Below are 72,089 nucleotides of genomic sequence, written 5' to 3' on the forward strand. Positions count from 1 at the left end.
CATTGTGAATAGTATTTGAAATTATTTAATCAAGGTTGACCTAACAGTCATAGTGACTTAACAATCTATGTAAATCCTTTAATAGGGTCACATTGTAATGGAATGTTTTAAATTCCTTTAACAAAGATACTCCTAACAAGATGATTAAATACTTTAACAAGTTCACATTTAACAGTGTGTATTGTAACCTTTAACAGGGTTGGCTCCTAATAGAGCTGACTTTAGAAGAGTGAAAATTGGTGACATGTTGTTAGTGTAGTTTTTTATTTTTCTTATTTTGTTAGGTTTTTCCTACACTTTTAATAATCTCACTTATGTTAATAAAGCATGTCTTATTAGGTGAATGGTTATGAGGTGTCACCTTCCTACATGTGAGCATCAATTAGCTATCTGGGGAAGATACTTTGCTATCTTTAGTCCGATAGATGGTTGCTCCTCATTGGTTGGTGTTGCCACCTCCTCCCTCTTCCTAGCCTATATAAGCATGCTACCTGGCTTGTATTTGGACCTCTTATTTTTGCATCCTCTTAATGCTATTTTTCTTCCAGCATTTGCATTACTCTCTTGGAGACTAACTCTATGATGCTATTTTGATTTTGTATCATTTGCATTCATAGTTTAGATATTTACTCTTTGCACTAGTTTTCTGGGTTATTAATCTTTTCAGATTCTAACATGGTATCAGAGCTTTTCTATGTGCAAGAGTAGATTTTAGTTTCCTTATTTGAGAGATTCGGGGAGGGCAAATAAACTTTATTGTAGTTTTTTGAAAAACGAAGTATGCTCTTCTCTTGCATCTTTGGATGATCCTGAGAATCAGAAAAGTTTTGACAAAAACGATTTTTCTCTGGGGTTTCAATCTCAAATCTGACAACCAACTTGCATATTTGGAGTTTTCAATCAGTTTTGCAGGTTTCAGCATGCCATTGATGGACTTAAGAAGCTGATCCAGCATTTGCATGTCATATTTTAGTTGCTGGGGTCGTTTTCTGATTTTTGGAGCCATTTTTTATTGTTAAAGGCATCTGATTTACACTACAGCAACATCTTATGTTCATCAGAAAGAAAAATGCTTTATGGGTTTTGTTCGCAGCCTCGAAAAACCATCTAGGTATCTTTTAGATTTTGCATGCAAGCTGTATATTTTTCAGAATCGAGCATGCAAAGCTACAGCCATACCCCTCTCCATTGGCGGTCGCAAATTTGAATGCAATTTTTCTTCAAATCAGGGGATCAGCAAATTTTCAGAGCACTTTCAGCCCAAATGGACATCACCATTGGATCCGGAAGGTCGTTTGCAGTCAGGATTCATATAAAACTTGTCATTTTTGGAGACAGAGCTCCACGAGGCAAATTTTTTTTACCCGCAGGCCCTTCCGTACGGTCGTATGGATGATCTCGACATTTTTTTTTAAAAAAAATATTTATTTTCGGCGCTCCGCCGAGCGGCCACCGGCACACCACCCAGCGGCCGTCGCCACGCAGCTCGCCGGCCGCTGTGGCTCGGCGCCGCTCGCGGGCCACTTCGGCACCACCTTTCCGCCCTCCTCCACCGGTTGCTCCTCCCAGTTCCGCCGCCTCCGCTCCAACAGTCTGCAGCGATCTGCCACGTCAGAGCCACTGCCAACGTGACATGTGGCAGGTGTACCACGTGGCCCCTGCCACGTCATCTGCCTACCACGTGGCACTGCCACGTGGCCTTTTTCGCTACGACAGCTGACGGGCCGTCAAATTTTTTCCCTGCAAATGCTGACGTCAGCGGTGTGTCATCATCCTTGCTTGCACTCTCCTTCTATTTGGTTTTGGACCTACTTGTGGTTTTTTGGCCATAACTTTTGCATACGGAGGTATTTTTCCAATCTGAAAGAAGCGTCGGAAAGCTGGTTCGAAGACGGAGAAGTTGGTATAGGTGTTTTTTATTTTTGATGCAGTTTGGTTGCCTATTATGGCAGTCCAAGCTAGATGTTATATTTTGCACTCCGGGAGGCGTATCTTGAGCTTCCGATCTTTGATTTTGGACTTCTTTATATCGTTGGAAAGCTCTTTCTGTGCTCTTTCCAATGATGCTAGTTGTTATTCCAGATTCTATTCCAAACACATCCTATTCAGTCTTTTGCATTTTAGCATTTTGGTGAATATTCTGTTTGTTTCAGGTCCGGAGATCAATTTTGTTGCTTCAGTTGCTTCGTTTTGGGCTTTACCTTATGTTGTTTCAACCTTATGTTTTTTTTGATCATTGTTGATATTCACTGTAAGCATCTTTATGCAACGCACTGAGATAAAGTGCCACTCTTGCGATTCAGGATCCTTTTCATCATTGTGATTCGTTGTACTTGCACTATTATATAAAGTGCCATGGGGGGCATAGTTGTTTTCCGCTTATAGGCCCTCTTTCTCTAATTCCTCATGCAGTGTCGATGACACATACCTTTATTTGTGTTTGTACCTCAGTCTCGATGTGTTTGGCTCCTGTGTTGTAGGAGATTTTTGGCCCATCTTTTCAGCTGCCTGTCACCTCACCTACCTTAAGGGGAGGATATATTGTTGTTCTATGCTTCTTTGGTTGATGGTTCGTGCCTTCTATTTCCATGGAGGTTCCTTTGGTTGATGGTTCGTGCCTTCTATTTCCATGGAGGTTCCTTTGGTTGATGGTTCGTGCCTTCTATTTCCATGGAGGTTCCTTTGGTTGATGGTTCGTGCCTTCTATTTCCATGGGGGTTCTACAGATCAGCATTTTGACAGAGTTTTGTAGTTCTTCATGCTTCAGTGATACTGCTTCTTCATGATCACTCCTTGTTCCTATTTTAGGGGACAATTTCCCTAGTGGGAGACTTCTTCAGTTCTTCACTAGGTTCTTACCTCTTTTTGGGGGAGGGTTTTTCCCTTGTGGTTTTCTCTCTTTTCCCACTTTCAGAGGTTGCATCTTCTTGCATTGTACTTGGGTACCTAATAGGCCTTGTTGCCGGGACCCATTTCTACATCCACCTAAGCTTCGCTTATGGGGGGGTGTTAGTGTAGTTTTTTATTTTTCTTATTTTGCTAGGTTTTTCCTACACTTTTAATAATCTCACTTAGGTTAATAAAGCATGTCTTATTAGGTGAATGGTTGTGAGGTGTCACCTTCCTACATGTGAGCATCAATTAGCTATCTGGGGAAGATACTTTGCTATCTTTAGTCCGATAGATGGTTGCTCCTCATTGGTTGGTGTTGCCACCTCCTCCCTCTTCCTAGCCTATATAAGCATGCTACCTGGCTTGTATTTGGACCTCTTATTTTTGCATCCTCTTAATGCTATTTTTCTTCCAGCATTTGCATTACTCTCTTGGAGACTAACTCTATGATGCTATTTTGATTTTGTATCATTTGCATTCATAGTTTAGATATTTACTCTTTGCACTAGTTTTCTGGGTTATTAATCTTTTCAGATTCTAACACATGTTGTTGGTGGCTTTTCCCAGATTGGGTTTGTTAGCATGAATTTTGATGATACTACTTTGGGGAAGTATCTTGAGCATTGGAGAACATTGAAATATTTCATTCATGACTATGTTTGTCATTAATGACAGCATAATACGATTTCTATAGAGACTGGAAGAATAACAGTTAGAGATCTTATGTTGTGTAGTAACTGAGAAAGGATTAAGTGATGCATAGTTAAGGACATGTTCCTGAGTGTGTCTTGATGACATGGTTAAGAGGATAAAGTCTAAGTCAAAGATGTAAAAATTTATGTTTGATTTACTGTGAGCAGCATAGAAATAAAGCATCTGTTTGGTAGTTTCTCATGAACTTGCATTATATCTTTTAGCCAAGATATAATGAGGTGATGCTCAATCAACTAGTAACAAAGGATAGTCATGTAATAATGTCAATGAGTGTGCAAGACCTAGAGTTACACACGTAAAGTGTTGTAATAGACTGTAAGCTAACATTGCTATTGTAATTATAATTAACTATATATATTATTTTAATTAATTGGGAAAGCCTCAAGACTGACTCAAGGAATTATTCTGAAGATACGGTATAAAGGAAAGATGTTTTCCTTGATTGTAAAAAAGGATAATGGGTATCACGTATCCATTGTGCATTGTATTTGCAAAGTGTGAAAAGGAGAAAAGTGTTGATTAAATGCATGTAAGGGATTATTGGATGCATAGTTTGTGATCTGGCTACAAGATTAGAAGGATCATAAGTCTTGTTGATAGGATAAAGACAGAGGAAGGAATTGCAATTCAATTTTATTATTCTACAAGGAATAACATAGAAATCATTTAGATAGTGGGTTCTTTGGTCTTAGCCTTGAATCTATTTGGGCATTGGGTCCCATTGTCTTCCACAACTCCTAACAAGGTTGGAATCTCATAATAGGGATTCAAAGTCTCTTAGCGGGGATTCATATGTACTAAATGTTGTAACAAACTCCTAATAATGTATATCCTCTAACAAGTAATATTTATATTAGTACATCATCTTGTGGGTACCATCCCCACCGAGGTTTTCCCTCTAATCAAGGGTTTCCCTAGTTAACATAACTAGTGTTATTATGTATGAGTATCTTGTTGTGATTTTTGTTTACATTAATCATATGGTTAAGATTGTTTAAATTTTTTAATTGTGATATTACTGGGATAATTGATTCACACACCCCCCAGTTATATCAGTGGACTATATATTCTAACAATTGGTATCATAGCACCAAGTCCTTGAAGGATAAGGTTAGCAGCTTTGGGAGATCAATGGCGAATCTTTTTACAAAGGATAGTCATAGATTTTATTGGGTTAACTATGAAAATTGGAAGGAGAAGATGAAGACTCATTTTTTGTGCATGGGTCCAAGATATTGGCTCTTGAAAAAAAGTTCAAAATCAATCTTGAAAGAAGAAAATCTTGAAGGTTGTAATGAAGAAGAGAGAGAGATCTATTCATGTGTAACATGAGAGCAAGAGAATCCCTACTAAAAACTCTTCTAGGGAATGAGTACAGGCAGGTAAAGTCATTGTCAACATCTCATAGAATTTGGAAAACAATAGAATCTACTTTTGAAGGTGATGATCATGCAAAAAGAATGAGATTACAGACTTGTATATGTGCATTTCAAGATGCTATAATGATGGAAGATGAATTTGTAAGAAGTTATATTGGTAGAATATCAAAAATGGTTGGAGGTATTTAGTCTCATGGTGGAACTAAGGAAGAGGATGAATTAATTTGGAAGATCTTGAAAAGTTTGACTCCACCTTTCAAGCCAATTCTGCAGATGATTTAGCTAGTGATGCCTTGCACTAAGGATTTCACCAAGGAAACATCACTTGGCAGATTATAATCAACAAAATTGTATTTGTAATAGTCTAGTGAACTTGCTAGAGTCAAAATAGCCTTTAGTTCCCTAAACATTTGACCTGATTTGACAAGGAGTGCAAGCACCTATGGAGATTTTGCTAGTAGCATCAAAGCTAATGAGGACATGAAGATTGATGAAGGAATAGCCCTTTTGGTGAGAAGAGAAAAAGATGGTAATAAAATCTTTAAATGTTGGACTTGTAATGAATTTGGTTATTATGCATCTAAATGTCCTAAAGAAGAAAAGAAGTATAAGGGAAGGTTTAACCTTAGAAGAGATAGAGATAGAAATTGTTTGTATGCAAATAAAGATGAAGAATCTGATGAGAAAGGTCAAAGTGAAAGTGATGATGAATTTGGATTTGTGGCCATAAGAGAAGATGATCTTGATAGAGAAATTAGAGAAGAAAGAGATCTAGTTACCCAAGTAGAAAATAAATCTAACTGGATAATTAACAGTGGTTTTTCACATCACATGATTGGTGATATGAATAAGTTTTCTAAGTTAAAGAATCATGATGGAGGAATTATTAGAGTCGGTAACAATGTAGCTTATCATATAATAGGAATTGGATCCATTACTCTTGATGTTAAAACTAGCAATAATGATGTCTATTTTGTTGATGGATTGAATCATAACTTGTTGAGTGTTGGACAGTTAATGGACAAAGGTTATCTGTTGCAGTTTACTGAGAAGACCTACACTATCAAAGACAAAGATGGTAGATGATTGGAATTGGCACTAGATCTAGAGGTAATGTATTTTAGTTGAATCCTACTAAGATGACATGTTTGGTAGAAAAAGTTGTTAACAATTGGTTGTAGCATAGAAGATTTTTTCATATAAACTTTGATAATATTGTGAAGATTAGTATTACATTTGTAGTGAGAGATCTTCCTAAGATTGTTAAGCCTACTAATGTTGTATGCAAGGAATGTATTTTGGCTAAGCAAGGGAAAGTGTCTTTTCCTAGCAAGAAGTTCTCTACTGTAGAGAAATTAGAGATTGTTCACACAAATCTGAGTGGTCCTACAAGAACCACAAGATTCTATGGTGAAAGGTATTTTATGATTTTTGTGGATGATTTCACTAGAATGATGTGAGTAGCATTTCTTAAAGAGAAATATGGAGCTGTTGAGAAGTTTAAGATATTTAAGAATAGAGTTGAGAATGAATCTGGTGCTAAGATTAAGTTTTTGAGATCTAATAGAGGAGGAGAATTCACCTCTAGAGAATTTAATGTATTCTATGAATAAAATGGAATTAAAACACAACTATTTGCACCTAGAACACCTGAGAAAAATGGGATTGTTGAGAGGAGAAATAAATCTATAGCAGAAGCAGCTAGAACAATGTTATTTGAGAATAATGTTTCTAAGACATTCTAGAGAGAAGCAATAAACACAATAGTATATACTCTGAACAAAGTATAGATCAGAAAGGGTATGGACAAGACACCTTCTAAGATATGGTTTGGACATTCACCATCAGTCAAATATTTCAAAATATTTTAGAGAAAATTTTATATTAAGAGAGATGATGAAATTCTTAAATTTAATCCAAGAAGCAATGAAGGTATGTTTCTTGGCCACTCTTCGAAAATTAAGGTTTATAGATGTTTCAACTATAGAACGAAGACAATAGTTGAATGCGCAAATGTTAGGATTGATGAGAAATATAAAATCAAAGAAAAGATGATAGATTATAATTCAGATGAAGAAGAGGATTACTCTAGAATTATTAGATAGATTGTTGAAGTTTTGTTTAAGACTAACAATGCCTTGTAGAATAATGTGCTAAATTTTGAGCATAGAGGAGAACAAATTTCTAAACCCAGAGAAGAGATAAGAGTTTAAATGTCAACTCCTAATCCTAACAAAAATTTGACAAGGAATCACCCACTTGAGAAGATAATTAGAAGTAAAGACAAAGGTGTTATGACAAGGAACAAAGTAAATGAGGAGATATGCTTGTTGAACCCAAGTGTACAGATGACGTAGTCAAAGATAATCATTGGATCCAAGAAATGAAGGAAGAATTGGATTAGATAATAAAGAATGATACATTGGAATTGGTTCCTAGACCAAAGACAAGAATGTGATAGGAATGAAATGGGTTTTTAGGAATAGCATGAACAAGCAAGGAGGAGTTGTGAGAAACAAGGCTAGACTTCTTTATAAATGTTATTGATAGTGATGCACCTGTAGCAAGGATGGAAGAAGTAAGGATACTCTTGGCATATGCAACAAATAAGAAGTTCAAGGTATATCAGATGGATGTTAAATTAGCATTTCTAAATGGAGAATTAGAAGGGGAGGTTTATATTGAGAAGCCTAAAGGATTTCCTTTGTCAAAAGATAAAGATGTGGTATGCATATTAAAGAAATCTCTTTATGGTCTAAAGCAAGCACCAAGAACCTAGTATGCAAGGTTGGACAGTTACTTGGAAAAGCTTGGATTTGTTAAAGGTTTAGCAAATAGTAAATTTATTGGCACACCTATGATAACTAGTCACAAGTTATCTAAGAAAGATGTGACACGTGTAGTAGAGAAAAAGAAGTATAGATCAATGATTGGAGGTTTGCAGTATCTGACTTGTTGGGACTCTAAATTAAAGCCTTGATTTTGAGTACCATTGAAAAATCAAGTCCTATAAATGCTTTTTGATGCATATGTACTAATTGGATATACTTGTGAGGTCTAAGAGGTGTCTAATGTTTCTAACACATTTGATTTAGTATATCCACTCATCCCATGAAGATAAATTGCCCTTCTGAGCCATTATGTGAAGTCCCATTTTGAGCAACGTTTAACTCTACATTGTTTCCCAAGTGTCAAACAGTGACATGAGGCCATGTTTGTAATTGAATATCTTGCACCCAGTAATGTTTCATGACTCATTGCTTTGGGAGTGTTTAGTGTCTAAACGAGAGAGACCATATTTCAGATTTGAGTCATTTTGGATCTGTTTGACTAGGTTTTGAATCCCTCAAAGTAGGTCATTTCTTGTTGTCATGCTGATGCAAATTGTTCAAAATTCTAGGAGGCCCTATTTGACTTGTTATAATTTTGACCCAGTTGACCAAAATGCTAAAATTCCTTTTGCATTGCATTTTAGAGGTTGGAGAATTTCTATGTTTTGAATTTGAGCTTATGACAAATCCATTTGATTAGTTTTCAAACGTGATTCCTAATGTAGTTTGTAAAGTTTTACTTGTGTCATAAAATGTAGATTGATCGATACCCATGTTCATGATGCCATATCTTTGAATCCATGATAGGTGAGATTGAATGGATTGTACCACTATGTTCTACACTGAAAATACTTCAAGTGTGCCAATTTTTGAGTCTTGAGAAATTAGTCTACACACTTTCCTAGGTCCATTCCATTTGAGAAAATTGCTTTTTTACCATTGTTTCTAGTCTGCAAAATCTAAGTAGCCCACTTTGACCATTTGCTAAATGTGTCCTGTTATTCATCATTAGCCCTAATTAAAGATTCATATTTTCCTCATGATAGTGAACTAACACCCCAATTTTTTTTTCCCCAAGTTTCAATTTTCCCAGTTTTTGAAGCCAAATCTCAACGCGATTTATTATTTTCTGACATGTTTTCTTGTAGGCAATTCTAAGAAAGAAACTTTAATGGTCAATATATTTTGACTAAGAATTCATCATGAGATGAGATTCGACAGGGCAAGAGTATGCAAAACAAAGAATCAGTGTGTCTATTTTCAGAGCCCAATCAGGTGTTTGGATTAGTTTTTTAAAGCTAGCCGACAGGCCCTGTTAGCAAAAAATCACAGCTTACACATAAGATGTGAAATGAGTTTTAATGATCAATTAGTATTTGAAATTAATCCCAAATAGTATCAGATGTTTAGTAGATCAATTTGGCATTTTAGTTGTTTGAAAACAAAACAAAAATTAGTCAGACCCACTTCGAGGCCAGACTAATCTCGTCAAACTAAAATGATGTTTGGAGATAAGGATACTTTGATATGAGGGCATTATTGCAAGAGAAATTAGTGAGTAGGGTCTATTTATGATAAATCATGAAGAGTTTAAATATGTCAAGGTATGACCAAACATATTAAAAAATCTACCCACTTAACTCAGAATGGCACTGACTTCTATAAGAAACATATGCCTCAAAATGGGCATAACTTAGGTGATAAGGATACAATTAGAAGTTCAAGCAATTTAGGGAATAACCAAAAGAGAGAGAGAATATTGGTTGAGGAACACCCATCAAAGAAGGTATTGACTTTAGCAGATGTTTTCCACATGGAGAGTTAGGATATATAAACTTCCCCACCTTTTTCAAACTTGGAAACAATGCATGGACGCATATCTCAAAAATTGGACAATGGCATTAGCATTTCACTACCAGAGAGGTCTACCACTAAAGTATCCAACAAGAGTGGAAATTGGTCCCATTGTATTGGAAGCTGCTGCAATCATGGTGGCTAATGTTCTCATAGGGCTAAGAGGGGTTCATCTTATTGTGAAAAACATTTACCAAGTTCATTGGGACTCCCCCATAGATATAATGAATCAATGTTGAATGATATATTCAAAAATACACTAAATGAAGAATCACAACATTTTAACTTCAAAAATATTTTGGATAATTATATGAAATCACAACTTAATGAAGGAGGTGATTGTAATATAAATTTAGAAGACAAGGGATTGGATAAGATTATTGTTGAAGCATCAAAAGATCCATAAATTTTGTATGCCCATGAAGAGGTGGCCACAGCAATGCAAAAGGACTCTCATGATATGAAGCTACTAACAAGTAGAAACAAGGTGGGAGACACCATCATGGAAGACCCACGACATGCAAGGAATCCATGTTTATAGAGCTTTCCAAAATATGAAAGGGAAGAGGAAGCCATAAAGATGTGAAAGGAGGTAGGATACCCATGCAAAGGCATTGTTCAAGTTTTTGAAGCTGACAAACAATAAATTAGTATTCAACATTCCAAAAAGAAAATGAAGAAGCCACTCCACATTGAAAATATTAGATGTAATAATTGTTGTTGCTCTTTTTATAATTTGTTGTCTAGTTTTGGGAGTTTTGTGGAGAAGGAAGTTGCAGAGTAGAGTAGGATTCAAACAAACAATTTGTGAACTATTCAAAAAGGTGGAGCACCGATGAATCTCACATGAAGAGCTTCCTGTAGCACCGAATAGTTTTCACAACTCCAATACCTGGGCTGCTATGAAGGTCCTCAATTTAATGCATGAGTAGTCAGAAAAGATTTTTTTTTTAGAGAAGAATGTGGGGCATCTCTGCAAGAGGAAAATGCAGAGTGTGCACGGCTTAGCGACCAGCCAAAGTTAAGACTAGGGGAGGTAGTCCACATGAAAGGAAGCCCATGTAAAAAGGGAAAGACCATTGGCTATAAGGGTAGAAGGAAGGAGTAACCCACTACAAAATAGAGGATTCATGTAGAGGTGGGTGCTGGCATTTGGTTGCTTGTGTAGGGCAGAGAAATAGATGGAGATGAAATGTTTTCCCTCTCCAACAAAAACATAAGTCATACCTCCATTACGTGAGCTACAAATATGTGCGTTTCAAACCAATTATTGTGAAGAGTAGTTTGAAGTGTATGGGAGCCGTTGCAATTTATAGGTTGACATTTGTGCTGCTATTAAACCATGTTTTGCATTATAAACTTGTATTTATATTTTCTCTCCCAAAGATCTCTTTTAAATTTTGGGGCCACGATTTATCTTCCATATGACTATATGCAATTTTATTGCAAGGTTTCATTTTGAAATGAGGCATGGCCTACTATTATAACTAAGTGTTTCTATCAATGTTGCCATTGCAACATTATGGTTGGCCTTTTTTGTGCTTAGTAGATTTTGAACAAACCCACTTTGAGGGATTTAGATTACAAATGTGAAGTGGTTTTCTTATCCTTCATCCAGCTCTACATCTTATTGTTTCAAATATTGGAGATATCCCACATTGGGAACATGGAATCTTTTCCAAATGTTTAAATATAAAAACACACAATAAGTTTTTTGTCTCAAAGACATCACCTTTTAGAAGGTAGTTGCTTGCATAGCATGGCCGGCCAGATGCTGTGGAAAATGAAATTTTGACCGACAAAGCAAAGTAGGTGCCAAAAAAGTTGAAGATTTCAGTGGTCCCCATGTTGCCATTAGAAAATGGGAAGTTTCATTGGCAAGCAACATGGCAACCTCCCAAAAAGTTGAGAAATTCGACGAGAGGTTGTGTGGCTAATCTAAATAGCTTGAGCAAATTAGAGTCTGACACGTGGCATTGTGCAGGTGACCAAGGGAGATATAAGGGAAAACTTTAAAATAATATCTTTTTCAGTTTGAACATTAAATTGAAAATTTGGAAAAAAATTAAATTAAAATGATTTTCTATAGTTTATACTATAGAAATATTTTCAATTTTATTCATTTTAAACCAACAAGCCATAGTCCTAGGCCAATTTTTCAAATGGCCACCAAAAGATCAATTTTGAACTAAAATATGGACTCCAATATACCATTGGAACATGGACGAGATGAATTTCCTAAATATGGGGTCAGAATTTGCACAAATGTTTAGTGGTTCAATCTATAAGCAGATTTGTGTTTTTTGGGGCATTCTCAGCAAAATGGGCAGAATTCATCATTGAGCATTAAAATTGGTTAGGGGGCAAATATAAAAGCTTTTTGAGACCTAAATGTAGAGATAAGAGATTCTAAAAAGTTATCTTTCCTCTAGAGGCCATTTAACTAATTTTTACCTTTGCCTTAATCTTAGATCTGGCATCAAAATTAGTTATTGTTCCATGAAATATCTAAGATATTTTATGCTTTTGGGTGGCAAAATGATTAACGATTTGATTCACCAGTTTTAGAGAGTGAGAGAGTAGAAAGATGTTTTGCATCTACAGATGGAGGTTTTCCAACTGGACACATGTCAGACATAGAATAGATCTAGGAATTCATCCTCTTCTATATCTTTCTTTCTCTCATTCATTATAGGGGTTCTAGTTTTGGAGAAGTTTCTCACTACTATGATACCAGGTTGGTAGTTCTCTCTATGATATCAGAAGGGTTCCAATTTTTATTGTGATACAAGGTTGTTGTTTGTTTTACTTCTTGTCTAATTGAGTAGAGCTCTAGATATGAAGGCCACACATCCACTCTTGTGCAGATTTTCTTTCATTTTATGTCTTGTTTCTCTAAGATAAATGAGAATTGATGATAGATCATGTGACATATCTTGAGTTTCATTTAGTATTACCAATTTAATGTATTTGGTCTTTCCAAGGATAAATACAAAAGGGAGTTTACAATGAATTATCTATGGTCTCTTATTTTGTCTCCTAATTCTTTATATGTTATTAATTTTTTGATTGAATGAATAAGATTCATTGAATCTAAGGTAGCTTGGATGAGTTGTGTATCATATATATTGTTGCTTTTAATTCAATGAGTTAAGTAAATGCTTTGATGTTTTTATAGGGTTTCTAGGTGTATGGAGGGGATGCTAGTAAGGGGAATTTGGGGATTTCAATTGACAAACTTAATTGTAAGGCAATCAAGTTAGGTCATCCTACTAGTAGTGACTCTATGTTGCAATGGATAAGACACTGATCACTAAATCAAATGCAAGCTGAGATGAAGGTCATTTTCACAAATCTCTTTAATGAAAATCAATTCAATTTTCCATGTTCTGTAGTGGGCTGAAAGGAATTAACCCTCACTTAGCTTATGGGTTCATAGGTTACACTAGTAAATTTAGGCCTAATTTACGATGCGAAAAGGTCTCAATTTTGACACAAGTTGGTCGCTAAAGCCACCAAAGTCGTTGTCAGACAAATTTGGTTAGTTTTCTGCCACATTCATTTTGCGTCAAAATTTTGACTACATAAACATCGATTTACTGACACAAATTTTGTCCATTTCTCTATCCAGCCTAAACTGTTATTTTCCCAATTTTGACGTAAACTTGGCCAATTTTGAGTTGGAATTCCGACGACAAACCCTTAGCTTTTGATGCCGGAGCCATACTCGCGACGTAAATGGTGCTAGTTTGGTGTCTCAATTGCGATGAAGATTGGTCACAATTGAGACCAACATATGTCACAATTGAGACACGCTGGCCCATTTTTTTAAAAAGTTTTGCTCTCATAGGAGCGTTCAAAACTGCACAAAACTTGATTATAAAGCGTAATTGCTTGATGCATGAGAGTTAAGGTATCATGCACATTTCTTCCTCCACACCATTGTTTCATTCGTCAAATGATTTATTTTATACAAAACAATGGGAAGGAGGAAGAAATGTGCACGATATCCTGTTTCCATTGAGCAATTATACCTTACAACTCAAATTTTGTGGAGTTTAGAAGGCTCCTATGAGAGCAAAGGCTTTGCAATAATTGGCACAACGCATCTAAATTTTGGTTCCTACAGGGAAGAATAAAATTAGGAAATAATTATTTATCAGGAATGAAAGCCAATAATTTCTTCTATTTTTCAAACAGATAAACGTGACAAAAAAACTTACAGTCCCAATCACATCATCATAAGAGCGCATATATAACTATAACTATAACTGTCTAAAACCAACATAATTTACAAATATCCACAATTCAAATATTATCCCTTGATGTTTTCTTTAATAATGCTCCAATGCCTTAGGGCATTTAGTTAGAAACTTCAAAATTAATGCTATCAAGTTAGATGTGATTTCATAGCCACCAAGGATAAGGTCCATAATAAGATTCAATATCTCTTCATCCATAATGTATATTAATGCTATCAAGTTAGTTGTTATATTAATAAGATTCAATATCTCTTCATCAATATACCTCTGGTTCTCGATGGAGACATGCTCCAATCAATAGGAAACGTCATCATGAAGCAGGAGGTGAGGTTAAAGGATTTTATTGAGGCATTCAGAAGTTAATTACAAAGGAAGAGATTTTAGCCTGGAAGAAGTTGTGGCCAAAAGAATCGCTAGAATGATTGATTGTTACATTAGAATTATCTTCATTTAACATTAAAGCTGCATGCATATTGGAATGGCTGACATCATCATTAAGTGCATTTGATGATAGCACATTTGTTTAGGATATACATAGAGAATTTCAAGAGTGTTGTTGACAACTTTTGTATTTCTTTTGGCTTTAATATTGATGACTGTGTTCCAACTATTTTGGGCTAATATTTGCTTCACAAATGGCCGATGTATATGAATCTTGTCCCAATAGAATGACTTTTATTGAAGTTAACCATAATGTATACATATATTTGTAATCATTATAGTCAGGATGACAACTGTTGCAGTTCACTTGCCCATTGAAGAGTTGATTTTTTTATGACGGCACAACAAAATGTTCTGAACCATAGATTGCTTATCCTAAAAATCTTTCATCATCCTCTGAAACTAATCAATAATAATGCAATATATTGCAGTATTACCTATTTAAATTATTCCTGCAAATGAGGAACTTAATATAATTTGATTGAGCAACCTTACATTTTGTACGTCGCCATTTTGTATCATACCTAAAACAAAAAAATGATGGTGCCATGTGATCAAGACAGCAAAAATCTCTATGGAATGTACAAACCTTAGCACTAGACTTCTTCTCCATCTACGAGGCATTCAATGCTGGAGACAGAACCTTGTATCTACTCCACAAATAATGTGCTTACTAAAGTTGTTGCGGCAAAAAGTTCTCATAGGTTAGTTCTAATCAGGTTTGGTGAATAATATGTGAAAACATCAATACAGCCAAGGCACTAATTTTGCCCCATTTTCCTCATGTATGAGAGCCTTGAAGAGAAGCTCGAGAAATTAGTCGTATGGATTAACTTAATAGTAGCAAAACTGAAGAGAAAAATTGTTGGCGGTGAACTACTTAAGCTACAAATACAAGAAAAAGATTGGTCGCAATGTATGGGCTATCCCAAGTGGCAAAAATGGTCATAGTACAGTGAAGTTCACAGTTTCAATTAATCTAATTTGTAATTCAAAAGAAATTTCACTGTATGGAAATATGAGGGCTTCTTTTACAAACTTTTTTTCATTTATAAGAATTTTAAGAAACTTTTTTTGTCAAATTTTAAACCAAAAGGATTGCATTGAGCTAATGTTTGAAACTCTACAAAGAGGAAATTGAACTAAGGCATCCAAATCTTAACACACTATATTATAACAATTTCATAGTTAAGAGTTGTGCTTGTAGACAACATCCAAATCTTATCTGGTGGGTGCCTCTCATATTAAATTTTAAAATTATTTTTTTCTAGTTCAACATGAAATGACCTTTCATGTTGGTTAGTCTGCTAACCCTAACTCATCTCATCTAGGTCATATCAGATCTTGATAAAGGCTAGTTTGCAACAATTTAACTTCTAATAGCTAGTTTGTAAAAGTAGTTAAAATAACTTGTTAGTAATACAATTATCTTCATCAAGAGGTCTAATTTGCATTCTCAGTACAACACTCGCCCAAATATTCTTTCAAAAGGTATTTAAACAACAATTAGATCTTGACAAAATTAGATATGAAAGTGGAAATGACAATCAGGTCATGTACCTCTTCTTCATCTCATTTGCGCTTGTTTTCCTTAACCTTTTCGTGAAGATTTCCAATGTACTTATCAAATATCTCCCGACAGAAGCTTTCATCACTAATTGCCCTGAATATTCATATCCAATATATTTATAGCTACTACTAGTGTAAGGTACATGATAACTACCTTTAATTACTCACAATAAGATTAATTCCTAATAGTGGCTCTTTTACCTGTATGCTTCCGCATCTTTGAGAAAAGGTATGCAATCCTCCCATTCTGAGGAAGCAACAATTTCCTAAAATGGAAAAACAATATATAACTAATTTATCGTTACATAGATAGAAATTTGTTTATGATAAGAATAGAAATTCATTCATATTCAGGATTTTTAATGTACAAAACTCTATGAAATTTTACTCCAGGTGTAAAAGTAGTAGAGGAAAAAGAGACTACATTAGAAGGATTTTTTCCAAAATGAATAATGTAAACCTTCAGAGAATAAAGCAAAGCCGTGAAATCATCTGCCAGCTTTTCCCTCCTTTTTTCTTCTTTCTCTTCCTTTTCCTTTACTTGTTCAATCACTTCTTCAAACACAAGTTGCAAGCAATACACAGGATGTCAATAAGACCTAACAAAATCATATATCCCAAAATAACTTGCATTACTTTCAAAATTTGCAATTGTTTCAGTTTAACCTAATAAAAATCCATTATCCACTAATGAGAACAGACTAATGCATTTGTGATAGCGATTCACTTCCAGCAACTACTTACCAGTGCAAATGAGTCAAAATATAATATAGCTGATGCAATGATCGAATTAGTTACAAACCAGAGTCATATGGAACATAAGGATAAGATCCTTGTTTGTATAAATAGTAGTTACTAGGAACATAACAATATGTGACAACATTGTTCAAAGGAAAATACCAAATACTTTTATTGTGAAGTCTTCTATAGCTGAGACAAAAAATCTAGAAATGTAACCAGAACAAACCTTAAGATTTGTTTCAGATGCAGCAGCCAAATCATATTGTTCCCCAATGGAGGCTTTGAACTTGTCAAGAGTCCATGCTAATGTTATTGCGAGTTGCAATCATTACATCAAAAAGATTACAATATATTTTACATCCAATGGAAAATCTTAAAGCACAAAAGGCACACCTTTCCTGACTCCATAGCATCTTTTATGTTTGATTTTTCCTCCTAGTACTGCCAAAGATACATATTCAAAAAATGGTTACATCAAAGGAATCAAACATACATTGCCTTGAGTAATAATGATTGCAAGCCTGATTGTGAAAGTGCAATTAAATCTTGCAATCAAATCATTAAAATATATGCAACTTTCTTACCTGCTTTTTCATCCCTTCTGCAACATCCTCAAACAAATCCTTGGGTGGTGAACTAGATGTATTTGAAGCAGGCTCTTTGCTTTATGATCCTCCATTTGTTTTCTTTATCAAAGAACTGGAGGATCATAAAGCAAAGAGCCTACTTCAAATGAAGTGTGTCTTTGTCGTAAGCAAGCCAGTTGCTTTATGATCCTCCAGCAATCTTCGAAATTCATCCTGATTTTTACGTTCTTTTTGGCACAGTTCTTCCTGGATTTAAAAATATTCAAGTCATTCCAATATACAAAAATAAGACAGATGAAAACTATGGAAGCACACTACTCTCTCATTCTAGACAACCTTTTGAATCGTTTATACTTCTTCCTCCTCCAAATCAGATATAACACATCAAAATGTTAGGATGTTCTCAGGTCATTAGGTATGATAGCTTTTGGAAAGATAAGATGCCCATAACCGAAGCCATTATCCACATAATGACAACAAACTATTCCTCAATCAAGATAAAAAGCAAACAGCTTTCCAAACACAGGCATTTCACAGCTATGCCATCTCCAGCGCGCCTTCCAAATTTGAGTACAACAATATGGGTTCTAAGATTACACCAAAATCAGGTCCAAAGAGAAAGTCAGATAAATTTGCAGGTTAACATGTGTATTCAACACAAGATCACAATTTCCTACAGGCAAGACTTTAAGATAGAAAAAAAAGAATGTGAATTTGAGATTTGTTGGGATACCTTGCAAAGTCATTACAATTTCAAAGATTCCTGACTTCAGAATTCATAAAAGAAATGGAATAATGTTTTAAGGAAGATCAATTGGGGTTATAAAACCCAAGCATGAAATTGAGGAATAGGACAAAGAATGAAATGTCATTAGTTTATCAATCTAATTTCATGTTCATGTTTTCTGCTCACCATAACCTTCCTACCCATCTCAAATATTATAATGTGAGAAAATGCCGAAAACTCACCTTGGTTGAGCGACTTTTCCACCCTTTTGATTCCCTCCACTATTGAAAGAACTAAAATATATCAACAAATTAAGTGTTATTGAAACTACTCGAACAAATGAAAGTGAAAAGTTAACAAATTTTGTACAATCTAAGGGATTTATTATGAATTAAGTAGACTTCGAGATCATTTGATTTCTAACATATGATAATAGATCACACTATTGAAACATTGATATAACAAGCATATAATATATTGAAAAATAACAACAAAAAGCATTACATATTGTAAAAAAAAAAAAATGTACCAGAGATACAAGGGGTGAGGATGCCATCTCCTATAACCATACAAGTCCCCACAAGGGCTAGTATTAACAAACATCTCTTGGAAAAGTTACTCTGTTCAATAGCTTCCTTTATCCTAATGGCTCTATTGGGTTGTCTACCTACAACTTCAAGTGTATATGAGGAGAGTTTCCTGTCTTCTTCCTGGTGATTGGGTATCATGCTGACATTTGCATGGCGGCAAATCAAAGAATAAAGAGAAAATGTTCCACCTGCAAAAGAAACCGTCCCTTTAAAGTTAGAACACATGTTTTCACATCCAAAAGATCAAACTTTGACCTAAAAACAAAGTGAAACTAGAGCTATTATAATCTTACCATCTCCATTATCATTGGCCTACAATATAATGAAGACATATTTGATGAGGGGAAAAAGAGTGAGAGAATATATGATCAAAGACAAAGCCCCAAGAACGTCATCAGGATGTTTGATGCCATCAAGAAAAGTACTTGCATACACATAAAGTGTTGATGTTCCTATGTCCCCATAAACCACACCAATACTCTGAAACGCCAATTGCACAACTGCAGCCATGCTCAACATCTGAGAAACAATATTTGTCATAAAGCGATGTTAGAATAGTTACTAAAATGGTCATAAATTATGTTGTTATAGTAAAAGAATACTTTAACTTAAGAGAAAAAAACTATACAATATTAAAACATGATATTGTGCTTTAAAAACTAAAAAGGTACCTGTAACGAAGAACTTCATTTCGACTTGCTAATTGGTTGTCACTATTAACTATAGGCTTATCTTTAAAGTTTGAGCTTCACTTGGTTTCAAGAATAGTTAAATATTCTCTACTTAACAGGGCCAACCACGTGAAGGTGGAAGCTCATTTGGCCCCTCCCCCCCCCCCCAACATCACTCTAAATTCCCCATTAACATTTAATAACATTCAATTCATCTATTTTTGAAATAGAACATTCAATCATTATAATCACATGATAACATTCATTAACACATAAAATTCATAAACACACAACATTCACGAATAATTCATTAACATGCAACATTCAAGAGTAAGTCATTCATGAATAATTCATTAACACAATATTCATTAACAATATTCAAGAGTAAGTCATTCATGAATAATCATCTCTTTTTTGTTTTCTTGCCATTTCTTTTTTTCATAAAATTTTTGAGGAATATCAATGTCCTCATTAGGATCCCCCTCCTCTACTGGTTCTAACACATGTCTCCTCCTCATTCATTCAAGAACACCATGAGGCTGCTGCACCAAAGGGGGTTCCATTGCAATAACAAGTACTTCATGAGGTTAAATTCCCACCATTTTATATTAGTGAATTACGAGTTTTTATTTAAGTAAAAGAACTATAAATCAAAAAATTAATTTAAAAGAACAAAACATAGATTTTCTTTACCTGAATGTGCCACATGATCTACCTGTTGATCAGTTTGAACATCCTCTAGCACTCGTTCAGCATGACATGATTCTATATCCTCAACACAAAAAGGTTACACCAAGTTCAATTAAAGATGTTAAATTGTATTAATAATTACATAATTAGTTTTAAATAACAAATGAGCACCTCCATCGATAGTACGATGCACATCAAGGGCTTCATGATGCTGCATATGATCTGTGTCAGGATTAACATGCTGCATTGCAATGTCATGCACATTATTATCAAATAAATTGTTGCTCAAGTATTCAATTTCTAATATATTTTTTGGCATATTTACCTATGCACATGATGCAGGAGACTGTTCGGTTGGGGCAATGGAAGCTTGCCGTAGGCATTCAACCACCGCTGCATAGCCTTGCTTGAAGGCAATTTTTTTGTGTTCTTCTGTGGCCTCTAGATTAAAATCAACGCCCTACATTTTTTTATTAATTAAAAAAATTATTTGCATTTTTTAAATAATTTTTCTTTGTAATTCATTTATTGCTACTTACAATGCGTGCTTTGATTTTCGAATATCCCCCAGAGCCAAGTTTGTGTTGCCCAACCTTTTCTAGCCTCGCCTTTGTTGCCTTTGATGTGTCTTGCAACCTATGAAAAGTTTGAAATATGTTAGATGATATAAAGAGAATACTAGAATCATTGTGGAAACATTTACTTCACTTGGGTTTGATGTCTTTGGAGGAAAAAATGCGCCATATGTATGGGTTCAATTTCCTGGTCAAAATTCATGGGATATTTTTACTAAGATCCTTGAGAAAGCACATATAGTTACAACTCCAAGAAGTGGGTTTGGACCCGTAGGTGAAGGTTTTATAAGGGTGAGTGCCTTTGGTCACAGAGAGAACATATTAGAAGCTTCATTTGTCAATATATCTTATGTAGGATTTATGCCCAGATTGAGATTGAGATTTATAAGCAATTGCGTCAGCATATGAATTACATACCTTTCATATTTACAATAACAAAATTTAAATACCAAAATTGAGGATTATGCATGGTAGTATGTTGGAGAAATAACTCCTATTTTAGGGATTTTGACAAAATAGCATAGCGAGAAATATTGAATTCAAAAGGATGAGAATGTGAAGGAACAAGAGGTGCAGGTGAAGGTTCAAATCACATGAAAAGTCATTTGTACACACTGTGAATTTTGTTGTACATTATGTTGTATTTTAAGAGTGCTCCCCCAAGGTAGATGTGTTAGGCTTGGTAGTTTGTCTCTTTACTTCACTGATATATGTGTTTGAATTAGTCTACACACAAATAATTAACATGTTACCAAAGCTGATATGCCTTTTGTGAGCTTGCAAAGAGCTAAGGAATGGAAGAGAAAGATTGGAAGTAGGGTGATATCATGAAAAATCTCTTAATGAGTTTCCATCTTTACAGTTTCCACAGGAGAAAAAGCAGGGATTCCCTAAAAAGGATAATGTATTGGTTGGGTATAGACACATAATCCATGTGATCAAAGCTTTAGCAGCAACGAAAAATACTAAAAAAGAAGAATGGATTTTAGATGTGGTTCGAAATGCTCAGCTTTAAATTCTTTAGGATTCTCAGAATACATTGTTATCTGAAGATAGAGATTAGATTTTGTGATGCTTCACACTTAAATCTGATGTATAGTGTATATGCACTTCTTTTTTGATATGCAACAAAGCAAAAAATGGAATTGATGACAGTATAAAATAACAATCACTAATGACAACATTATATATTGTTATCATAGTTAATAGAATACTACAGAATATGGGATTTGATATCTTCAATGATGGATTTCATCAGGATTTACATGTAGATTAAGTGCAAATTTGATGCATACATGACCCAAAAGAAAACAAGGGATAGGAAACTCAAGATAGTGAGCAATTATTGTAAATGAAAGGGAAAGTCAACAATTATAGTGGTCAAGGCGTTGTCTATTTTTATGACTCAAAATCTAACATGGTACATCATATCACAAGATTCGGTTGTCACAACTTTGAGTAGGAATTTCTTAGTTGAATTAGAGTTTGAGTTCAGCGAAGATAAAATTTGAGAAAAGAGCCCATAGGAGACATAGGCTCTAAAATTTGTCACTAAATATGAATAAAGGGCTTCATTTTGTCAATATATCTTATGTAGGATTTATGCCTAGATTGAGATTGAGATTGAGATTTATAAGCAATTGTGTCAGCATATGACTTACATACCTTTCATCAATAGATAGATTAAATTGGGTTAGTTGAAATTGTTGATACTGAAGTTGAACCCTAAATTTGCTCATTAATGTACTAGTAGTTAATACTATTGCATACCTTTTTGGATTTTCTGGTGCACTTTCTTTTGGCGGACGTTGCCCTTTCTCCTTTGCATCCAAAATAAACTCATTCTAGTCCCTCACTGAAACAAAGGGAGGATGCTTGTACTTCGGGTTGTGGATGAGGCTCTTTCTATATGTGTCCCTCACAACCTTGAGATGTCTGGCAGCTTTTTTTAACAATTTCTTATGATCAAAAATATTACTACCAAACTCATGCTCTATATCTTTGATGAGCTCGTCTTTTAATTTTTGAGATTGGTATTTCCACCTTTTAAGAAAAAACACAAAATTGTTAGATATAGCTAGTATAAGAAAAGACTCGAATGAAAGGAAAAATGTTGCACCAATTAATGATATGAAAAAAAATAGAGGGATAAAATTAGTTTAGTTATGATGTACAGCAACCTATTACATATGGTGGGCCCGAATCTTTGCAACATGAGGTCATAAAGCCTCCTATAAAATGTATCATTTCCTGCAAAAAATGTCATGGGATAATTAATAGTAAAAACCATTAAAATGAATCATATGAAAGAAGACTCCCACTTTTGGTTCTCTGTAGAAAACAGGGTCATAATCAACACAACATAAACATTGGTAACTATAAATAACATATGTTGTAATCATTAGAAATGAACACAATAAATATATAATCAAATTTCTTGCATATGTTAATAATTTATCTTAAGTTCGCTAAAAATTACATGATATGTGTATGCTACAAATAACTTAGAAGACAACATGAATAATATGCAACATCATAAACATGAACAAATTTACCTTATATATGGAATGCAAGATCGTCAACTGAAGGGGTGATGACATTTGTAGTCATTGATTATCTTCTTCTTCTTCTTCTTCTTCATCATCATCATCATCATCATCGCGATCATCACCATCATCATCGCCATCATCACCATCATCATCGCCATCATCACCATCGCCATCATCATCATCATCATCACCATCATCATCATCATCACCATCACCATCACCATCATCGTCATCACCATCATCTTGATCTTCATCATCTGCTTCTTCATCATCTTCAATATCTTCTTCTTCCATAACATTATACTTTATCGGCCTTCCTCTTAGATCATGTCTAACAAAAAATGACCAACCCTATTTATTTGGAACCTCTGAGTAAAACACTTGCTCACATTGGCTTGGAAGAACATAGGGCTCATCTCCAACTGGCTCAAACGACCTTGTATTGATCATTGTAAATCCATTATCATGTTGAATAACCGTTCTATCTGGATCATTTTGATTTAGTCGTAACCTATACCATTTGACAACAAATAGAACTACTTTGAAGGTGTTAAATTCATACTCAATTATATCATCCAAGATGCCATAGTATTGATTTTGAGATTTTTGAGGATGTATGTCGCTTCTAGATGATATATTGGTGACCTCGAAAACTGCAGTTATCCCAGAATCATAAGTTTTCTTTGTGTCATCCAACCTTTTTATGCAAAATTTGTGGCCATGATAGTACATAGCTTTGTGGTGCTTGACCTGCAATTTTTGAAGTTTGTGTAAATTATTTGCATCATGAGTTGATATGAAACATACGTCAAGTTATGATCATTAATAAATGTCTACGTACCTCTCCACCTCTTAAACCATTTAGTAGATCAACTACCATCAGCATAACATTGGAATCTCCATTACGATGAGCTTCTGTAACCAATGAAGCAACACCTTCTCATGTTAATGAGCAACCATTTTTTTGACATCGTTCAATCCATTCTATCATCCAATCAATATTGTTCACAATATACAAATGTATTGCATCCCACTCTCGACCACCTATTTCAAATAAATACACCAATTAAAAATAAATTATATTGAAGATTTATATGAATTAATTAACTATAATAAAATCTTAGATTTACCTCTCACTTTCCTTGATCTACCTTTGCCCATCAAGTACTCCCCTTCGAATTTGTCAATTGAGTTGGGATCCCAAATATGATCTACATGGATGTTTGGTGCAAACTTAGGAAGATATTCAGTAATGTACACCATGGTCTGGTATACCATATATCCCTCCACCATAGAACCCTCGGGATGTGCTCTTTGTCGAACCAAGCCTTTCAAAAATTTCAAGTGCCTCTCAACCATCCACATTGACCTAGTTGGTACAGGTCCACACAATTCAATTTCCTCAACTTGATGTATGAGGTAGTGTTCTTGTGCATTGAAAAAACTTGGAGGTAGACACTTTTGCATTTCACACATCAGAAGAGAAATTTTTCTCTTCCAATATTTTATATCTTCTTTATTGATTTCTTTAGATGACAACCACCTCATGTATTTTCCAAGATCATATATAACCTGTTTGACATTGTTGGCAAAGTGGTGTGGGAGAGATAGAGGTAGAATGTACTGCAATATTTGTAAAATGATCTTGTCAATATTTTATAAAAGAATGCAATTGAAACTACATGCAGTATATAAATATATAGAGAATACAAAATAACATGAATTACCTTAATAAATGTATGCTAATCATGTGTTTTCAACCCTAGCCTAAATTCACTTTTATTTGATATGACATTGTTTATGTTCACAGCAAATCCTGTGGGAAATCATTTTTTTTTATGACTTCTTTTATAGCATTGCTCTGCTGCTCTAACAATAACCAACTAAGGGCACTTGTATCAATCCCATCTCCATTTTTATTTGGTCGAATACCATTTTTCATTGCATGGTTGGATTCTTCAATGTCACTACAAGTTTTGACAATTTGATCTTTGTCATACCTTCCATCCAAGATTTTCCATAATGTCTCTGCTACATTCTTTCCAATATGCATAGGATCAAACAAATGCACAATTGGGAGTTGCTTGTAGTACGACAACCTAGTAAATTATGTAGGATAAATTTTTAGTCCTTTTGGAAGTTGGACATTGATGTCTTGACGACCTTCACAACCATCAATCACATCATCAGTAAACAAAACACAATATCGAAATATAAATTTGAAACAAAAAGCATCAAATGGAATCACATTACGTCGACAATTTATTTTAATGTATGCCAACTTCCATAGGCGAGGTGTCATTCTCTATGGCTTTGATGTAGTCTATTCTAGACCATTGAAAAGATGTTTTTTGGTAATTTAGTACTTATGATTTTTGTGCAGAAAGTGTCTATTCTCATCAAACACCTGCTTTCTTAAACTTTTGGAATGACGAGATTTTGTCTTTGGACCACAAACTGGACATGAAAATTTACCCTTTGTCTGAAGACCTACAAGATTGTGTATAATTGGATTAAATGTGTTAACTTTGACATACCAAAAAAGAGGTGTCAAGAAGAGAACATACCACAAAAATGTGTTAGCCCAGGGGCATCGTGTATTGTCCATACAAGCATTGCATGAAATTGAAATTGTCTTTGTCCTATTGGTCTACAAATTTCATACATAGTAACCCCATTCCATAACACCACCAACTCGTCACTAAGGGGTTTAATATATATGTTGATATCTTTGACTTGGTACTTACCTAGTTGAATGAGCAAAAACATTACATAATTATTTTGACCATTTGATGGATTAGTAATAATAAATTAATTTTGATGACCACTAAATCAAAAAATACCTGGAATAATCAGTGTCGACATTATGTGCTCTCTCTTTATGGACAACCAAGGAGGTATGTTATTTTTGATAACAAAAATAGGCCACACTGAGTAAGTAGATCTCATCTCTCCATAAGGATTGACACCGTCTGCTGCCAATAAAAGCTTGAGATTACGAGGTTCTTCTTTAAAGTGTGGCCATTTTTCCTCTATTTCCTTAAATGTCAAACCATCTATAGGCATTCACATAATTTCATCTTGACTTCTATCGCATGCATGGTAATCCATAAATTGTGCCAAGCTATTGCACTTGAATAATCGTTGCAGATGTGGAATAATAGGAATATGTTGAAGAACCTTGTGAGGCACCTTTTTTGTTAATCAATCTGATTGATATCTACTGATATGACAAGTAGGGCATTGTGTTGCAAATTCATGCTATTTATAATATATAATATGATCGTTTGGACATGCATCTATTGTTTGATACTCCATTCCAATATCTTTCATGATGGCAAATAATTCTCGGTACGAGTGAGGTAGAATGTTTGATGGTGGTAACAAACACTCACCTATCAAGCTATAACCAAAAATATAATTTCTTAATTTAAAGAATATTAATTGCTACACAAACCCAATGTTAATTGTAGGGGAACTATGAGTAAAATAATGAAAGAAGATGGCATACCTTAACATACGTGTCATTGCTACATTGGATAAACCATTCATTACCTCCAAGTTCACCAATAGCAATATAGTGGCAAGAAGAGTTGCTTTGGAGCCTTCATATAGGGGCTACTCTGCCTTCTCAAGTAAAGGTACATCAAACTCTGCATCATCACCACCACCACCATCATCATCATCATTATCATCTTGATCATCGTGATCTTCATCATCCTAATCTTCTTCCATGGTATTATTACCTTCTACTTCAATATTCACACCTCCATGTTCCCTTGTTTGGAAATCTGCATTCTCCAAATTGTCATGGTCCATAACATGAAACTCAAGGATGTTGACCTATATGAAAATGATGACCTTATATTAACCATGACCATGATGTCATCATCAAATCATGTCTCATGTAATTTATAAACTATTAAAATACATACCAATGGGCGATACTCGTTTCCCCCTTCAATGTGACCATGTTGCCTACAATGTTGCTCAGCTATTGTGATTAGATATCTTCAATTCTTTAAGCCCTTACACATTTTGCAAGGACAATAACATTTTCCATCACCTTTTCTTTTTAAGTTAGACCACACTCTAGCAATTGCCTCCCTATTTTTTTGTGCGTTGATATCATTAGACATGGTCTTTCTTGAATGGAATGACTCATTGGTGGAAGAAGGATGATTTGTTTGCAACCTGCAGATGGAGTAGTAAGAGGAAGAAACATATAAAAAGGAGTTAGGTCTCTAAACGAAGTAGGAGTTAGGACATGCTGGAGTGGGGTCAGCCCAAGATATTTTGGAATCTTGAAGAACCTGGTAAAGGGTATCTGGAAAGGTGAAAATAAAAAAGTATTTTTATAGCTACAAAGGAGGAATCAAGAGCATTATAAATAATGAAGAAGAAACTTAAATCCATCCAACTTCACCTCTATTTACAATTTGACCTTTCTGCAAGTGAAATATGACAATATACAAAATTTCCAATCACATTTTCACTTTAAAAAGAACACCAAATATACCTTTGCTACAATATCTTCTTCAAATTCTTCACTATCAGATTCTTCAGAACTATAAGCTCCTGTGCAGAAAAAAGATGAGATGTACTAAGTAATTTTTGATGGGCAATATTTAAACAAATCGACTATCAAAAAACAATTTATGAAATTCAGTTGCTTTATTATGTATTGAAGACTTGGCAAGATATTCCCAAGTCTATCTATAGAATGCCTATCTGCATGGTTGTTTGCAAATAGTCTATTATGGTGCCACTTTTGAACAACAAAAAATGTCAATGGGGCCTTAAATTCATTGACTATTTTTTTAAGAAAAATCTACGGCGAGACTTATTTTTTAGATGCATGATCAGAAATAATTTCCACATTGAAAAGTTTTATGAGAATTCCTAGGTTCAACAGCTATGCCTTTTCTAGGGCTTATATCATCTCTTTTTTTGAGCTTATGCAAGTTACAAAGTATGAAAAGGGTAGACTTTAGCAATGGCTATTGCTTTTGTTATTATTCCATTGTTTATTATTTTTCTTATCTCATATCTATGTTTATTTTACATTTTTTCATTTCCACATAAATTGTGGCTTGAGGGGCCACACCTTTTTATATTGATTTAAGAAAAAAGATCACACATAAGGGTGCATCTATAGCTAACTACTTAACATCTAGAATCATATTAACAAAAAGGTTCATATTCATTCTCAAACATATTAAATTGTACATCATCATAGCCACCAGGGCTAGCCTCCAAGAGCAATCTAGAAAATTTCCACTATTCAGAAGGGTGACAAGAATCATAGTCCATCTTGCAAAAATCATTTTCTAGACCGATACACAAGCTTTCTCAAGAGTATAGAGAATAGCCCAAGCTTCCATCTAATTTTTAGAATGAGTACTTAAGGAAGTAGAAAAGAAAAACTAAACAGGGCTTAAAGTTCCACTACTAGTACCACCCATTCCTATTGGACATGGATTACTCCTTCAAAACCCATCTATATTGATTTTGAGGAAATCATTTGGGAGGGGAGACACTAACCTAAATGGTTCACTTTCTTGACTTGCTAAACTCTAGGACCAAACCTATTTTGTGAAGAAAGAGAAAAGCATTGAATCCAAGTGATTAGCAATGTGGAGATCCAAATGAACAGTTGACTGAGATAGCTCTTGTTTCGACAGACCACCCTCTCATGAAATCTCATTCATATTATAATCTTGCATGATCTTATCATAGCAAAGGTGATTATGAAATTTCTGGCCGCTACTACTATTTGGCATCCTCAAATTACATGTTACGCTTTGATGTTGATGTTGCCATTCAGAAGTTTTCAACTTCAACACTTCAAAAGCAAAAATGTACTGCTGATGAGGTTATGAAAATGTCACCTATGAAAATAAATGTTACTTATACAAATGTCAGTTATGACATCTTGTACATATGTTACTTATTCTAGTGTCACTCAATCAGTATCGCTTTTAAAATTTGTAAAACTAATATTGTTCTTCAAACTTACTCTTTTGTTGGTTTAGAGTCAACAATTTATTTTTTAAAATTAAATATTTAAATATTGGAAAAGGTAGAAACAAGTACTTATTGATTTAACTCAATTTATAATTGTTATTTAAATATTTCTTAAAATAACATAATCCTTAATCTTTTTTTTAATTCTCTTCCAACTATCTCTATTTAGTGCCTACCATGTTTATGTGCATGTTTTTTATGTGTTTTGGATAATAAGTCTAATTTAATTTGTCTATGGACTAAGACCTTAAATTATTGAGCTTCTCTTTGTTTTGTGAAAACTATAGCATTCTCTACTTAACAGGGCCAACCACGTGAAGGTGGAAGCTCATCATGGCCCTCCTAGGAGTCTCTTATGACCCTTTACGACATTTTAAGATCTCTAAGATTTATTCTTAGGGATCGTAAACGGTCGTAAAGGGTCATAAGAGATCTTAGGACACAAAAACTAAGAAATATAATTGTAAGCATCATGGTCACATTTTTTTGGAATCAATGTAATTGAGTTGTATACCCAAGCGACGAAGTGCATCTAGAGAATGAAACTACAACCTATTGGGATTGAGACAAACCTTATAAAACAAAAGTAGCTAGGAATGATCGCTTTCCAATATCCGTTAAATAGATTTGTGGGAGGACCTTGTATTCATGACCTAAACCTTGTATTCATGAGCTAGGAATGATCGCTTGCCAACAGTTGTTGAATACATTTGTTGGAGGACCTTGTATTCATGAGCTAAAGATGTATTCAGCAACTATTGGCAAGTGATCATTCTTACAGATGAATTAAACTTGGAATCGAAGGTGTGGAAGTTGCTTTGCATTGCTTGGGTACACAACCCAATTACATTTCCAAAAAAATGTGACCATGATGCCTACAATTATGTTTCTTAGCTATTGTGAAATCTACATATTTGATAGGAGAAGCATTTGAAGTTTATGTTGTGAATCCACTAAATAGGGTCAAGATTTGATTTGGGAATGTTGGTCAGATGATCTAAGAGAAAGAATGGACAGACAGATGGAGAGAGAGATAATACAAGTGGTAGAAAGAGCCATGCCATTTGCAGGATGCCACCATCCTTTTGGTAGATCAAAGGAAAACATGGTAAGGACTATAATACACATTGTCCTCAAGAATATTATCTAGGAGTCTTTCTATCACTTGTATTATTTATCTCTCCATCTGTCTCTCAACTCTTTCTCTCAAATCATTAGACCATACTATTTAATCTTGCCAGGCTGTTTGAACAGCTACATGACACTGAAAAAGAAAATCTTTTGTATAGGCTAATATTGTTCAAGTTTCCTGATTATGTGGATGCATATCTACGACTTGCAGCCATGGCCCAGGCTCGAAATGAGATCCAACTAAGCCTAGAATTGATTGAGGAGGCACTTAAGGTGGATAAAACCTTAGTAAATGCGATTACCATGTTTGGAAACCTGGAACTGAAAATAGATGATTGGCTTAAAGCAAAAGAAACAATTAAAGCTGCACAAAATGTATTAGATGGTAAGGATGCTTATGCTGACATTAATTCTCTTGGAAATTGGAATTATTTTGTAGCTTCACACAATGAGAAGAAGGATCCAGATGTGGAGGGAATACATCTTGATAAGGCTAGGGAACTATATTGTAAAGTGTTGGCTCAGAGACCTAGAAATGTCTATGCTACAAATGGGGTAGGCATTGTGCTAGCCGAAAGGGGTCATTTTGATATTGCAAAGGAAATTTTCACACAGGTTCAAGAAGCTGCAGCAGGAAACATCTTTGTTCAGATGCCTGATGTGTGGGTAAATCTAACACATGTTTACTTTTCACAAGGACAGTTTAGGCTTGCAGTGAAAATGTATCAAAATTGTTTGAGGAAATTCTATTTTGGCACTGACACCCAAATTTTATTATATTTAGCTCGATCACATTATGAAGCAGAATAGTGGCAAGATTGTAAAAGAACATTATTAAGAGTAGTACATTTGGCACCCTCAAATTACATGTTACGCTTTGATGTTGGTGTTGCCATGCAGAAGTTTTCAACTTCAACACTTCAAAAGCAAAAACGTATTGCTGATGAGGTTCATCAAGCAGTGTCTAAATTAAAGAATGTGCTTCATGTGTTTAGACAACTACCAATAGTGCCAAGCCCTCATACACATGGCTTTGATGAGAAGAAGATAGAGTTGCATGTGGACTACTGTAAACACTTGCTTGATGCTACCAAAGTTCACAGAGAAGCAGCAGAATGTGAAGAACAACAAAGCCATCAAAAGCTAGAAGTAGCACGCCAACTTGTCCTGGCTCATGAGGCAAAATGAAAAGCTGAGGAAGAACGAAGGGTTATGATGGAAAGGAGAAAGCAAGAAGAAGAATTGTGGTAGGTGATGCAACAAGAGGAGCAATTTGAACGTGTGAAAGAATTATGGAAGAGTAAGCGTAAGGATAGGGATGATGATGATGATGAGGCTGGTCAGTATGAAAAGAAAAGAAAGAAGGAAAAGAAGAAGGATAAGGATCAAAAGGCTTATGATTCTAATATGGAGGAACCTGATATTGCCATGGAAAATGAGGCGAATTATATGAGTGATAAGGTAGAAGCTGATACAGAAAATGCCCAAGATCTTCTTGCAGCTGCAGGTCTAGAAGACTCTGATGATGGCGAGACAAATTCTCCAGTTTCAGAAAAATCATGAAGGACATGTGCATACACTAATTCTGAAGATGAAGAACCCTTACAAAAATAGAGTCCGAGAGAAGACAATACTTTTGATGATGATGTCTAGGCTTCCTGAGGACTAACTAAACAGATTCCAAGAGAAGATGATGCATAGAGTGATGATGGATAAGCTACCTAAACATTTAGTCAATCAAATATGCCTTGTCCCTTCCCAATCTTTTTGACACTATTCCAAGTCAAAAACATCAATTGAATCATCTGTATGGAATCTTTTCTTTTTTTCCATTTATTGTTTTATATGGGCAACCTATTCTTGTCCTTATTCTAGAACATTTTTTGTGTTCTTCAATGTATATGCTTTATCTTCCTATCAGATTCTAGATTAGAAGAACACACAATTGAAAATAGATTATCTATTTTCTTGAGGTTTAACCTAACAGATTCTAAGATAAGATGATGCATACAATGACGATGGATAAGATACCTCAAATTTTAGTCAATCAAATATGCTTTGTCCCCTCCAAATTTGTTTGACATAATTAAATGAGATCTATTCGAAAAGCCTCAAATGAATCATCTGTAGGGAATCTTTACATTTTTTTTTTATGGCAGCCTATACTTGTCCTTTTTTTATATCATTTTTTGCGTACTTCAATGTATATGCTTTATCTTCCTATCAAAGTAACAAGTAGTTGGTGTTGTTGTTTCTATTAGTGTGAATTATGCAAAGTAGCCAATTGTGTTTGATAAGAAACTCAGTGTCAATTCAAACAACATCCATTTCAAAGGAAGAAAAACAACATCCATTTCAAAGGAAGAAGACCATAATCTATTTTTTCAAGCACTTCTTCTTGATGTGATAAATCAGTAGATATAAATAGAAACTAAACTTTGATCAAATTAGTACATACAGTTTGAACCTAGAAGACTTTTATCTAATTCATCAATTGTAGCAATATTAATCATACCATAATAGAATAATACTGAAAAAATAAATTACAATTTACAATTTTCATACTAGCACTTTTCATGGTGATCCATGAGAATCACCAAATGCATTGCAGAATAAAAATGTAAACATATTCATATTCTTCAAAAGTTTTCAATTGCTTCCATCTAATTAGTTTCACAATAAAAATTCTATGAATCCAAAGTTCTGAATCAGCAAGACAAAAGATTTTTAATAAAATGTATGAGTTAGAGCTTCAACCAAAGATTTAATTCCAACAATTAAGCAACATATATACATTCAGGTTTTATACAACAGAAAGAAGGCAAGATTAGAAGGGGTTTAAGCTTCTATGTGCACGATCGTAGCAAGAATGAAAGAAATTTTGTTCATGTAGATTTCATTTTTTTTTGTCACTCACAGAGATAAGTCGGAGTCTTGTTTCAAAGCGTAATTCTACAAGAAGGGGGTCTAAAACATAGGAGAAGTAAAAGAGAACCACATATTGGAGATATTACATGCATAACTAAAAAGAAAAAAGTGTATGAGTTTTCAAACACTTATAGACATACATGATAGTAACTAGACCCAAATAGCTATACTCATGAAATGCCAACAAAAATATCTAGTGAGAAGTCTCTAAGAAAATGAAACTTGATTTCTAACATTTGAGATACTTGCGTGTGAGTTACAAATTGAAATCTTCTATAGGAAAAAAAGTTGGGTTCAACAATAATAACAGATTTTCAGAACCCCATGATTTTCTTCCAACTCCTATAATGAAGATGGAAGAATTATATGCAGAGAATAGAAAGGAAAAACATAACTTTTTCTATGGAGGAAATAACCCACTATATAGCTTTAAAATGGTGAAGAATGCCCAAATGTTTAGTAGGAAAAGCCACGGATTCTACTCCAAACATAAAAATGAAATGTTACAGGAAGATGATAAGGGGTTTGTTATTATAAAGGTCTGAAAGCAACAGGATACCATATTCTCATTACTCAAACATAGTTACCTTCGTATAAAAATTATGGAGAATATGGCAAAAAGCTCTAAACAATAGTGGCAAAATCATCCCAAAAAAATTCCAAGAAACCACATGAAGGCTCGGTAAAAGAATCAATAATTATGTTCAAACCATAAGGAGAGGCTCTTTGTATTTGAAGTTTTCATATTCCAAAATATTGAATGGTGAAAATGATTTTTTTAGGGTTGAAAAAACACAACATATATGCTCCCCAATTCCTTTTTCATAAAATTAGGAGTCCGAGTGCATTGATGGGATTTTATTTTTTCCAAGTCCATGTTAATAACACAAACCGTGGGTGTTTAGTGGGGTCTTAATTTTATGTCCTTAGAAAATGCCTCAATTGCTAAGTGCACCCAGCTATACTCAAAGCTGATTAAAGGAGCAAACGAGTAGCTGAATACAAGAAAATTGCAATGAAAGCTGCCCATACAACAAACAGAGAGGAAGCTTATTGAAGAGGTTCCCATCTCATGCATAGATTAAAGACAGAGAGTAGGCCAATGAAGAAATTCATGCAAGTGATAGAAAGTTGTGGCCATTGTGGGATATTTCAAGGTGCCAACAAAGGGAAGCCGCGTTAAGAATGTAGCAGGCATTAAAAGGGAGAAACAAGCCAGCTAGGGGAGGCATTTCCACAGCAAAGAGTAGCTGGTAGAAAGTTTAAACACCTTTGCTAAATGGGAAGTCAAAAAGAAGAGCAAAAATGCCCATAACATGAATGATCAATACATAGCAATAAGTCGCAACAAAGTTTAACGCACCCGTGCCCTTGTGCCCTTGTGCCCTTTTCGCACAAATGTTGATGCAAAATCACAACGCAAATGAAATGTATTATATTTTTGCCTCTTTTTTTTGTTTTATGCTGCCGTGTTGGTCGCAATTCTGACCAAAGTAATTCGTCGCAATTGCAACCAACACAGGCTAGTTATTTAAAAAAAACAAAATTTTGCTTTATAATGCGACCAACCAAACCATTTTAAAAACTTGGTCGCAAATTTTGGTTGCCATTTAGGGTTAAATCCACTAGTGTTATGATTTGTGGCTATTTCATTCCTATGTTATTGCATAAGTATCAGAAGATATAAGGGTTTCATCTACTACTAATGGGTTCAAATTATATGTTTAATTGCACTAGTACCATATATTAGAACCTCAAGATTAATGCGCCTAGGTTTTGCAGAGCCTAAAGTGAAGGAGTTATGCCTTATAGTTGGCCAAAGATTGGTAGTCAAGTGCATCCATCATAGAAATTTTCTAGCCTTAGATGTATTAGTTTGTTTTCTTGGTTATTCTTAAATCTATTAAATCAGGAGCCAACAAAATGGTGACTCTACTAGGGACTATATTGAATTTGAATGATAGACAAACATTGAGAATTTGAAAGAAGGAGATTCAAGATAGCAAGAGAAGTGCATGATAAACTTGCAATAGTAAGTTCTTTGATGTGTTTTCCAATTTTCTTACTCAAAAATCATGCACCCCAGTGATGCTTTGTTCAGGACAGTAGTATCTTCCAAGATTGAATGCAAATTGTATTGCTACTAGGTTTTATTTTCAATCAATTCAACTAATTTTGGTTTTCAAAGTACTATTGTAACTTTAGAGTCAGAATTGTTCAAAGGTGTTTTCTCTCTTCGAAGTGTTTGATGATTGAAAGCCACATATGTTGAAAATATAGTTTAGATTTGTCATGTTATAAATCATGTTTTAAAAATCTTTCTCACAATTGTGAGTGGCAACTCTCTAAAAGATCTTTGTACCAGTGCAAATTGGTTTTATATAATTAATTTCAAGAGTTTTTAGCTTGGTTATGCAGATATGAAAGTTATGATAAGATTTAAGCAAGAACAAAGAATATATAACTTCTTGATTGATAAAGTTGTGAAGTGTTGTATTGTCATAAGATATTTGAAAGTTAGAAATGGATCATAGTAGTGATTTCATTTGGTTCTCCTCAAGGAGGTGGCGGCTCTATAATGGTTTCATATGTGGTGTGATGAAGTTCATATAAGCACTAGTGCCAAACTAGCAAATTAGTGGTTTCAGCATCAACACTTGAGGTATTTTATCTTTCATGATGTTTTTCTTGTCATGAAAGAAAGTGGTATACAGATGTGTTCTCTGTCAAGTGGTAATTTCAGCACTAAGTAGGAGATTTGTTTGGTACATCTCAACATAATTTGTGAATGATAGATTCAGCAAGTGTTTTTATATTTTGAAGTATGTTCAAAGTTCAAATTGGTAGAAAATTTTGAGATCTATTGTAAGTAATAAATTCTGGAAGTAATTATGGTGAATGAGTTTTAAGTTTGTGAGAAATGGAAAATTAATTTTCACCTAGTATATAGGCTAGTGATGTCTGTAGATCTTTTTCTACCAAGAGATACATGCCATTATGCTTTGATGGTATCTATGGTTTCCCAAATGTCATTCCTAATGATATTAGAAAAGGTTTGCTAGATTTAATGGGAAACATGAAAATTCAGCCAGTCCTCATGGTCAAGTTTTCAATGACTTAATGGGTGACTATGAGATTGCTTATGAAGACGTTCATATGAAATTTCTTGTTCAAACTTTAGAAGCTGATGCTAGAGATTGGTTTTCCTTTCTGCCAGCATGTTCTATTTCATCTTGAGATGAATTACATTTAGCCTTCATGTAGCAGTTTGGGGAAAGATTAAGCATCTTTGATTATTTTGATAAGTTCTTGAAGATTCAAATCAGGAGTGATGAATTAGTTCCTAAATTTAATATCAGATTTGCAAAGGTTATAAATGAGATTCTTGAAAATCATAAACCAGATGATCAAATGTGTTTAGTGGTTTATCTTGATGCATTTGATAAAAAAATGAGTTATCTCTTAAGAAATAAAGAACCTAGGACTTTGCATCAAGCATTCATGATAGCAATGGATATTGAAAATAAAATAAAGTACAAATTAACTAGAAGTCATTTCCCTAGAAGTGTTGGTCTGCAAGATGAGGTTCAAAGGAGAAATCAATTTCATGTAGAGTGTTCAAATTTAGATCAGAAAGTAGGTACCCTTGTTGTGGTGGATAATCTTATTGAAAATTCAAAAATTAAGGACATGAGCAGATGAAGTTTCTTGGTTTCAATAAAGAGATGATTTTGTTATTGATGAACAAAGTGCACATGTTTGTAGTATTTCAGCAGTGGATGATAAGGTGGATTCACTTGATCAGTCAAATAGGCAAGAAATGATTTCTCTTATTGATAGATTGCATCATGTTGAGAATGTTATAAAATTTGAAGTTGAAAGATGTTCATCTCAGAATGAGAATGAAGAAGCTAGAAGTGATCTTTCAATTGATAAAGATAAAGTTGTTGATCCGATATATTATGAAGAAGCATCATGTGAAGACAATGATAAGATTTGTTGCTCAAGTCAAGAAGAGGACAATGATAGTACATGTTCATCTTTATATGAATTTGCAGATACAAATTAGGAAGAAGAAAGCAATGATGGAAGTAAATACTCTTATGCAAGTAAAGGTATGAATTCTTTTTCTAAATTTGAAAGTGAAAATGCATCTCAGTTTTTGCATTATACAAATTAGTTAGTCAATGAAGAATTTTAAAGTGATTTGTCCTCAAGGTATGAAGATAAAGAAATGGTGAATCCAATTGATGCTAATGTACTTGAATATGAAGATTTCAAGGAAGGGTTGTCAAGTGTTCTTACATTAGACAATAAAGTTGCAACATGTACTGAAGGGTTTAGGAGTGAATCATGGTCCATCTATAATGGCTATCCTAAACAAGATAATGAAGAGAATGTAATTATGGATACTATATGCTTGGTAGAAGAAATTATAGAAAGTGAGTTTTCATATAGTTCTAATTTTTCTTCATATGCTAAGAGTCTCCATGAAGATGAATCGGGTATTGTGTTTAAAGTGTATAATAATGCTTAATACGATGAAGGTTTTGATGATGATCAGCCTAGTTTTTGTCAAAATGTTCAAAGAGGATCCTTGCATGGAGTTATCAATCCATTGTTTGAAGAAGACATGGAAGTTTCAGATTTAGTTGAGCTAGATGCAGATGGTGATACATTGTCTTACTATTGTAAAAGGTCAGATTGCTTTTCTTTTAGATGTGATAGTGAAAATAATGATGTTGCATCTTATAATATTGATAAAAAGGTGTTTGACGAAGTTATTATTAAAAATCAACATGCACCTTTTAATGAGGTTTATGGGTAAAAGCACAAACCTGTGTCACCTTTTATAAAGAAAAGTGATATCAGAATGTGACAGTTCAACATTAATGACAAAAAAAATAGTATTTGCATTTAAAATATGAAGATGATGTAAACTGATGAAATGTGTAGAATTTCATGAATTTTATGCCTATAATTTTTATTATTTTTTTGACTAAGAATTTATTCATTTTATTTTATTTTGAAGTCCCTTTTTTAACTGTAAAAAATATAAGATGTAGTTCCCGTCAAACAAGTATGTGCAAATCATCTTTTTTTGTTATGATTTGAAAATATTTTATAGATGACATGTATAGCTAGTGCACAAAAAAAAAAAAATTATTTTTGATGTATATTTTCTTTGTTATAAGTACTCAAGTTCGACCTTGTCAGAATCCAACAATTTTTTCCTCCCGTCAAAACTTCCCTATAAAATCTATACCTTCTTTAAAAAAAATTACATATTCATGAAGAGGATTGTCTCCTCTAGTGATAAATATATATATATATATTTTTTTTGATATGATTTACTATTTTTTTTCATTTTTTGAGAGAGCATCTTCTAAAATGTTGAAATATTGACTTATAATATTTTTAGATTATAGCATATTATAACTAATTAAAACACTCAAAAATTTATATAATGATGATATTGAATCTGAAATCTATAAAAGGGTATTTTTAGTTTTTTTTTTAAATTGAGTTTTGATAGAGAAATGAGATTTGACCAAAACAGGTTTTTGTATCACAAACGATGACACAAATCTATGCTTTTACCCTTATGATGAATACTCTAACATGATGGCTAATCCATTTGTTATTTTCAAAGGACCATTTGAAGATTCTAGATTAGTTTTAGATTCTGACATTGATGAAATTTGTGAGTATAAGTCAGATTGCTCATTTGAATACCATCCAGTTATACATAAAGATGCATATTTTTGAGGTATGTGTGACCTTTTTCCCCAAGTTGAGTATGAAGCTTTCATATTCAAGAGTGATAGCATGCATGATTCATTAAATGAATAGGAATTTTAGTTTGAATCTAATATTTTTTAGCATGCTGATCAGAACTTTCATAATGAGAAAGTTGTAGAGAATGAATCTAGTTTTTATATGCATTATGAAAGTGAAGATGTAGATTTAGTTTTTCCAAGTGAGTTCATTCTAAATGCTAATCTAATTGGTGAAACTGATAGAAGAAGTATTTCCAACTTACCTCATGAAAGTTCAGATGAAAATCAAATGTATAATAGAGGTTTAAATTTTTTGTTGAAGTTTGATGACCTGGGGCCATCGTATGTACATAGTAGGAGTAGGTGTTTCTTGCTTTCAATAAAGTTGTGCAGGAGAAGTTTTTTTCTATTAGGTGTATGGTCAACTTCTTCTAGAGACTTGAATCCTTTACATGCCCACAAGGGACATGCATCCCTAGATAGAGCCATTGTTGGGACTCAAAATTGAAGCCCTGATTTTGAGTACCATTGAAAAATCAAGTCCTATAAATTCTTTTTGATGCATATGTACCTAGTTGTACTTGCAAGGCCTAAGAGGTGTATAATGTTTCTAACACCTTGCATTTAGTATATCTACTCATCCCATGAAGATAAATTTCCCTTCTGAGCTATTCTGTCAAGTTCCATTTTGAGCAATGTCCAATTTTGCATTGTTGCCTAAGTGTCAAATGGCAACAAGAGGCCATGTTTGTAATTAAATATCTTGCACGCAGTAATGTTTCATGACTCACCACTTTAGGAGTGTCTAGCATCCATACCAAAGAGCCAATGTTTCAGATTTTGAGTCATTTTGCATTCATTTGACTAGGTTTTGAATCCCTCAAAGTTGGTCATTTCTTGTTGTCATGTTGATGCAAATTGTTCATAATTCTGGGAGGCCCTATTTGACTTGTTATAATTTTGACCCAGTTGACCAAAATGCTAAAATTCATTTTGCATTACGTTTTAGAGGTTAGATACATTCTATTTTTTGATTTTGAACTTATGATGAATCCATTTGATCAGTTTTCAAATGCAACTCCAAATGCAATTTGTAAAGTTTTACTGCTATCATAAAATGCAAATTGATCGATACCCTTGTTCATGATGTCATATCTCTAAATGCATAATAGGTGGGATCAAATGGATTGTACCACTATGTTCTAATCTAAAAATATTTTAAGTGTTCCAATTTTCAAGTCTTGATGAATCCATTTGCACACTTTCCCAAGTCCATTCCATTTGACAAAACCACTTTTTTGCCATTGTTTCTAGTCTACAAAATTTGAGCAGCCCACTTTGACCATTTTCCAAATGCATCCTATTATTTTTCATTAGCCCTAATTGTAGATTCATATTGTGCTCATGATAGTGAACTAATGCCCCAATTTTTGTTTCCCCAAGTGTCAGTTTGCCCAATTTTTGAAGCCAAATCTAAATGCAATTTATATTTTTCTGACATGTTTTCTTGCAGGCAATTATAAGAGGAAAACTTTAATAGTCAATATCTTTTGACCAAGAATTTTTCATGACACAAGATTCAACAGGGTAAGAGTATGCAGAACAGAGAGTCAATTTGTTTATTTTTAGAGCCTAATCATGTGTTTGAATTAGTTTTTAAAACCAGCCGACAGACCCTGTTAGAAAAAAATCATAGCTTGTAGATAAGATGTTAAATGAGTTTTACTGATCAATTAGTATTCAAAATTAATCCTAGTTAGTATCTGACATTCAGTATATCAATTTGATATTTTAGTTGTTTGAAAATGAAAAAAAAAATTAGCCAGACCCACTTTGGGGCCTAACTAATCCCGTCAAACTAATATGATGTTTGGAGATGAGGATATTTTGATATGAGAGAATCATTGCAAGACAAATTAGTGATCAGGGTCTATTTATGATAAATCATGAAGAGCTTAAATATGTCAGGGTATGACCAAACATTTTTAAAAAATGTACTCACCAAACTCAGAATGACACTAACTTCTATAAGAAACATATGCCTCAAGATGGGCATAACTTAGATGATGGGGATACGATTAGAAGTTCAAGCAATTTAGGGAATAACCAAAAAAAGAGAGTATATTGGTTGAGGAAAACCCATCAAAGAAGGTATTGACTTCAGCAAATGTTTGCCACATGGAGAGTCAGGATATACAAAGTTCTCCACCTTTTTCAAACTTGGAAACAATGCATGGAAGCATATCTCAGAAATTGGACAATGGCATTAGCATTTCACTGCCAGAGAGGTCTACCACTAAAGTATCCAACAAGAGTGGAAATTGGTCTTGTTGTATTGTAAGTTGCTGCAAACATGGTGGCGAATGTTCTCACAAGGCTAAGAGGGGTTCATCTTATTGTCAAAAACATTTACCAAGTTCATTGGGACTCCCCCATAGATATAATGAATCAATGTTGAATGATATATTCAAAAATATACTAAATGAAGAATCACAAAATTCTAACTTCAAGAATCTTTTGGATAGTTATATGAAATCACAACTTGGTGAAAGAGGTGACTATAATATAAATTTAGAACATAGAGGATTGGATAAGATTATTGGTGAAGCATCAAAATATCTAAAAATTGTTTATGCCCATGAAGAGGTGCTTGCAGCAATGCAAAAGGGCTTTCATGATATGAAGATACTAACAGGTAGCAACAAGGTGGGAGACACCATCATGGAAGACCCATGACATGCAAGGCATCCACATTTATAGAGCTTTCCAAAACATGAAAGGGAAGAGGAAGCCAAAGAGATGTGAAAGGAGGCAGGATCCCCATGCAAAGCCATCGTTCAAGTTTTTGAACCTGACAAACAATAAATTAGTATTTAGCATTCCAAAAAGAACAGGAAGCAACCACTCCACATTGAAAATAATGGATTTAATAAGTGTAGTTGCTCTTTTTGTAATTTTTTATCTATTTTTGGGAGTTCTATGGAGAAGGATCTTGCAGAGTAGAGCAAGATTCAAACAAACAATTTGTGAACTACTTGAAAAGGTGGAGCACCCATGAATCTCACATGAAGAGTTTATTGCAGCAAAAAATAATTTAATAACTCCAATACCTAGGTTTCCATGAAGGTTCTCAATTTAATGCATAAGATATCGAAAAATATTTTTTTTAGAGAAGAATGTGGGTCATATCTGCAAGAGGAAATTGCAAAGTGTGCATGGCTTAGTGACTAGCTGAATTTAAGACTAGGGGAGGCAGTCCACATTGAAGGAAGCCCACATAAAAGGGGGAAGACCATTGGCTATAGGGGCAGAAGGAAGAAGGAGTAACCCACTACAAAACAGAGGATTCACGCAGAGGTGGGTGCTGGCGTTTGGCTGGTAGTGCAAGGTAGAACAATAGATGGAGATGAAATGTTTTCCCTCTCCAAGAAAAACATAACTCATACCTCCATTATATGAGCTGAAAATATGTGCATTTCAAACCAGTTATTGTGAAGAAAAGTTTGAAGTGTATAGGAGCCACTACAATTTACAATTTGACATTTTTGTTGTTGTTGAATCATGTTTTGCATGATAAGTCTATTTATATTTTCTCTCCTAAAGATCCCTTTTAAATCTTGGGGCCACAATTTATCTTCGATATGACTGTATGGAGTGTTATTACAGGGTTTTATTTTGAAATGAGGCCTGGCCCACTATTATAACTAAGTGCCTCTATCAATGTTTCCTTTCAAAGATTAATTTTGGCCTTTGCTATGCTTAGTAGATTTTGAACAAACCCACTTTGAGGGATTCAGATTACAACTATGAAGTGGTTTTCTTATCCTTCATCTGGCTCTGCATCTTGTTGTTTCAAATATTGGAGATATCCCACATTGGGAACATAGCATCTGTTCCAAATGTTTAAATATCAAAACAAACAATAAGTTAGTTGTCTCAAAGATACTGCCTTTTAGAAGGTAGTTGCTTGCATAGTGAGGTTCATTGTGGCTAGCCAGATGGTGTGGAAAATGAAATTTTGACCAAAGAAGCAGAGAAGGTGTTGGAAAAGTTGAAGATTCATGTAGTCACCATGTCACCACTAAAAAATGGGAAGTTTTGTTAGAAAGTGACATGGCAACCTCCCAAAAAGTTGAGAAATCCAGTGAGAGCTTATGGGGCTAATCTAAATAGCTTGAGAACATTAAAGTCTGACATGTGGCATTGTGGAGGTGATCAAGGGAGATATAAGGGAAAATTTTAAAATAATATCTTTTTTAGTTTGAATGTTAAATTGAAAATTTGGAAAAAAAAAATTTAAAATTATTTTCTATACTTTATATTATAGAAATATTTTCAATTTTTCAATTTTATTCATTTTAAACTAACAAGCCATAGTCCTAGGCCAATTTTTCAAATGGCTTCCAGAAGAGTGATTTTAAACCAAAATATGGACTCCAATATACATTTGGAACCAAGACAAGATGAATTTTTTGAATATGGGGTGAGAATTCGCACAAATGTTCAGTGGCTTAGTCTATAAGAAGATTTTTTTTTTTGGGGTATTCTCAACAAAATAGGCAAAATTCATCATTAAGCATCAAAATTGGTTAGGGGGTAGATACAAAATATTGTTGAGACCTAAATGTGGAGAAAAGTGATTCTAAAAAGTTATCTTGCCTCTAGAGGCCATTTAATTGATTTTTGCATTTGCCTTAATCTCAAATCTGACATCAAAATTAGTTATTGTTCCATCAAATATCTAAGATATTTTATTCTTTCAGGAGACAAAATGATTAAGGATTTGATTTACCAATTGCAGAGAGAGAGTAGAAAGATGTTTTGCATTTGCAAATGGAGGTTTTCCAAGTGGACACATGTCAGACACATAACAGATCTGAGAATTCATCCTCTTCTATATCTTTCTTTCTCTCATTCATTGCAGGGGTTCTAGTTTTGGAAAATTTTCTCACTACTATGATATACTAGGTTGGTAGTTTTCTTTTTGATACTAGTAGGGCTCTAGTTTTTACTGTGAGACTAGGTTGTTGTTGGTTTTACTTCCCATATAATTGAGTAGAGTTCTAGCTATGAAGGCCACACATCCACTCTTGTGCAGATTTAATTTCATTTTATGTCTTGTTTCTTTGAGATAAATGATAATTGATGATAGATCATGTGACATATCTTGAGTTTCATTTAGTATTATCAGTTTAATGTATTTGGTCTTTCCAAGGATAAATACAAAAGGGAATTTACAATGAATTATCTATGTTCCCTTATTTTGTCTCCTAATTCTTCATATGTTATTAATTTTGTGATTGAATGAATAAGGTTCATTGAATCTAAGTCAACTTGTATGAGTTGTGTATCAGATCTATTGTTGCTTTAATTCAAGGAGTTAAGTAAATTCTTCAATTATTTGATAGGGCTTCTGGGTGTATGGAGGGGATGCTAGTAAGAATGGAATTTGGGGATTTTAGTTGACAAACTTAATTGTAAGGCAATCAAGTTAGGTCATCCTACTAGTAGTGACTCTGTGTTGTAATGGATAAGACACTAATCACTAAATCATATGCAAGTTGAGATGAAGGTCCTTTGCACAAATCTCTTTAATCAAAATCAATTCAGTTTTCCATGTTTTGTAGTGGGTTTAAAGGAATTAACCCTCACTTAGCTTATGGGTTCATAGGTTATGATTTGTAGCTATTTAATTCCTATATTATTGCATAAGTATCAAAAGATATAAGGGTTTTATCTGCTGCTAATAGTTTCAAATTATATGTTTAATTGCATTGGTACCATATATTAGAACCTCAAGGTTAACCCACCTATGTTTTGCAGAGCCTAAAGTGAAGGAATTATGCCTTATGGTTGGCCCAAGATTGGTAGTCAAGTGCATCCATCATAGGAATTTTCTAGCCTTAGATGAATTGGTTTGGTTTCTTGGTTATTCTTAAATCTGTTAAATCAAGAGCCAACATGACTCACACCAAACTAGATATAGAAAATATAGTTTGGATTGTAGATAGATTCCAAAGTGATCCTTAGGAATATCATTTTGTAGTAGTGAAGAGAATATTTAGATATCTAAAAATGACATCTGATAATGGAATTCAATATAATAGATCAAATGATTTCACTTTGTGCACATATATTGATGCTAACCGTGTAGGTAGTATGGATTAAATAAAATAGCACCAATGGTGAAACATTATTTCTTGGAGGAAGATTGGTTTCTTGGTTAAACAAGAAGCAAGATTGTATTTCACATAGCACTACTGAGGCAGAGTATGTTATAGCGACAAATAACTATAATTAGGTTATGTGGTTGAAGTAGATGTTGAAGGACATCAAAATTGAGATTGAAGAACCTGTTATCATATACTGTGATAACACAAGTACAGTGAGTATGTTTAAGAATATTGTCTTGCATTCTAAGACAAAGCATATATTTATTAAGTATCATGTGCCGAGAGAGAAAGCAATAGAAAAGAAGATCAGATTGCATTATGTAAGTAATAAGGATTAGATTGTAGATATCATTATGAAGCCTTTTCTGAAAGATACATTTGATTACCTGAGAGGTTTTCTTGGGCTATGCCCCTTCCTACTTATAAATATTTAATGAAAAGAGTGCATCAGTCTAGTGGAACAGAGCAATATTATTTGATTAGACTCTATGATGGTTGTAAGAATTTGGCTTAGGCTAGAATTCACCCAAGAACTAAGAACTCAAACACAAGCACACCAATAGACCAGATAGAGAGTATGATTAGAATGATGATATATTCATTCAATGTGCCATATATACCATATGCAAGTACACTAGGAGTGTCTATATATAAAAGACTCCGGAGAGCTTATAGAATGCATAGAAGTTAGCACAATGATAAGTCATACAACTAGGCACATGTCCACTAGATATGGGTTGTCCTTCATTAAGAACATAATTAAGTATGATGATGTAAAGATAAGCCTACAATGGTCTATCACACAAATTAGTGGTGTAGACAAGATGTGCTAAATTAGGAGTGCAAATAACTATGTTGTCAATATGGCAACTCAGTGAATGATGCAAACTCTTATATTGTAGACACCATGTACATAATTAGAGTTGTATACTTCTATAAGAGTACACAAATTCCTAAGTGTCTCACCTAAATAATTAATTAAATAATGAAAAATAATTAAATAATGCATTAACCTAAGTAAATTTAAGTAAAGTGTAAATAGTAAATACTTATTTACACTGACACCCCCCCTTAAGTGCTACTTAGGGGAATGCCCTTAAGCTTACAAAATCTAGGATGAAGTGCATGATGGGTCCCAGCTACTAGACCATGTTAGGTACCCATGTACATAATGATATGCAATATCTCATAAAGTGTAGAAGGAAATGTTGGAGTTGATGAAATCCAACTCTAAAGATGCCCAAGATCACCTGCATGCAAAAACGTGTCAAAGAGAAGCCAAGGAGAGAAGAGCATGGAGCTAGAGAAAAATTCTAAATGGACATGAGAGACCACAAGATATTGCAAATAAGAAAATATGTATTTACAATATGCAAGAAGTCTTGATATGTTGTTATTATGATTAAAATACAATGAGGGAGCTCAAGGAATCTCTTAGAACAAGCTATAAGACGCTAGGAGATAAGTGTGACAACTAAGCATACATCCACATTGTAGAAAAAGATTTAGTATGCAAAGAACATTAACAAATAAAGTAAACATTCACAAACTAAAAACTAAATTCACATATATGCTTAGACAAAGAAAGCAAACAAGAAGTGCAAACCTCACAAGAGAAAACACTCCATGCTTTCTAGATTCTGTAGATGTGTCCTTTTGCTGTAGATGTATGCTCAAGATGCTCAAAAGATGCTTCAATGGGGATGGGTAATGGCAAATTGGTAGCTTTTTGAGCTCTCAATTTGGCATTATAAGGGTAATATTGATGGATTTGGTTCTCAAAATAGCATGGTAACTTTAGCTCAAAGATTGTTGATGAAATGGCTTGGGATGGGATTCAATTTATAGGCTAAGGGGTAGAGGGATGGAGGGCTTAGATGCAAGGATGGATGAAGGCTTAAGGAGGGCTAGGATGCACTCAAAGGAGAGCACATGGATTGTGCTTGTTTAGCACCAATGGAAAGGTGACACTTGTCACAAGGAGGATGAGTGTGAGAGGGTAGGGTAAAGGGTTGGTTAAAGGCATAATGAGTGGGGTTGAGTATGTAAGAGGGATGTAAGAGGAATGAGTGTGGAAGAGGGAAGAGTGTGGAAGATGGGTGTAAGAGTCATGAGTGGGCTTGTAAGAGTCTTTTATGTTTTGTAAGAGCACTCATGACTTAGTGGTTGGGTTTTTTGAGGGGAGACTTTGGTTTGGATTAGGAAAGTCTTAAACTTGTTTAGGGAATGTGACAACATTAGGGGGTGGATTAGGCTTGGGTTTAGGATTAGATTAGGGATGTTAGAGATGTGCAAGTGGATGGCATTAATGAGGGTGGGTGAGTTTGTGGATAAGCTTGGTTAGTATGGGTGGATGGGGTGGATTAGGCTAAATGGAGGATTAGAGATAGGTTAGGGGTTTTTGAATTTGAGGATTTCATTTATCAAATAGATTTATTTAATAAATGGAGATTTTTGGAATTAGATAGGAGAAAAGGATTTAATTGATAAATAATAGATTATTTGATTTATCAATTAGGACTATAGATGATTAATTAAATTAATCAACTAGGGGATGACAAAGGATTAATTAAATAGAAATTTAATTAATAATGCCTTTTTAGATAACTAAATAGGATTACTAAAATAGTGTAATCAAATTTAGGTGTCTACACACATAAGGTGGAAATTCCTCGAACAAGGTGAGCAGATAAGTATGACTTAGGAGAGAACAAACTCTCGTATTGACAACAACTTATAACAATCTCTTAGACTATAACTAATAAATAAAATGCATTTACCTAAGTAAGCTTAAGTAAATAAAATAAATAATTAGTAAATTAATTATTTACTCTAACACCCCCCCTTAAGTGCAACTTAGGGAAATACCTTAAGCTCACAAAACTAAGAAATGCAGAAATGGGTCCCAACAATAAGGCCATGTTAAGTACCCATGAACAATGCAAAGAAATGCAACCTCTATAAATGGGAAAAGAGAGAAAACCAAGTGGGAAAAAATCTCCCCCAAAAAGAGGTAACCTAGTGAAGAACTGAAGATGCCTCCAACTAGGGGAGCGTCCCCTAAAACAGGAACAAGGAGTGATCATGAAGAGCATCACTGAAGCAAGAAGAAGCCGTAAAATTTTCCATCAGAAAGAAAATTGCTAATCTAAAGAACCTCCATGGAAGAAGGCATGAACCAAGGATGTCTATATGGTAGATGATCCATCTCACCGAAATGCATAGGTAGCCAGCCACTACAATCATCTTGTATATAGCATCAACCAATGAATACATAGTTCATACTATCAAACCATCAAACCAAGGATGCATTAGAAAAATAGCATAACCCCCCCTTAATGCAGATGGGGTGAGATGATAGGCAATTGAGAAGATCGGCCAAAGTCTGGTGTAGACGAACCAAGAATGATGAGAGAGGGAAAGAGGTACAAACACCCATAAAGACATGGTCAAACTAATGCTACATGGGGCTAATGTCATGGAAGGGACACTCACTTGACAAAGGGAGAATGCCTAAAATAGCAAACAACTATCCCCTCCCATGGTGCTTTATAAAAATAGTGCATGTACAATTGACTCAAAACAACATTCATGAACTCAAAAAATGCAAAAGTGACGATTTATCTTAGTGCATATATAAAAGTTCTTGAAAATGATGTTTGCAATTATCAAAATAGGAAAAAGCTGACAAAAAAGAAAGTACAACCTAAAACAAAAGAAACCATGCCAAGAAAACAATCCTCAGACCTAAAACACTTAAGATATCCACCATATAGCAAAAATGTCAAAAACATGATAGAAAGAGCATGGGCCAAAAACTAAGAAAAAGGACTACATTTCTAAAAAGGTGGCAAAACCAACTTTCCAAAAATATAAAGTTTTCAAAAAACTAATATGGGACACAAAAGATATGCACGTCGGAGTCAAAAACAAAACTTTAGAATTCAACTAAAAAAATGGGCAATAAAAATGCATCAAAACCTAAAAATACCTACACCAATGTCTTTATCTTGGAACCATCTTTTTGGTGCTTCTTTTGGATCAGAAAAATACCTCCATATGCGCAAGTTATGGCCAAAAAATCAAAGGTAGGTCAAAAAGGACCTAGGAGATGTGCAAGCAAGGTCTATGATGTAGTGTTGATGTCATGCTGATGCCAGCAAATCATTGGCTTAAAATTGATGGCCCAATAGCTATAGTAGCAAAAAAAGGCCATGTGGTAGTGACATGTGGATGCCACATGGTGTATAGCTAACGTGTCCATAGGTGATGTGGTAGAGGGGTGATGTGGTAGGGTCCATGTGGAAAATTGACACGTGGTAGACCTGCCATGTGTCACACCCAGATTGGGCTCAGAACTACCGAGGTGGTAGGAGACTCCATGCATACTAGACAGTTTAGATGTTGACTAGGTGGTACATGGAGCACTGAATGGGCTCAAATATCCACATGTCCAATGTTGGTTTGTTGACTGGCATTGTGTTGTCACTGGTGGAGGAAGGGAGGCTACACCCTGGCAGAGGTGGTGTGTTAGTTAAAAATTTCGACAGAGAGTCTATGGAGGTGGTAGGTCGATGGGGTTCTAGCTAAGATGGAGCCTGAGGTAGCGCTGTCGACTAGAGCTACTACAGACTACACCCAAGTGGCACAGTGGTGACCCCATGGTGGTGCAATGGTGGTGCCTACCTTTTTTATTAAAAAAAAAAAATTGATGCCAATCGTCCGTATGACCGTATGAAAGCCCTCTGACTTAAATTTTTTTGCCTCCCGGAGCTCTGTCTCTAAAATTGAAAATTTTTATATGGATCCTGACTGCAAATGGCCTTCTCGATCTAATGGCAGCATATGTTTGGGTCCAATCTACTCTGAAAGTTTTTTGTTTCCCTGATTTGAAGAAAAATGCATAAACAAACTAAGGTTTGTGACTTCAAAAATCCTTTAACGAAGCAATAGTAGGGAGGCTCTGATACCATGTTGGAGTTGATGAAATCCAACTATGAAGATGTCCAAGATCACCTACATGCAAAAACCTGTCAAAGAGAAGCCAAGGAGAGAAGAGCGTAGAGCTAGGGAAAAACCCTAAATGGACATAAGAGACCACAAGATATTGTAAATAATAAAATATGTAATTACAATATGAAAGAAGTCTTGATATGTTTTTATTATGATTAAAATACAATGAGGGAGGTCAAATGTAAAGATCTCAAAGAATCTCCTAGAACAAGCTAGAAGATGCTAGGAGATAAGTGTGATAGCTAAGCATACATCCAAATAAGGTGGAAAGTCTTCGAACAAGGTGAGAGGATAAGTATGACTTAGGAAAGAACAAACTCCTAGACTATAACTAATAAATAAAATGCATTTACCTAAGTAAGCTTAAGTAAATAGAATAAATAATTAGTAAATTAATTATTTACTCTAACAGGAAAACCTCATGGGAAAAACCCTCCTCCAAAAAAAGAGAGATAAAACGATGTATGGATGGAGTAATCAAATCCCCCCCACCCCATTATGACATACATCTAGTATATACATAATTGTAAAAGCACAAATCTATGTCACTATTTATGATACCAAAACCTATTTTGGTCAAATCTCATTTCTGTATCAAAACTCAATTTTTTTCAAAAATTAAAAATACCTTTTTATAGATCTCATATTCAATATCATCATTATATAAATTTTTGAGTATTTTGATTAGTTATAATATGTTATAATCTTAGAATATTATAAGTCAATATTTTAACATTTCAGAAGATGCTCCCTCAAAAAAGGAAAAAAATAGTAAATCATATCAAAAAAATTTAAAAATTATATTTATCTCTAGAGGAGAGAATCCTCTTCACAAATATGTAATTTTTTTGAAGGTATAGATTTGATAGGGTTTGACAAGAGGAAAAAACTGTTGGATTCTGATAAGGTCAAACTTGAGTACTTATAACAAAGAAAATATACATAAAAAATAATCATTTCTTTTTTTCTTCATTAGCTATACATGTCATCTATAAGATATTTTCAAATCATAACAAAAAAAGATGATTTGTATATACTTGTTTGACGGGAACTACACCCTATATTTTTTACAGTTAAAAAAGGGACTTCAAAATAAAATAAAATGAATAAATTCTTACTCAAAAAAATTATAAAAATTATAGGCATAAAATTCATCCAATTCTACACATTTCATCAATTTACATCATCTTCATATTTTAAACACAAATACCATTTTTTTTATTAATGTTGAACTATCACATTCTGATATCACATTTCTTTATAAAAGGTGACATAGGTTTGTGCTTTTACCCACAAGAGAATGATGAGAAGAGGAAGAGAGACAGGATAGGCTCCCCCAAAGAATGCCTACCAGTGATTTCTCCAATGAAGAAGTTGATTCAAGACTACAGAATGGTGTTCCTCCCCTTAGGAAGAAACAACACCAAAGTTACAAATGAGATGCTTCCACTATGCATGAAAAGAATCTCATAGATGAGTGATATCTCTGAAACTAGCTCAACTAGTTGAAGAACATGTCTTAAAGAACTGTCTATCTACTCAACTAATGAAGGACCCTTCTATAACTGCTAATCATAAGTATCCACACTCACTTCAACCTACAATGATCAATCATGTAGAGAATGAACAAGAGGGTTAGATGAAGCCCACATGACAACTAAAGAAGGTGTTGTTGCATCAAGAAGAAGAGGTAGATTATCAATACTATCCCCCAAATCTATCATTAAAGCTAGACCTGGAAGATTGGATGTACCCTGCTATGCTAGACCTATCACTGTGGCAATGTAGGCATGTGGACTGAACTGATGTGGTGACCTTCTCACTACAACTATCAATAGACCCCAGATGTCTAAATCTGTTGAAGCAATATCACTAGTGTCACTATCAGTTTTCATAGAATATGATGTGCAAAGAGGAGTAGAGGACAAGCTAGGTGAACTCTTCTCAAAGTGGACATGCTTCTCCACAAAAATTTGATGTGTCTCTAGATCTAGAAGTATGTATACCTTCACACTATCTTCATAACCAATGAAGGTACAAGGTTGAGATGGCTTTGCCTTGCATCCCCTAGAAGATATATTTTCCCATACAGGACAACTGAAGACTCTAAAGTGTATCACAATAGGTTTTTTGCTGCACCATGCCTCAAAAGGAGTCTTTCCATCTAAGGCTGGATGAGGAGATCTATTAAGAATGTGAGTGGCACTATAAATTGCTTCAACTTCTAATGATGGATCTATAGACTTGTCTTGTATCATGCTCCTACATCTATCTTATGCAAATTGAATGCTAGCGGAGTCTAAATATCAATGCCCTCAAGTCTGCAAAAGTCCTTAAGTCTTTAGTTCACATACGTGCTTCCATTGTCCATTCTAAGAACTTTGATGGCCTTCTTGGATTTCCATTCTACATGAGTTTTGAGGTCTAGCAACTTGTCCAACACTTCATTCTTTTCATGAAGAAAATAGACCCAAGTGAACCTTGAAAAATCATCAATGAAGGTAAGTATGTATCAACCTTGGCTGATTGTAAAAGGTCCTACTAATGCCATGTGAACCATTTGTATAAAACTTGGTGCTCTTGAAGACTTCCCTCTCTGTAACTTCCCCTTTGGATGCATATCCACTGAATCTATTGAACATTCACCATGGAAAAATTTTATTTGAGGTTGACCTTTGACCATTCTATGTGTGCAAAGTTGATGAAGGTAGCAGAAGGAAAGATGTCCAAACCGTTGATGCCATAATTGCATTGTTGAATTTGATTGAGATAACAAGGCCTTTGAAGGAGACTTGGGCACAAAATGGGAGAAAGAGTACAGCCTTTTGTTATTATTCACTTTCCCCACTAAAACCAAGGAGTCATCTTTAAGATTGTGCACCTTTACTGAGTCTGGAAGGAACTCAACTCTATGTCCATCTCCAAGTTGAGTGATTTTTTAGATTGATAGGAGATTTGAACTTAGGTTTGGAACATAGAGAACATCTTGAAACTCTCCATTTTCCATTTCCACATTTCCTTTTCCTTCAACTTTCATTTTTCTCTCATCTCCCATGAAGATGTGTGGTACCTTTGACTACTTCAATGAAGGAAAATCCTCTTTTGAAGAACCCATATGATATGAGGCACCTGAGTCAAATATCCATTCCTTTGAAGAATTTGAATTAGCCATGAGTGTTTGTCCTTTGCCTTTTGAATCTGATGAAGACCCTTTATCCTTATAAGCATTAGGAAATGGAACATTATGTTTCCTCATGATGTTTGTCAACTTGTTAATCTTTTTAAGATAGCAATCATGTTCTTCATGACCCGATTTCTTGCAATAAGTGCACTTTTTCTTCTCCTTATTGTTTTCCCCCTTCTTGTTTGAATTTGAGGAAGACTTTCCTTGTTGATTGGATTGTGGTGTTGTCTTTTCTACATCCTCTAATTTGTTCTTCCATTTCTTCTTACCCTTTCCTTTATTTGAAGAGTGTCCAGCTAAATTTTGAGAACCATCATTGGCCACCAATGCTTTATACATAGATGATTTGAGAATTCTCATTGACTTCAACTTCTTTTCTTTTATATCCAACAAATTAGCATATTTATCAAAAGAGACTTTCTGATAGGAAAACCCTAATGTAGTCTTTGAGGTGTTAAAAGAAGATACAAATGTGGAATACTCTGATGATAGCTTGTTATGTATAAGATAGATCTATTTGTCATCTTTGATAAAACTCCCACAATCAGTAAGCTTTGTTCTTAGTTCATTCACCTTGATGATGAAATCATATATAGAATCATATGACTTAGGATCTAAGGAGAGAAGCTCATCTTCAATTTTGAAATCATCCTCTTTAGACACTTTACCATAAAGGTTTTCAAGGGTATCCCAAGCTTCCTTGAATGTAGAACACTTCTTGATTCGATATATGATCTTATCATCAACCCCCAAACATATATCACCTAGGGCTTTCCTATCCATTGCTACCCAATCTAAAATATCACTTACTAATACTTTATCGCCTACTGGTTTAGGAAGAGTACCATCTACATATTGTGAAACACCATTATGCATTAAGTGATACTACACTTTGATGGACCATGTAGCATAGTTATGTGGAGTTGATTTTGGAAACATAAAGTTTCCCATAATGTAAAAAATGAAATAAAATTGTAGAAAAGAGAGAACACAATACCAAGAACACCCCCCCTTTTCACTAAATCAAGAATCCCCCCCTCCAAAATATATGCTTTTAGCACTTTATCGGTAGTGCAATTACAATGGGCCACTTGCCAATTTTGGCCTTTGTGGACTTCTATTTTTCTTGTTACAACCTCTTAATGAATTACAAATTTGGAACTTTACAATGTGCTACAATTTTGAAGCAATACAAAGCAAAGAAAGGCCCTTTTTCTAAAAGTGACATTTTTGTCCACACAACCCTATAATTTGACTATGGATGTGGGAAGTAGAAAAAAAATACAATTTTTAAAAAATTAGAACCTATTTTTTATTCCAGATGTGCTCATACGAAGTGTTTGAAGTAGCAAAATGTAGGATTATGCAAGTACAGTCACCAAAAAATGCAAATTCTAAAAAAATCCTTGCACCAAAACTAGAAAAAAGCTGCACCACTGAAAAATTTAGGAAATTCCACCTAATTTTAAAAAAATTACACCTGATTTGGAGTTTAGATGTCTAAGTTATGGCTTCCTGAATTCATACTACAAAATCAAAAATAAATCTAGAGAGGGGTTGCATTAGCAAAAGACAGGGTTAAATTTGACAATCATATGGTCATTATATCAATTTAAATTTGACATGTAATGTGGTCAGACAACCATCAAATTTAGGCTCCTAAAAAGATGACATCAGCATACTCCTACCCTGTGATGACATTAGCATGACATCAGCAAATGACATGGCCATACGAAACTTTATAGAATCATATGAAAATTGAAGAAGTAGAATGTTGACTGGATGCATGGTCTACCTACATGTCATTGTATGGATTGCTAATGAGGATGATGATGCAGGTGGCTTAGTCAATGTACAAATGCTAATGTGTCATTGATTCAAATATGACTTGGAGTGCTGATTGTATGACAGCGCAGCACTGATGTGGGCAGGAGCAGGCATGGAGGGTTACCAACATGGCATTTTTTGATAGGTATGCATGGCATGTGTTCTATCATGTTGCTGACTGCTAGAGTATTTGACGCTTATGCTGAAGGAAAAATGTGGGGCCAAGACTATGATTGACATCGTCAGACTATAAAATATTTGTCAAAATCTTTAACTCACGGGGGCCAAATTAAAAATTCTATCATCAAATTTTGTGGGATATATCCCACATTCGATGTGGTGATAGTAGCAGAGTTATTTAAAATGAAACCTTCACTTTTGTTAAATAACAAAGCAGCTCCACCGCCTAGTGAGCAGGTCACTGGTTGTTGTGTGTAATGCCCCGCCAAGGGATCCAAAGAATTAACCTAGAATTCCACTAAGTTTGGTAGCATTTTTTTTTTTCTAAAACATGAAAGTAAATACCAAAAATAACTTATAAACCATAACGAAAGCAATAAGAATGTCCATAAACTTAACATACATATCATATTACATTCTTTAAGGATCCCTTAACATTGAATTACATCTAAGTCAACTAACATACATGAATCCATCTAGTACAACATCCACATGAAATAATAATGATAAGTCCAATGTTTATACACTACATTTCAATTGCTCAATCATCCACTGTACATGTCACAGGGTATGAAAAGCTTAAAAGAATATCCATATGTAGAATAAGGTACATCATCCTATTCTAATCCATGATACATCAAAGTAAAGATAATCACATGATATATATCATCTTAGAAAACATATACATCCATCATAAAGATCAAACATAATAAACTAAGTGCACAGTTCCTCCCAACCGTTAATAGCATCATTAGACCATCATGGATCCTAGCCATCCCTCCATGCATAACATTCCAAATCACCGAAGAGATCATCGATATTAACATAGTAGGAATGTCACTCCTAAAATATACTATATCATATGCAAAAATTAATCTAACATGCAAATATAAGCATAAGATAACATCATCTAACATATGCTAATCATCAATGAAAGGATACATATCCACCATCATGAAGGATGCATCAGCCACAATGTCTCAATGAATCTCAAATGATAAGAGTGGAAAATACACTACCACCCAACTGCATGGTACCTAAGTGGTCCACTCCCACCGTGCTGAGGAGATAATCTCAAGTCCCAAATAGGCTATCAAAATCACATAACACAAATCTCTATAAGTCCAGGAATCCTAAAAGTATACTAACTCAAAGGTTCCAAACACAAAATTGACATCTAATTCTAGAGGCACACAATGACATGTAGGAACCTACTATGCAAGCAGGAAAGTGTCATCGCATTTATGACATACAAGTTACCCTGGCAGTTAGCTAAACTCCATGGGTCCATACTAATCTCATGCGGCCACTAGTATCCTCTCATACTGACAAGGCATACTATGGAATGCAAGGTCGCAACCATGCGTTCTCACTACTCCCATCCTAGCCTGTACAAGCACTCAAGGCATGGGCAAGAACAAAACACTTATCTTTTTAGTTTCATTCAGTTAGTATTAGGTGTGAATGTTATCACTTATTAATCCAACTTACAATGAGCTACCCTAGCAGTCTCTTAGGGCCCTGGCCCCCATTGCAAGCCACTTCCTAACACTACATGCAGATATCCTACCCTAAGCTCATGGAATCATAAATCTCAAAATCACAAAAGATAAACCATAAAATCATCAAATATGCATAAAAGCATCAAATCTCCATGAGCAAGCATCCATAGAAAATCATGATCACAATAGCTCTCTATTGGCAACTGAAGTTTCATTGATAATCAAAAGTATCCAATGGTTCTCAATAACCACAATATATCTCAATCATACTGATCGAAGACTCCAAAATGGTTGAGTCAAAACATGTCACTACATGACATCATCAAGAATAAATCCACATTACAGTCCCATAATGTCGACTAGAAAATAACCAAGGATAACTGATCGATGACCAAAAATGGTTAAGTCAAGTGTCTCATACATAAGAATCTCAACTATAACAATCAGTAATTACAACCAATACATAGAGCATTGCATCACATAACCATGGTTGGGTTTATAAAGATCGAGATAAAAACATCATCATGACATCACAATCACATAACACCCAAGCCTCTGGTAGATGTCTGATAACTGGTCAACACTAGTCAACCCAAAAATCCAAAACAATAGTATAAAGAATACACAATTCAAACACATGTTTTGGTTTTGCTAAATTTACAAACTTGAATTTAAATGTAGAGATCTTAGTTTATGTTTCCAAGTTTAAATATCAAGTGGGGAAATTTTACGTTTTACCTAACCCATGTGTTTAATTGACTGATAATGGTTTTTCCCCAAAAAACTATTAGAATCAATTTTCTAAATGTTCTAAATTTCTTTTATATACACATTTTGACGATAATGACCCCCATCATTTTCAAAATAATAGTTGAAATTCTTTTCATATTCATCTTTCCAAATTAAAAGACTAAATTGATCCTATATTGCTCAACATTATAAAATAATTTGTTATTAAAGAATTACTCTTTAAACTCCAATCATCTATCAATATATTAATTATTTATTATTAATAATGTATATACATATATATACTTATATAAATATATATATATATATATATATATATATAATTATTAACTTACAAAATGAATTATATAAAAATCGAATCAATAAAACATTTGACAATACACGACGAGTTTAATAACCGCTGATACAACAATATATATATATATATATATATATATATATATAACCTGCAGATCGCAAGGTACACTGCAGTCGCAGGTACACTGTAGATCGCAGGTACTCTGTAGTACCGCAGTCTGCATAGATGTGATCGTCGGCAGGGGTGGGGAAATATGTTCCCCCCGCCCATTCAAATTTATTATATTTTTTATATATTGCATTTTATTAAAAACGCTTCCCTCCAATGTAAATCGCAATGCATTCATTCGCTCGCTGCGAAATATATGTCATTCAACTTTTAATTAAATATATATATGTGTATATATACATATGTATGTATATATATATATATAAGTATGTGTGTGTGTGTGTGTGTGTGTGTATACACATATAGAGTTTAATCAAATATCATAGCACATAGACACACATATATATATAATTGTATTTATATATATATATATATATATATATATATATATATATATATATATGCTTATATGTATTCAGATTTAAAAATATAAACATATGTATACACAATATATAAATTTCAATTCTCAAAATTTTCCTATAAACCTTTGGTCTCAAAATTTACTCTATAGTTTATCTAATGGCTTGGCTACAATTTAATCCCTAGCCCCGTGTTCTTTTTAGATCTATGCATATAAGATTCTCAAATAAATTTAACTACCCATATTGAGAATGCATACAATATAAATAGGAAAATCCTCAGAAGACATATGGAAGACACAAAAAAGATAGGGAATGCAAGATGTGGAAATAGGATAAGTAAAATCATAAGAATCTACCCGAATTCTGATGCTAATTCGCTCTTCCTCAGAAAACCCACGGAGCAAGCTCTTCCCTCCTTCAGAGTTCTCGAGTCCTCCAATGCTCCAATTGCTCTCTAATGCTATGTCTAAGCTTCTAGGAATGCCTGAATATAAAGAGCTCTCAGGAAATATCTAGAATGCCTCTAGAAACAGTTAGAAGGTGTCACCAACTAAGCATGGGTCTTTTCCAACCTTCTAGATGAGTCATAGGGTTGTAGACACCATGTGCTTAATTGATGCACTAACCCCCATGTTGTTGACATATGAGAAATGAAAAGGTGCGTTAACTCCCATGCAAGCTTATAACTCCAATTTACTTTTTATATAATTTCCATTTAAATATTTATAACTTTCACATTAATTTTTATAACTTTTATCATTATTATTTATTTATTGCTTTATTATTATTTTATTATTATTATTAATTTTAATTTTTGATTTTATTTTATTTTATTCTCAATTAATCCTCATTTAATTAATTATAATCAAAATATCAAATATCATAATATTTTATATTAATTTTCTCAAGTAATTAATTTATTAATTAAATCTATTTATTAAGACTTAATTAATAGAAAATTCACCATAGACCTCCAAGATAAAATATGAAAACCCATCATGGAGCAATTCACACAAAATCAATCTAAAGGGTTAAAATCATGAATTATGTCATCCGACACATTCGGTGGGTAAAATATCTAGATACTTGTCCTACCTCACTAGGACAATTGGTTTAAGGGTTTGGGATTTGGACTTGAGAATTTATCTCCCTTCTCTTATCATTGAGATAGTGTAATAGGGTACGCTCATCTTGGCAATTCAGGGAAGTCGATATCCAGTACCTGCAACCTGCAGAAAAACCATGCATGTACATACAATATATATAATGCTAAGCTAAACAGACAATGGTAGGAAGTGGTGCATCATGTAGATCCCGACTAAGCAAGTGACTACGACTCCCTTCCTTAACCACATTAGAAATGCCATACAATAAGAAAACACGCACACCATACACATGCAAGTATGGGGCAAGTATCCATAATAAAACACATGAGATAATAAACCATCTAACTAATCATCAACAATAACTAAAAGCAACATAATGATCATCATGCATACATGAAATGTAAAGTCTAAATGATCTCATCATATACCAACTGAATCCATAACATAATGTCTGATAGTCTCAAAAAAAAACCACTAATCCATCAACCATAAAACTAGTCTAACATAGTCTGATAATAACAACAACAATGTGTCCAGAAAAGATGTGAATGAGGGTAGGCACTACATTGTGCATCACCAATGGCTGGAAATATTGTTTCTTGTTGGGTTATTCCTTCACTGAAAAATATGCAAGGGCTATAAATTTAATGTGTAGTGTGGCTAATGAAAAATGTTGCCCCCAAAATAATGAATAAACCCTGCAATAAATAAAAATTCCTCTAAAATTGCAGAGTCGGGATCTGACAACCCAGTTCTGCAAAAAAAATCCCTCTGCAACTAGCCCAATTGGAAAAAAATATTCAAAAAAATAATTCTAAAAAATATAGAGAATGAAAGTAATTCACATCCAAAAATAAATAATCACATCAATTGAAATGACCATACCCGATTGCAAATCAGGGCCTCCGGGTGCCAATTTGCAAAAAAAATTGCCTCACGATCAACTTTAGCCTAGTGTAGGCAAATTTATAGTCGATCTTTACCAAATCAACATTTTAAACATAATGGCAAGGTCAGATCTGGCTCTAGATGCTCCCAATTTATGTGGATTTTCTAAATTCAGGTAGAGGTGCTAAAGCATGAATGGTCTTGAATGGCTATGTGTAGAGAATCTCCCCGAGAGCTCTAATACCATGTAAGAATTTGGCTTAAGCTAGAATTCACCCAAGAACTAAGAACTCAAACACAAGAACAATAGTAGACTAGATAGAGAGTATGATCAGAATGATAATATATTCATTCAATATGCCATATATACCATATGCAAGTACACTAGGAGTGCTTGTATATAAAAGATTCTGGAGAGCTCCTAGAATGCATAGAAGTCAGCATCATGATAAGTCATACAACTAGGCACATGTCCACCAGATATGGGTTATCCTTTATTAAGCATAGAATTAAGTGCGATGATGTGAGGATAAGCCTACAATGGTGTATCACACAAATCAGTGGTTTAGACAACATGTGCTAAATTAGGAGTGTGAATAACTATGTTGTCAATATGACAACTCAGTGAATGATGCAAACTCCTATGTTGTAGACACCATGTGCATAATTAGAGTTGCATACTTCTATGAGAGTACACAAACTCCTAAGTTTCTCACCTAAATAAATAATAAAATAATGTAAAATAATTAAATAATGCATTAATCTAAGTAAACTTAAGTAAAGTTTAAATAGTAAATACTTATTTACACCAACAATGATGATTCTTGTATAGGGGAGTATCTAGTATGTACTAAGTCATTGAGGACTCTTGGTATTTGATTTTTGGTAATGAACAGTGTCTTTGGACACTCAAGGTAGTACATGACTTAGAGCATCATGTTAGCAATTGGTATTGAGTTTGACACCTTTGACATTAATGTGAATGGGGGAGAAAATGTACATGAAAAATATATCGTAAGCAATGGGTAGAGAAGCACCTATTGAGACAACAATGGGGGAGAGTTGTAGAAAAATTCATGTAAGTGCATAGAAGAAACTGTAAGTGTGTAGTAAGATATCTTTATGAGAGAGATATGCAGCCTAAAAGTATTGTAAGTTGTTCACTATGAACAATTGTAGCTGATCCTAAAGAATATGAGGAGCAATAGAAACAATAGAGTCCTATTTGGTATTCTTGGAACTTAGATGTTTGTCATCTATGTTGCCATCAATGCTAAAGGGGGATATTGTTAGCATGAATGTTGATGATACTACTTTGGGGGAGTATCTTGAGCATTGGAGAACATTGACATATTGCATTCATGACTGTGTTTGTCATTGATGATAACATAGTATAGTTTCTATAGAGACTGGAAGAATAACAGTTAGAAATCTTATATTATGTAGTAACTAAGCAAGAGTTAAGTGATGTGTAGTTAAGGACATGTTCCTAAGTCTATCCTGATGACATGGTTAGGAGGACAAAGTCTGAGTTGAAGATGTATGACAATTATGTTTGATTTATTGTGAGCAACACAAAAATAGAGCATCTATTTGGTAGTTTCTGATGTCTGAATTGTATCTTTTAGCCAGGATATAATGAGGTGATGTAAAATCAACCAATGACAAAGGAGAGCCATGTGATGACATTAGTGAGTTTGAAATACTTGAAGTTACACGTGTAAATTTTTGTAATAGACTATGAGACAATAATGCTATTGTAATTGTAATTAATTATATATCTTATTTTAATTAATTGGGAAAGCCTCAAGGCTGACTCATGGAATTATTATGAAGATATGGTATAAAGGAAATATGTTTTCCTTGATTGTAAAAAAGGCTGATGAGTATCAAGTATCCATTGTGCAATGTAATTGTGAAGTGCAAAAAGGAGCAGAGTGTTGATTGAATGCATGTAAGTGATTCAAGGGATTATTGGATGTATAGTTTGTGATCTAGTTACAAGATTAGAAGGATAAAAATTCTAGTTGATAAGACAAAAACAGAGGAAGGAAGTATAATTTATTTCTATTATTCTATAAGAAATAATATAGAGATCATTTGGGTAGTGGATTTATTGGTCTTAGCCTTGAAGTTGTTTGGGCAGTGGGTCCAGTTGTCTTCCACAGCTCCTAACAAGATTGGAATCTCCTAACAAGGATTCAAAGTCTCCTAACAGCGACTCATGGGTATCGAATATTGTACCAGACTCCTAACAAAGTCTATCCTCTAACAAGGAATATTTATATTAGTACATTGTCTTGTGGGTACCATCCCCACTGGGGTTTTCCCTCTGATCAAGGGTTTCCCTAGTTAACATATTTTGTGTTATTGTGTATGAGTATCTTGTCGTGGTTTCAATTTATACTACTTGTATGGTTAAGATTGTTTAAAGTTGTTAATTATGATATTAGGTTGATAACTGATTCATCCCCCAACCCTCCCTCTCAATTATATCAGTGGACTATATATTCTAACAGGGTTTCCACATTAAATCCTAGTGTCAAACTCATGTGGATGTTATTATGATGTTTTATTGATTAATGTTTACATTGAGCAAGTCTATTATTTTAGAATGGTGGATAACTAGTTAATGATACAAATAGTTTATAGTGGAGACTGAGCAATGGAATTGTTGGTGTTTCAAGAAAAAATACCAAGAAAAAAATTAATTGATACTAGGATATTGAAGATAAAACTTGGTCTAAGGGTTAGCAACCTCCTATATTCAACTAATAAATCTTCATATTTGGATCCAACTTCAACAGAATCACAGGGATTCTCTACTATTTAAGTTATGCAAAACTAAGGTGGGTGTACTTTAGGGATATATGGACATATAATCAGTTTATGGTTCTTGACTTCAACATATTCTTATTAACATCATCTTTCTTTCTTTTTTCTATCCCTTACAGCAAAAAATGGTCACAATTCTTCTCTACTTTACAAATAATCCTTGACAACAACAACTAAGAATGACATACAAGGAATTATTGCAAAAAAGTGTTGACCAACAATTTAACTCTTCATATAATAAAGTAAATATTTATTTGATTTATAGGTGTGCTCTATGTACCCCCATGAACTCAATTAGTTTGCATCCTAATTGGTGATCAATGCCTTATCCAATTGTCTAGAGAAAATCACACAGGTAAAACTTAATCTATTCAATTTCCTTACAACTAAAACTATCAAGAGTTAACTCTAAATTTTCTTCTTACGAATATCCTCCCCATACACATAAAAAACCTATCAATTCAATGAAAGCATTCATTTAATTCCTTGAATTAAGAGAAATCAATGAATAGACATACAACTCATCCAAGCTTCATTAAAATGAAAGAACATTATTCATTCATTCTCAAATTTTTAGATATGTGCAATAGGAGACAAAATTTAGAGACAAATGTTTTGTAGAACCTTCCTTTGTATTTATTTTCCTTGAAAATAATGCATTACTAGCATCAAGTTCAAACTAATTCAAGATTAGGCACCTAATCATTTCATGTTCCAATTATTCTCAGATATGCAGATGAATACATCATAAATATCACACGAAGACTACTGGACTGACTACAAAAATATCCTAAGACTTAAATTATATATAAATTGGACCATTTCTCTAGCCTTGATATCTCAATTATATAGCATGAGATGCAACAAGCTTTAGGCTTAGAGAAGAAAGATAATTATCCTTAAGACAAAAAGACTTTACAAACAAAAAATGTCACTATCATAATAAGACAAAAATTTGTGCTACTTTTCTTTATTGCAACAAAATGTCTCAATCATGAATCTTCTTGCTATGGGCCATTTATATTGCATCTTTTTGTTGTTGAGAGGCTTCATGTGTTTATTGGTCCAAATGCATTTGTTGTTCCTCTAACTGTGGGACCACTTGATTTGCATGTGATGATTTAGGTTCTTATATTTGAAATTCAATTATGACTCATTGCTCTCCCTCTAGATCATCAAATTGAACTACCAAATCAATAGTTATAATTGGTTTCTCTCTTGTTGAATTCAAACCTCCACATCTATTCCTATAGTTAATTTCTCCTTTTTTATCTCTCTTTTTTTATTTGATGCATCAATTATCTATAATTCATCTTGATCAGCACCATCTTCATCAGTTTCTTCAAATTTTAATTGATTTACTTGATCAATAGTTGACATCCACTTGTTGAAAAGTGAATCATCTGGCCAGTTGAAGTTTAATATCTCTTGATGTTTCTTCAAGATATTCTCTCCTAATTTCTCAATTTCATCAAAATCTTTTTTGAAAGAATCAAAGAATATCTAAACCTACACAACTTCATCAATTATCTTGGCAAACCATATATGATCTTTTTCATTTATGACTTTATTTAATCTAGTGTTAATCAATTCATCCAACTCCTTATCCCATTCCTCTTTATCTTTCAACTTATTAACAACCTTATGTGCATGAGGGAAAAGCCCAAAAATTTTGTCAATATATTTTGAAAAATAATTGATGACTCTCTTCTTTAGTGCAATTCTTCAAAATTAGAGAGGTCATTAGTCATATCAAAAAAATTTCTACTTGTTCACAAGAAAGGCTAATAACTAAACAACATAAAATAGTAATATCACTATCCTTATTGTTCCACTTGTTCACAATTTTCTTTGGAGTGGCTTCATTAATTTTTAGCTCATTCCATATATCCATTAATTTTGACAACTTCTCATAAGATGCTGACTTTCCTACCCTATCCACCAGATACATAATTGTATCTCTTAGTTTTTTTTCATACTGAACATCCAATTCCACATGCATGGCCCATAATTTGTTCTTTTCTCCCTCAAACTCTTTAGCTGTGTACAATTGGGGTTCTTGTGGGGTAGCTAATATTTCTACAAAGGGATTGTATTGAAAGGTGCAATTGGAGGATGAGGAAATGTAATTTTGGGTTTACTAGATCCTTCTCCTACTTTTCTTTTCCCCAATTGTCTCTCCATTTGAGAAATTATTCCTTCCAAATGGTGTATTTTATTTCCTCTTTATTCATAGGCCTCTAACACCTTTTCATATTTAGCATTTAACTCCAAGAATTTAGTTTTGTCTTTAGCAGCAACTACTACCCCAAAATCTATCATTTCTTTGGTTTCACTACCCACCTCATCTACCCTATAGACCAGAAGGCTACCTATATGCTCAAAATCTGAAACCCCTTGAATTTTGGATTTATCTCTTTTTTTAAATTGACCATATTACCAAGGCTTGATGGTCATCACTATATTTTAACCCCTTATGGGCTTGTAGGACTTCTTCCTTAGTCTTAAACTAGGTGCACTTCACCTTCCTTAATGAGTCAAAAATCATTGCATTAGCAATGTCCCACTCAGGTAATATTAAAAATCTTGAATCCTTTAGCAGTTGTCTACCCCCTTCAGGGGCTATATGTGTGAATTCTTCCATAAGGTCAGCTTTGACCTATTCTTCAATTTCAGAGTCCTGCCTATCAGGTTGCTCTATTTTAATCACTTTGCATTTTGCCTCAAAATTATTAATGTTTCTTCTCCAAAAGAACTGAGTGGAAGCTCTTGATTTAACAAAACTTTCGTCATCTAAGAAATTCTTAGATGCCTCCTCTACTATAGGGTCAATATTTTTTCCTCTAAAATCTTTGATAGTGAGGGGCTAATGCAAGCACATGGGGCTCCTCTAGGACTCCTTCTTCTATATCTAATGTGGAGATTACAATGTCATTCTCCCCTCCTAAGGAAATTTCATCTTCTATATGAAGGGGATTTTGTGTGGGGGAATACTCTTTAGCCCTAGAAGAAGAACCTTTTTCTAATTTTTGTTTCTTGGCAACATGTGCAATATATGGGCTTTCAGAAAGCTACCTCTTATAAAAAGGTATAGGTGTATGCTCTTTTCCACCACATACCTAGGTCTCCTCTTCAATGTGTATTGGTCTAGTGATATGATTACCCTATTAGCCAATCTAGCTTCTACCTCAGCTAGCTTGTCTAGATAATTTTGGGTTAGGATTGCTTTCTTTTCATTTAAGGTTTGCATAAAACCAGCAAAATTGCTCTTAAGAATATCTATCCTAATACCCCAATATTTCTTATCAGCTAGGGGGTTATATTTTGGTTCAAAAGCATTAATAAAATCAAGAACCCTATTGTATACTTTCCACTTCTCTTTTTTGACTTCTTGTTCTTGCAAAACAAATTCATTCCTAATTATATCCTCTAGAAAGTATACAAAATGTTCATGGGATCTGGCCTTAGTCCTTCTTTGAATATATTATAAAAACTAATGAGAATGAGACTGTGCCATCTGATATTTATCCAAGAAAATATTTAAGTGCTTCCATCCTCCTTTAGTGATTACAAAGTTATGAACAATAGTGAAACCTAGGAAGATCGTACCTCTTGATCAGCCTACGAGCTCTACCTCTTCAAGTCCTCCTATTTGTCGTAGGAATTCTACAATTCCAACTTTCAAGGGTACCTTGTAAGGTAGAACATGGGGCTTTCCTTGGAAACCACATATTCTAAAATGGTTGAGACTGCATATGGGATAATGTCTCCCCAATTGTGACTTATGTTCAACCCTTTTGCATAATCTTTTGGTGTAATCAGTTCTAATAATGGTTGAGGTATTCTAGGACTATTTCTAGCCAATAAAATCCTCATCTTGGAGGTAAAATATTTGTCAAGTCTTACAAAGCTAGCATCTATGACCTCCCACATCATATCAACACTCCACAATTGGACTAGTAATCTTTCTCCATCCCTCTTAGTCTCCAACTTCATTTCTTTAGAAAAATCAAAATGACCTTTTTATAGACAAATGTACATGAGCATGGAATACTAGTAGAAAGGCTTTCCTACTTTGGCCTTACTTATAGCTATTAGCCCATTATTAATCTCCTCTACTAAATAGGTGCCAAAATCAAAGATTGAACCCATACCATATTGTAGTGTTTGAGCCATGATGAAAAAAATAGAGCCTGGGATGTGATCTTGTTCATCCATTCCAAATATTTTGTAGAGAGAGAAATATAGGGCTTGTGCTTTGGGATGAAAGTTTTTTCTCAACAATGGCTCTAGAATATTTGGTGTAACCAAAGGTAATTGTTCTATACTGACAAAATGTTCTTGCAATGACCCCCTTCCTTAAATACTCCTTCTGAGCCTCATGCCTAGTTTGCAGGTCTTCAAAATTGATCGATTCATGTAATGCTTGATTAGGGATTAAAAGAAGAACTTCCCTAATCAATTTGGATGTAACCTTGAACAAATTTTCCCTAGCATGATTCTTTACTAATCTAGATATAAGATCATATCTTTTTGCAATTAGAGTCAAGAGCTCATCATTGAAAAATACCCTAGGAATTACTAACTTGCCAATGTCAAATTGCCAGACATTAGTCAAAGGGGTATCCAGATTTCTTTTTTAGAACCATTTTTTGAACAACTCCAAACCCTTGACAGAAGGCTTTGAATCCCTTAACCAGTTGGCTTTTTCATACAAACCCTTACCAATTCACAACCTAGGGTTTTTTGGAACCAATTCCCTCCCTCTCACTTTTTCATTTGCAGATGGAGGTAATTTCTTTAAAAAAATATAATGCACATTTATCTACTCATTACTTTCCTTCCCAAGAAAATCTTGTCATAGAGGTATTCTTAACACCGAAAATCAATCTTAGACAACAAACCCTAAAATAATTAAATGATATATGTACTCACCCATAAGATTCTTGTAATTCTTGAATTCAACACTTCATTGCTTGAAAAAGAAACAATTTGTTGGACTCTTGTTCTGCTCTAAACATTTTATCATTTGATATTCAATAATTGATTGAAATTCATTTTTTATGAAACATTCCCTCTGCACAAATTGGCATTGATCAACATTAAACTCTACAACAATCATATTTTCATACATGTTGTAACTTTGAAATCTGGCTATAGATCTTTTATGATTGGATGGTTTTGTTTTAAACTTTAAGTGCCTGCACCATCCCTTTTAAAATATTCCACATGTCATCCTATCACTTTCTTGCTTTATTTAAAAATTATGCAACTTTATTATACAATAAAGTGACAATCATTGATTTGATGTTCGATCAACAACTGAGAAAAAACATGGAATGATTGCATAACTTTCATAGGTTGGGCCCCTTACAGAGATGTGGTAGCTTGTTGCATTCTTTCTTTGGCTAACCATCAAGCATTTTTATTCTGTGACAAAGCGATGACCCTTGATTCCCTTTAAATTAATGCTAATGAAAATAATAGCCATAATTCCCTTTTCTTCATTATCACCCCCCCTCATGGACATGTGGTAGCTTGTCACATTCTCTCTTTGGTTAAACATTATGTAATTTCATTTTGTGACAATACAACAACCATAGATCTACACATGATCAATGGTATCCATGAGATCATAAACCCTTTATCCAATTCAATGGATTCAACCAATCAGAACTTTTCAGTATGCTGACTCATTTTGTCACATTTCAACTTATGGCTTAAGGCTAACTTAGGTCCCACCACACTCCACATGTCAAAAGCTAATTTTATTGCTTTGGTTAAATGGTGTGCAACTACAAAAAGAGAGAATGTGATAGCCTTATCAACGACTTAGAAAATACTCCTTTTTACAATTTTGAAAGGGACCCACTAGGATAGGTGTCACTTAGTTTCTTCCTCACCTTTTTTTAAATAATGTGCATCTTCCTTTCATGAGAAAGCAATGATTGGTGAGTGTCTTAGATCCAACGATTGTAAACATGATTGTCTATGGGTTACAGTATTAGAGACAAAACAAAAGGAAAACTAACCATAGGACAACCAAGGTTAAGAAATGCCTCACAAGCCTAGGTAAAAGATTTTCAAAGGAACAAAATAAAAGGGTGCATGAAAACTTTATAATAAAAGACATTTCTCAAAGTATTTAGGGCTTTACTAGGATTTTTCATGTATATTTTAAAATTTTGAAAAATGGTAAACCACATTTTGGGCCTAGTGCATAAAAGAAACTATGGCAACATGGAATTTAGGGGTTTTACCTAGGGAAAGCACAATTTAAAATACACAACCCCTAATCTTTGTGGTCAAAACTAGATTTTCACTATAAATTTGCAAGAAATTTTTGAAGGTGAAAAACTAGGCCAAGAGGAATGATGAGATCTAAAGTTGTTTAAGTATTTTATTATTCAATTAGAACATCTAGACCTTAGATAATTGATTCATCACCCACCACCCCACCACCACCCCCCCCCCCCCACACCTCGCTGCACTTGGTTATTATAAATATTCTAATAATTGGTATCAAAGAATTTGTGCTTCTAGAGAAAAGTTTGAAGGTACTGGAAGCTAAATATCATGGCATACAAAAGGGAGGTACCAAAGTTGTGTTGGTCTCAAAATGGTTTTGACATTTGATTGTCAACACACTTAACCAATTTCACTATACATGCTAAGTACACTATGTATGTTGAGCTATAGTACGTGCCAAGTCAATATTTCAATAGGTGTTGAGTGACTTTAGGTGCCAAGTAAGAAATAGATGTCGAGTGATATATAGGTGTTGAGTCATAGTTGATGTGAAGCAAGACAGAATGCAATAGATGTCGAGCAAAGTAGGATAGTATATGTACCACGCACCAGTAGTCCAGTATGTGCCGAGTAACACAAAATCAACATATGAGTTTGTATCCTCACAAACTTAGATGTAAACCATTTTTAGAGCCAACATAGAAACATTTTGAAGGAAAATAAGGATAAGAATGATTCTTGTATATTTCCTATGTAACCAACATGCAACCAATCAGAAAAATGGAGAAGGCATGCAACCAATGAGAAAAATACAAGGAATGAGTGAGAATTCAAGATTCAATATGGATCATAAATCCATACCTAACCCCAAATCTATGAAGCCTTTATAAGGAGACTTGGGCACCATAATTTTGATGAGCCAAGGAGTTGTTGAAGGTATTTGCTAAACAGATAGCATATAGTAGAACAAAGCAAGCGGCAGGAGTGTCAAGGACTTAGAGAATTGAGTAGTAGTTACACATGTAGTTGATCAAAATAGGACAAGGGATAAGAACAGAGATCATATCAAGTAAGGGTCACATAAGAGAGAGCAGATCAAGTGCCTGAATCTAGCAATTAAAGATTGCATACTATCAGGTTCATTCTTCTAATACTTTCTTGCCATTGTATTAGATGTTGGAAACCCTATATTGATAGGTTAGCTTAATAGCTAGGTGGGAGAACCTTTTGAGAAGGTGATTGAAAATCCTATTGAATTAGGTGGGTTTAATAGCCTATTGTAAATCCTATAACAGGGTGACACTTCATGTAAAGTGTATGTAAATCCTTTAACCAGGTCACTATTGACATAGTGTAAAGCCTTTAATAGGGTAGGCCTTTAATAGGGTAGACCATTGAAAGTGGTCAAACAATTATTGCTGCAATAATTTTTGTGGGTATCATCCCCACCCTAGTTTTACTTTCTTATTCCTAGAGGGTTTTTGGGTTACCAAATTCCTAGTGTCATGTGTTGATTCATACTTTTATTTAATGTTTTCTTAAATGTTTACATGCATGCAATTTACTTTCAGTTATGTGTTGAAAATGATTTAAAAAGGATAAAAAGTAGTTACTTCTAATTCACCCCCCCCCCTTTAGAAATACTCTTCCCATTTGAATATTCCAACAATTGGTATCAGAGCTATCTAGTTCTCACAAGGAGAATCCTAATAGCTTAGAGAAAGGGTTTAAATATGGAAGTCTTCAAACTTGGGAAGATCATAGACAATCAGGTGATTGGTGTGCATCTTACTCTACATAAACTAGAGGAAGCCAAAGAAGAATTGAGAAAGTCCTTGAAAAGAACGAAGGATATAGCCATAGCTGAAAATGGCATACACTACAAGGAGATTGATACCACACAAGTGTTTTCCAATGGAGATTCCAAGGAATTTGATGTAGCAATATTTGAATTGATGGAGACAGAGCTCAAGTAGAAGAATTAAGATCTCTTAAAATAGAGCACAAGTCACAAGCCATGATGTTATGTGAAATAACTAAACAAAAGAAAAGAGCAATTGAAGATAGTGTTATGCTTGAGGATAACAAAAGAAACCTTGCAAACAGACTTGAGGAGAAGTCCAAAAAACTTACAAAGATCTCCAACATGCAATTGGATACACTTAGCCAAATGATAAATGCTCATCATGAGCTAAACATGAAGGACATTGAAATCTCCACTCTAAGAATGTAGAATGAACAATTGTAGAATGAATTGAAGAGAGAAAAGGAGGTAGTAGAGAGCTTCAACAAATCAAGTGAATCCATCAAGCACTTTGAATAATTGTTGAAATCACCAAGATCCAGCAATGACACTTCAAGACTAAGATTCACCAGTACTAAAGAAGGAGAGACATCAAAGAGTGTTGAGAGAAGGAGTGGCAAAGGTAAGAACTCTAAACCACTTGTCATTTCTGTGGTAAAAAGGGGCACACTACTAATATATGCAAGGGTAGGAAGACCAATTAGTAGGACATACACAAGGACAAAGGTCATTGTCACAAGTGTAACAAGCAAGGACATCAAGCACATGAATACAGAACCAAGACCATGAGGGCACCAAGATTTGAAGGTCAC

General features: G+C 34.1%; 1 pseudogene; it reads left to right on the plus strand.

Annotated features, from left to right (window-relative positions):
* Window positions 1–4,934: 4,934 nt before the first annotated feature.
* On the plus strand, window positions 4,935–31,883 carry LOC149553301 (protein CTR9 homolog pseudogene; annotated as a pseudogene).
* Window positions 31,884–72,089: the final 40,206 nt, after the last annotated feature.

Source organism: Cupressus sempervirens, chromosome 6 (genome assembly GCF_028749045.1).
Source record: "Cupressus sempervirens isolate cs-2001-9-10 chromosome 6, ASM2874904v1, whole genome shotgun sequence".
Lineage (NCBI taxonomy): Eukaryota > Viridiplantae > Streptophyta > Pinopsida > Cupressales > Cupressaceae > Cupressus > Cupressus sempervirens.